Source organism: Dermacentor andersoni, chromosome 4 (genome assembly GCF_023375885.2).
Source record: "Dermacentor andersoni chromosome 4, qqDerAnde1_hic_scaffold, whole genome shotgun sequence".
NCBI classification, from domain to species: Eukaryota; Metazoa; Arthropoda; class Arachnida; order Ixodida; family Ixodidae; genus Dermacentor; species Dermacentor andersoni.
Window position 1 is genome coordinate 194,142,325 of NC_092817.1, and position 72,089 is coordinate 194,214,413.

The 72,089-nt window shown below is 46.6% G+C and overlaps 2 protein-coding genes across 5 annotated transcripts in view; one reads left to right on the forward strand and one right to left on the reverse strand.

Annotated features, from left to right (window-relative positions):
- Positions 1-1,307: 1,307 nt before the first annotated feature.
- Positions 1,308-36,924, forward strand: LOC126530566 (uncharacterized). Of its 4 annotated transcripts, XM_050177831.3 has the most exons (8): positions 1,308-1,556; positions 5,720-5,772; positions 10,991-11,086; positions 17,635-17,664; positions 18,515-18,645; positions 19,904-19,990; positions 23,641-23,695; positions 36,739-36,924. In XM_050177831.3, the coding sequence occupies exons 1-8, from the start codon at positions 1,442-1,444 to the stop codon at positions 36,823-36,825; spliced, it is 654 nt and encodes a 217-aa protein (XP_050033788.1). In that variant the 5' UTR covers positions 1,308-1,441; the 3' UTR covers positions 36,826-36,924. The 4 variants fall into 4 exon arrangements, with proteins under 4 accessions (XP_050033788.1, XP_072144105.1, XP_072144103.1 ...); XM_072288004.1 differs by lacking the exons at positions 1,308-1,556; positions 5,720-5,772 and adding an exon at positions 28,417-28,453 and having other exon boundaries at positions 9,215-11,086; XM_072288002.1 differs by lacking the exons at positions 1,308-1,556; positions 5,720-5,772 and having other exon boundaries at positions 9,215-11,086.
- A 34,346-nt stretch (positions 36,925-71,270) lies between these two features.
- Positions 71,271-72,089, reverse strand: part of LOC126531862 (uncharacterized) — an 870-nt gene continuing 51 nt past the window's right edge. Inside the window, exon 1 of the mRNA XM_050179601.1 lies at positions 71,271-72,089. This exon is cut by the window's right edge and continues 51 nt beyond it. Coding sequence (XP_050035558.1) covers positions 71,271-72,089 — 819 coding nt within the window.

Below are 72,089 nucleotides of genomic sequence, written 5' to 3' on the forward strand. Positions count from 1 at the left end.
ATGGAACACGTCATACTAAAATGTGATGGTATCAATTCCGATGTCGATGCGGCCACAGTCACGCTTCCTGAGGCCCTAGGGTTCAGAGATAACAATAGTCATGTAAATATATATGCGGTGGAAATTAGCAAAAGGCGATTGGAGGATTGGTGGCTCAAAAGCAGAGAGGTGACATAAGGTTAAAAGGGTAGGAAGACGTATTTAAAGAAAATCGCGAATTTTAATAACACACAACACAGGTAAACAAAAATAAAAGGCAAAATAAAAAGCTGAGCATGGTGGCAACTGCCATCACCCCGTTTCAAAGGGGACGCTCCTACCTTCCATCCATCCACGCGCCGTCGCGACAGCAGTTCGCATCCCGATCAGTGCAGGCAAGTTTGCACTTCTTTTTCTCAAAAACCAGGCAGTTAACTGTGCCGAGTGTTATACTGTACGAAGTCGACGCCAAAATGCGATCGTACTGTATTTTTTTACCAAGACCAGCGCAGCGGTGCGCGCAAGACCTTTTCTTTTTCGAAGAGGCGTAGCGAAATATTCGGGACCCTGTCATGCTCGATCATTTCTAGCTTCTGACAAATGAAACAGCAAGTCCCCAAGGCTACAATAGCACGTACGCTTCTAACGTGCAAATGCCAACAAGCTCTTTGCATGGGACGATCGCAACGTGGAGATAATGACGATGATTTCCATGTTATGGCTAAGCAGCAGGCGGTAAATTATCAAATGAAAAAACACAGAACAATATAAGAGTTGTCACATTGCGTACCACGGGTGCGCGAGTCTCGAGAGCACATGCGCGCGCGCCAGTTTACTCCGGTGACGCAGCAATGAAATGTGCGCTTCACGAAAACTTGGCTTTACGTAACTCAGAAATGTGCGTTGCATCTGCGTAATGTCGTTTCCATTGCAATTACCACTAATGCTTCAGAAAGTGACGCGTGGATTTTTCAATATAATACACAGGTGCAAGAGTGGATAGTTATTATATTAGCGCATTAGTTATAATTGACTTTGCCTGGGGCAACAAAATAGCCCCTGGGTTGCATTGGGCTTGGGTTATCTTGGACTTCGCGATGACCGTGACCGTTCGGAACGTTCTTTCCTCCCAGCCGTCTCGGAAGCCTCGAATTTTACGCACGCATCTGGGGCGCGCGTCCCGACCCGAGGGACCGTACCTGAGATGCAGCCGCGAGCCGCCGCGCACTACGTTGTGGACCTCTGGTGGCAGTTTGGGTTTGGAGAGCGGTGGTAGCCTAGCGGTGGCACGGGCAAGGTGGATTTGCACGGGCCGCACGCGCGCCATAGGGGCGATAGTGGCGACTGGCGGCGGCGGACAGTGGCAACGGGGCAGTAGAATTTGTGGCGGCATCGGGTGCGGTGTGTTGTTGTAAGCGTGTACTGCGTTTCGTTAGGAACCCGGGCACAAAGCTGTTCAAAAATGTCTGGTCGCGGACAGTTGTTCATCGGCCGCTTGCCGTTGGACACCAGAGAAAGGGACGTGGAGCAAGTATTTGAACGGTACGGCCGTCTTCTTCGGTGCGACGTCAAGTACGGTGAGTAGCGCGACCGCTTGTTAAGCCTTGCGCGTGTTCGAGCGCCCGGTCTCGCGCTCTACCGCCAGCGTTCGCTTACTAATTGATCTCGTGGGGATGCATTTACATAGTGTGACTATTCTTGTGTTCTGAACGCTAGGAAACGGCGTCGTTTTCTCTTATTTTTTTTTTATTTCGAGACATATTCGAGACATATTGCATTGCCAGCGCCAGAGTTAAGCTTCTCTACTGGAACAAAGCTTCGCAGTCCAAGATGGCTGCCCAAGCAGAATGTTCAACTGCCTTGCCTGGCCGTGTTTAATTGTTCTGAAGCTTGATTTGTGTCTGTCTTTTCGCATAGCGCATTGAGCGAGTCGGCATCGAGTTGTCTTGTAAGGTTTCTCGCCCGTCGCTGATAAACTTGAGGTCTGGTTCTGTAGTGTTCGAGAACTATCTGCACACAGCGCAGATGTTAGCGCTTTGCCCTTTAATTGACTAGCGGACATTTCGCCGCGCGAATTGATGTGCGACGTGTGCATGATCAAAGCCGGCGCCCATATTGTATACGAAGATCCTTCGCTATGCGTCTCGGGCGTTCGGTGTTTTGGCCGGGCGCCTACGCAGCGTTCGGTGCGGGCTCTGGTTAGCATTTTAACATATTAGCGCGATGGAGTTGAGGGCCCCGTGTAGCGAAAAATCATCCCGAACCACAACCACGAAGGCCCTCCGCGTGGCGCAGAGGCGTTACTGAATTGAATTTCTCAAAGTGAAATGCGTCAGAAAAACGGTTAAGTACGACCTGAACACAACCGAGACATGATAGCGTCGTAGTTTAATTTGAATATACCAGAAAACGTGCTTCTGTTACGCAGAAACTCGGACACAAACCCCTTTTTCTGCGTTTCTGTCTCGTAGAGCGGCGCGACACGTTCGATTCCTGGCAACGAAACTTCATCGCGCTCGCCTCCGCGCAACCGCAAGAAAGCTGCCGGGAAGCGTGACAAGCAGCCAGATATTCGAAGGTTATCGCATTCCACTCCTAAAGGCAGAGCTTAAGCGGACTCCAATTTTTTTCCGATGGTGTTTACAATCCGCGCTGCCTTGGCAATCTGTGGCCGAGCATTAAGCAGACGGAAGACTTGAGGCACTTCCTTACCATTCGTGTTTACCCACGTGCAGAATACTTGTTCATCTAGTTGGCCCTCACTTTTTTTTTTTGATAGGGCTTCTTCGAATTTAGTAACTTGAAACTAAAAGCCCACAAAGACGAGAACGAAGAGCGTGAACAGGACGAGGCGCTTACTAACAACTGAAAAATGTTATTGAAAGGAAACAGATATATGCGCACAAAAACGGAGTAGGACGGCTGTGCATGCATGTCAAGGCTCACAGGTTTGATCATTTGACGGGCAACGATAAAAGTTAGTCTACAAATCAAGAAACTTGAATTCCTTATGTAGCAAGACCGAGAGGTGGCTGACGCAGTGATCTCCTCTTTTCTTTATGTGGAAGGCCTCTGCCATTTCACGGCTTAGCTGGTTAGTGCTTTTGAAGATAATCTGAGTATCTTCGAAAACAGGATAACAGCCGCAATCCTCACATTGGGCAGCTAGATTTGTCATTCTTGATTAAATATGTGGCGCCAGATGCTTTCTTGGTGTCACATTGACACAATGCCCAGACTGGCTTACACAAACCTTACCTCACTTAAGCAGGATCATGTACACTATGCCCATCGCACAAAGTGGAAATTTTTTGGTGGGCTTAATATTGCACTGCGATGGCTTCTTGCAAATATGCAAACAAATTGTCTGAAACTTTTTTCGCTGAGAGAATCTCAACCTTATTCCTAGTGCCTATGTTTTAATTCGTGTGGTGTTCTATGTAGGTACGGAACGACGGCGTTTTTATTTTTACGGCAATCTTCCCGGGTGATCTGACTGTTTTCATTGGTTTTTATTTCTTTGAAAGTGTTAGCACACACTGGTTTAATGACAGTTTGAGGATAGATAGCCTGCTTGTTCAAGCTTGTCAGTCTGGTTGAGAAAGCTCATTTTCATCATGTGTTGACATTATTTTTTTAAATGCGGAACCCATGCTGGTCTTCATTATTCCTCTTTTTACAATTTTTGGATGGTCTGACCTGTAGTTAAAGGTAGGTTTAATAGACCTTGGTTGGTAGTACCAGCAGACATGAAACGGTTGAAAGATTAGTCTTAGATTAACAACCCTTAACCACAGGTCAGGCCATTCAAGAATTGTAAAAAGAGGAATAATGACCAGCATAGGTTCCGCATTAAAAAAAATCATGTCAACACGTGATAAAAGCGAGCTTTCTCAACCAGATCGGCAAGCTTGAACAAGCAGGCTATCCTCAGTATGTCATTAAATCAGCGTGTTTAAAAGAAATAAAAACCAATGAAAATAGTGAGATCACCCGGTAAGATTGTCGTAAAACTAATAAAATAGCTGTACCTACATAGAACATCACACAAATTAAAACATATAGGCACTAGGTGTAAGGTTCACGTTCTTCTTTCGGTAAAAAAAAAAAAAAGCTTCAGACAATTTGTTCGCGTATCTGCAGGAAGCCATCGCAGCGCAATAATAAGCCCACCAAAAAATTTGTAGTTCGTGCGATGGGCATAGTGTGTATGATCCTGCTTAAGTGAGGTAAGGCTTACGTAGGCCAGTCTGGGTGTTGCGTCAACGTGAGGCTAAGAAAGCACCTGGTGGCACATCTTTATAGTAAGGTTCATTACAGCACCGTGTCGTCGTTTTATACCTTCTTGTGTCTTTGTCCTGTATTGCACTGTAATGAACCTTACTATGAATCCCAAACAACTGGCCCAACTTGCAGTTTTGAAACGGCACATCTAGCTGCCTAATGTAGGAATTGCAGCTGTTATCCTGGTTTCGAAGATACTCAGATTGCGTCTTCAAAAGTACTTACCAGCTAACCCGTGAAATGGCAGAGGCCTTCCACATAAAGAAAAGAGATCACTGCATCAGCCACCCCTCGGTCTTGCTACATAAGGAATTCAAGCCGCGTCAATAAGGTCAATTGTATCCGGTTGTTTATTATGATTGCGCAAATTGAAACGTGCATGGGGGAGGGGTTTTACAGAGCCATTGTTTAGTTCTGTTAAACATGGTATATGTAAATTGCTTTTCTTCTATTTAAAATAGAAGTAGCAAGCTCCTAATGGATAAAGTGCAACCACATCTTTAAAGCCTTCTTGGTTTCATTTGTTGTAGTCCATCTTTTCTGACCTATGGACCCTATTTGCACAGTAGCATTTCTGGTACTGTAGAAGCACAATTTATTAATACAGCTGAAATAATTTCTCACATTTGTGTGTTTAAAGAGTAATGTTAAGATAAACTGTAGTAGTAAATTGCACTTCCACAATATGAAAGCAGCCACTCCTACCACGAGAAGGCACTGGGAAACCAGAAGGTCGCACACTAGGTTGCAGTGACCTTAAACGGCATCTAGTTTGGTCTATTTGTTGACAATGAAATGCTGCATTGCATCCCAAAGGAACCAGGTGTGCAAATTATCATTGCTTGAGACTGCTTCCTACATTGAAACCAAAGCATTTTTAAATTTGCGACGTCACATACCAGCGTTAAGGTCTTAGTACAAAATTCAGGGAAATGAAATTCAGTCGTTTCAGAGGTAATAGTTGCTCTTTTGCATTTAAATAAATATGGGAAGGAATGCCTCGCCAGCAGATCTAGTGTTGCTCTTTGGTTACCGTGATGGAAGAGCATACTGGGGCCACATTGGAATATTGTGTCCGGTATTCCTGTAAACACAAGTGGGTTGGCACAGGTGTGAACTTGAGCGGCCAGGATTAATGGTGCAGTGCACAACCAAAATGGAGATGTATTGAAGTTACTGAGTGTATTCTACTTTGCTGCTAGTGTACATTTTCGGTTGCAGCATAGTTGCAAACATGGAAATATGTCTATAAAGCATTGTGGTTAGATGAATCATAAGATGCCACTGCTAGCATCCACTAGCCCGGTATTATGCAAGCACCATTGCGTATACAGGACCCGCTAAAGCTTTTTAATTGGTTACTTTTGTTTACGAGAGCTGGTGTTACAGGCTACTGCCCCAGTACTGCAATACTTTTGCCCTGTGCTGTTCACGCCACTGCTTGATCTTGTTTCAGGCACCGGCATGGCTTATGCCTTTGTGGATTACGAGGACCACCGAGACGCCGAGGTAAGTGGTGCCCTCCGCTCTTGTGCTGTCATGAGGTTTGGGGAGTCTTTCAATAAGAGCGGGACAGCCTTGAAGGGCCGCTGTGCCGGCACAGACGATGAGCACAGGGAGGACACATCCGGCTTTCTGGGTGCTCTGTGCGACTTCACCTGGGTGCGCACACCCAAGTTGCTACTGTTTGTGTGGGATTTGAAAGTGGGGGGCACACATTCTCAGATTGAAAGAGGCTTCTCCAGAAGGAATTGGAATGGTGCTCTTTGGGCTGCTAGTGGTTCACTGGCAATGTCCCATAATGGGAGAATTGCTCCAGTGAAGCACAACTTCAGCTTTCTATCCTCGAATTTCCCTAGCGAAGGGTTGCACTGCCTCTTTTAAAGTCTGCTTTTAACCAGTGATGCATGCTGGTGACTCCTCCAACAAACAGTTTAAAAAAGGCCCCTTTACAATTGAGCATGGTGGTGAAATTGCCTGACCGTAAAATGATAGCTGAGGAATTGCCAAAAGTAGTACCAGATGAAGAGCAGCTGCTTCACTGAATGCAGGAGTCCAGCAGTGTGCTACAGCTATTTGGAAATGCTCGTCAGTTATCCAGCTGGTCATTGTCCAGTCAGTGGATGATAAATAGCTGAGAATATTTTACCTTTAAGCATTGCTGTCTGGCCAGAGCCAGCAGCATAATTTGGCCCATTTCATTGCTTTTGGAGAAGTCTGTTAACTTGTACAAGTTACATTACTGGCCATTATGTTTTATTGTAGTGTGTGCTGCCCAAGCCATGGAAAGTACAAGATGCGTACAATATATTTTTTCTGCGGCACCCTTAAATGTAGCTGCTGTGCTTAATTGCAGATCTCAATGTAAAGATTCTGATGTGTTCATATTTTAGGCGAGTGGTAAAGAACCTCGGGGTGGCAGTATGGTTTTCCGTCTGATGCCTTGTAGCTTACAAAGCAGTTACACGTATAAGTGGCATGAATTACTATTTGGGAGTTCTTACATTTGAAGTTCAAGGCCACAGGCTTGTTATACAGTATCGAGCAGCTTGGTGTTAAGGGGGAAATTTTTTTTCAATACCTTGCGACTTAAAGGGACACTAAGTAGATGTGGACTGTTTTAATACCATTCCAGAAACCTCGCAACATTTGTTCGTTTACAAGAAAATTGTGTCTGAAGGGTCCAAATGCCTTTTTTGAAATTCAAACCTCCCACCACTCAACCGGGGAGTGGGGACGTTGCATATGCCATTACCACCCTTTTCTGTCATTGGTGAGCGAAACAGCACCCGACAGACAGCAGTACAGAGCCAAGACAGAGTGGCGGATTCGCTGCTGCAGTTGCTTTTTGGTCAAGTGGCATAGACCATTTGGGCATCCCCGCAACATCACATGGAAGTTGAATTCTCTGCTACTTGCAGTTTGTGTGAGTTTTGTGAGCCAGCACAACCAGTGCGGCACTGCGCAATAAAGATGCTGAAATGCAAAAGCATGGGCAGCACGGAGTCTAGCTAAAACGAAACCTTTCAACTGCCGAGGGTAATTTCAGTTAGTTCTAATAGAACTGGACAAGTAGCATTTTGTTTCGTCTTATAATACAAAGATGCTTTTTGCGACAAGTGGTTGAGTACTAGAGACAGAATATAACTGAGGAGTGCTTTCATCATCAGGCAAATACTTGAATTTCCCGGGGGTCTCTAATCAAGTCCTGCAATTACCTCAGTTTCTTGATTATTAACACTGTTCGTGATAATATTGGCGCTTTATAAATTCTCGGGCACTAATCTATCAGTTTAGCTTGACTTAATATTGGCCCCCCCCCCCCCCCCCCCCCCTTAATGTCCTTTTAAAGGGGCCCTAACTGGCCATATAGCGAATTTGGTTATACGCTGGAAGTTGTTACGTGTGCTCTTGGAAGCATTCTACCACAAGTTTTCAAATTGGTTCATTAATAGCAGATATAGAACTATTTCAGTGCCGCAAACTCACGATTTCAGGAGTTGAGCGTCACCGCGAACAAGGACACACTCTTCACTTGCCCCGTCAGCAAAATTCCTTCCCTGCGTTGTCCCATACCGGAGCCGGAGGATCGCTTGACGTTTAACGTCATAGGCCCTACCTTTTTGTTTCTCCCCCCTCTTTTTTTTCTTCTCGCTCTTTTGCTGCACGGCACACTTCCACTGACGGTCGCGTGTGCGAGCTGTAGCGATTGTCTCGCTTTGCGTGCTGTGCGTGGGGACACCTGACTAGCGGTAAAGGTCAGTGCTACACGAACACTGAGGCAGACGCAAGCAATCACAGAGGATGATTGCACACTGGAACGCGGTAGAAAAGGAGATAGTTTCGCTCTTAGCGTGTGCGGGACTGCACAAGGGGGGGGGGGGGGGGGACAAGCGGATGAAACGGAAGTACATCAGTCTTGCTGCTGTGCAAAGTGAAACAAAAGCGCACAGACGTTTGGTTTGTGTTCTATTATTTCTCTAAACTTTAATTTTTCTATTGAAGCAACAGATTACACAAATAACAAATGTGGTCTTGAATAATTCTCACTGTCAATATGATGAATGTCACAACACATAGATGTACGTAGGCACACTTGCTGATGTAAGTCATCCCTCCCCCTTGGAGAGCAGCGCCCACAAGAAGGGAAAACTGCGTTTAGTATGACATTTCAGCTCTTTTTGTGGCGCATAGCAATGTAATTCTTAGCAGACACAATTGTGAGCGCACATTGTATGCAATGTGCTTGTCAGCTCAAAATAGCCAGACCTGGTGAAGGGCCCTTTAAGATTGGGACTCGATCCAGTCCAACAGAGAAAGAAACATAATTTCTTGCTCGCTACGTAACTACATAAAATGTCGCAATCTTTCAAACAAGTTGGCTAGTCTTAGCCCTCATTTTTGTGTTTCAAGTCTAACGCTGGGTCTACCGCCTTGGCAGCAGCACACACTGCAATAAAGCACACACCCCCGATGATAGTAATAGGGGTGAGGGGGGGGGGGGGGGGCGGAGTAAAAGCTTGGTCCACTGTTGGTCGTACGGGAGAAAGCACTCTCATGTGGGTCTGTGCTAGTGTGCCTTCTCCAGCCGCTGGCTCATTCCAGTGGACAGACCGCCCGACCGGCTCTGACACAGAGGGGGGCTCTGGCCTACCGACCGACGTGAGAGCCACGCCGACTGACCGAGCGCTACCGACACTGGGCAGCCGGCGGCGGCCATGATGATGATGAGAGAGAGTGTTGCCTTTGTGTGCGGACACGACTCGACTGCCCTTCCTCCTCGCGCGCTTGCCTACCTTGTGACGTTCACATGACGAGAGCCGCACCCATTGCTTGCAAAGAAAAAGAGAAATGAGCGATTAAGCAACCGCCGTGTGCGTGTGTATGGTGCCAAATCCGTCCCCTCGGCAACCGGCAGCGACTGGCGTCCCTTCGGCCCCTCCCCGTATGTTTTTGTTCTTTAGTGGCCCGCCTACTCTGCTCCAGCTGCCATTGAAGTTGCCATTCCTGCATTGCCTGCTCTGCTTCTTGTTGCATGAGCTCTGGGTGTTGGTCTGCTTCCTCCTTTGTCTCCCCTCAAGTTGTGCTGCTATCTCTTGCAAATGCCTATTCCTCTGCACCTGTCATTCTGCTTGGCAGCAGCTGCATAATTAAAAAAAAAACATGGCTTGCTACGACAAGGTATACATCATCCTTCTTTTGAGTGCATAGGCTGCATAGATAAAGCTTTGTTCTGATTTGACAGCACTTTGTTGGTTAGACTGCTAGGGCTCGTTTTATTGGTGTCCCTTTCTATACAGCATTTTTCATTATGTTAAACTTGCGCTGGTGTAACAACTTGGAGAATCACAAGAAGATGGTTACTTGGAAGCGATCGAAAGTATTCAAACAAGAGACGTTACTGAAGCCAGTGCTTCGATAGCGGTACTCTAAACATTGGCTCTGGAGACGTTTCTTGTTTGACCACTGTCGATAAGCTGCTGGTAGCGATGGTAGAGAAGGAGTGAGCACATGTCAAGTGATGTGCACATGTGACGATGGCACTGACGATTGCCATCGTCATTATGGGCACAAATGGAAGCAATTCAATGCCAGAACTGTGCTTGCAAATATTCCGCTGATGTGTCGTCAACGGTAACTCGTCTTATGCAGCATTCAGGCATGCATGCTGTCTACAGTGCCTGTCATGGAGTGATGCTCAAAATGAAAGCATTTCCCATTCACCATACCCAGCACCTTTCTTCTGACTGGCTCTTTCCTGATCAGCTGACTAGCTTACCATCCCACTTGAGAAGTATTTCCCCCATCTGGTGAATTTTCCTCGATATTGCTTTATCGTGGATGCATAGGGTTAATCCTGCTTGAGTTTGTCACCGATTTCACACCATACACCATTAACTCAGCTGTTTGGGAAGTCATTCCTTCCCATTCAGCATTATTATTGCTCATTTATGACAATTTTCTGTGTTATACACTTACGACGTTAGCTAAGCATATTTAAACCAGCCCTAATCACATGAGGCTGAAAACGACTGGAAATGACACCGCTAGCTCTTCTATTGACATGGCATGGCTTGAGCTACAGTCGAACCATTGGGCTTAAATGTGCACATAGGTTGTGCTTGCATCGGGTTAGTTCTGGCATTTTTATGTGCATTATGTTCATACGTTGTCCAGGACCAGGTGAAAACTTAGCACTGCTGATGACAAATGTCAAGATGAATGGCTGTGTGCTTTTCAGTGCTTTGAAGAGTTAAGCTCCTCACATAGTGTGTAAAATAAGTCGGAACAGAAAACCCTGCAATCATTGCCCCGGCCTGTTACGAGTTCTTGGCCTTTACAGACAGAAATGCAAAAGTCAAGTAGGAAACATAGAGGAATTTCATGCATTCGACATAGAGCTCGGAATGGAAAAGCAGGACGGTGGTGCAGATACTGTTGATAAAAGGTGTTGAATGTTCTCCCTGTTGTACGTTGTGCTTGCACGCCCTGCTGCAGCTGCTTGCAAAGGAGAGGCTGTGGCATGTTCACCCAAGCATTTGGCATGCAACATGCGTGTGACATTTCCACGGGGGTCTTTTCGGTGGCAGCCGGGAGCAGAGTGGGCGTGATGGGGGAGGGGGGCAAGCACTGCCCAGCAGCGATGATGACTGGGCCCCTCTTCTACGGTGTGTGTGTGATAGAGGCGAGTGGCGCTGACCGAAAGGGCGCGCTGGGCCCACCGCAGGACGCAGTCAAGTACGAGAACGGCCGGGAGATCCGGGGCCAGAGCGTGGTGGTGGAGTGGGCCCGTGGGCCCTCCTTCCGGCCATCAGCTGGCAAGGTGAGAGGGCTGCTGGAGTCCACTTTTGTCTTTTCATGTGCACTTGCCGTTTTCAGTCATGGCAAAACCACTTCTTGGCTTAGTTTATCAAGAAATGAGAAATCATGGTACTAAAAAAGAAAAGTGCACAAAGGTGGTGTTTTCGGTCTTTCACTCTCGGGGATACAATCACTTGGTGAGATTTTGGAAGCCCAGTAACGGGTGTGTAAGTGAAGTAGGTGACAGCATTGCTGGCCCAGTGCCAACAATACTGCCTTAGCACAATGCCAGGAATGTTAATGCCACAGTCCAGTCGCCAACGTATACTGCGCTGGTCATGTAAATTGTGGATTAGATTATAGGCTGCCACATTTTAATACTGCTTCTCGGTGCAAAGAATCCCAGATGGCCAAACCTAATCTGGAGACCTCCTTGCAACCTGCTGTGAGGTTTCACTCTACAATTTTCTAGTGTTTATTGTATCCTCAAAAGTGAATGACTGAGAATACTTCTCCAGGGCGAGCACTTCTTTTCCAATCCTTGTTCTCTCTTAACTCTCGCTGTTTTTATGCAATCACTTGTTTGTGCATTGAGCTTTTTGTTAATTTTCTAAACTATACTTTAGGTTTGGTAAGGGGTCCTTAAGGCTTTACTCGCATAAAAATGGCATTTCTGCAGTTCTTAAAGCTCGTTGTGGTAAAATCACATACAATGCTTAAGATACTGTATTTGCATGTAAGTCATGTGACTACGAATAAATGTGGTCTCATACAATTTCAATCTAAAAGAAGTTTCTTGCATAATAACCCAAAGTAACGCCCACAAAGCTGTATTCATTGTTACTGCAAACTGCCATCGCAAAGTAAAGTGAAAAGTCACCGTCAGCAAAAAACTCTGCATCCTCCGTGACACCACCCACGAAGGTTATTTGATAGGCAGCACTTCACAAGTGCCTGTGACGTAATTGAACAGGGCAAGACCTTTTATGGATTGCGCTGTGATTCACCACACAACTTTAAAGACGGCTCACTTGATGCGCCTGCACAACAGCACTAATCATCTTGCTCAAGGCACTAACAGCGTTCTAAATAAGAAGGCTGTGCCAAATGCATGGTTGCAGCTCCCGGCTTGCTGCTCTTGTGCAGTGCGAAGTGCGGCAGAGATGATGCATGGCAAGCAAAGCCGCGCCTAGCCACGGCGGCACAATCTGGCGGATGTGTAGGGCCATCGGCCGCATGCGCAGGAGGGCTCCGCATTCTGTAGCAATCGCACTGTTTCTTAGTGGCTTATTTAGCTCAGTGCGGTTTGAAGGGCTGGGAAAGATAACCGGGGAGCCATTACGTTCATGTCGTGAACCCGAATGTAACATGGCTTTCTGAGGCCACAAATTTCGGAAATAACTCCCAAAATATTTGTGCAACTGTGGCAACTGGCTAAGCTTAGTAAAGATTTGTTTGTACATCTGGCCACCAAGCCCAATAGGCCAGTTGAGCCAGTTTATCCTGTATGCTTTTTGTGGTGTTCGATGGTCAGAGGTTATCAAATGTAGTTTGTTCACTGAATGCTTTCAATGTGGAGTAAAACATAGTTTGTCCACTGGTTACGATGGTGTCTTGACAGCCTGTTTGGGAACAATTATGTTCTGAACATATTTGGGAACAACTCCTTATTGTGCCCAATAACTGCTACAAACTACATACCTGCTAACTTTCCTGAACTTTATGAAAAGTTCAAGAAAGTTTACCAGTTTTTGCCAGTTTACGAATTTGGGTTTGTTCTGCAATTTTATGAGTTCTGTTGCATCCTGGTTTACGAAAAGTAAGCTCCATTTGAAAAAAATTGCAAAGCAAATGTGCATACAAAAATTGAATTGTCATGGTAGCTGGTCCACCTTCTTGCACAGTGCAAGTAGCCATAAGTTATACAGTCGAACCCGGTTATGTGGAATTTGCAAGAAAAGCCTATAAATTGATATAGGGCTTAATTTGATATAAGCCTGCTCAAGAATTGCATGTCATAAAAACATGTACCATTTATAAAAGTACTTGATTGATGAAACTAGCTTAGTTTTCCATGAAATACAGTGAAACCTCGTTAAACCGTGGTCGGCCGGAGCTCGGAAAAAGTACGTACTAAACGGTAGTACTGTTCAACCGAAATAGCATGACATCGCCCACTTACCTGTAGAAAACGGAACTCAGAGAGAGTGCGATGAAAGGGAAAAAAACATGCAGTATTTATTCACTTCGCGCGACATAAGTGTTATTTTCGTTTGATGCCGCGGCGGCCTAGCACGACGACAGCAGCCTCAAACTTACTCAAGCTGCGTGCCAGCTTCTCAGCCAGCCCCCCTCCTCTCGGCAAACACTCGCACGGCAGATTCCTCGTTGGCGTTACGTATTCTCTGTGCATGCCCGCACTAGTGCTGCATAAGTTCCGGGGCGCCTTTTTCATAGCCGGGTGCCGGAGTTCGGAAAACTTTTCGTTTGGAATAGTTAGGTTATCGCGCCCCTGTTCTCGTTGCGACGATTGCATTCACGAGGCTGACGTAACGCACAGCTTCTGCCACTGTCGGGCCTGAATCGCCCGTGCTGTCGCTTTCCATGTCGTCCTCATCACTGTCGCTAGTCGACACTTCGGCAACAACAGAGGCAACGATGGCGAAAAGTCGAACCTCGTAGCCGACATCTCTTCGCGGTCGCAGCAGCGCTGCCGAGCAACTTCGCATTCCAAATGCCACACACTGTAGTCAACAGCAGATCCATGTCGCGGGCCAGCGCCGACTTCGTGTCACGTTCGATAGCACGGACGATGTCTAATTTTTCTTCTATGCTGAGCACCCGGCGTCTTTTTTATCCGAGCTTCGGCATGACGCGAGTCCTCGCTTGCACGACGCCATAACGCTCTCTCGCTCTCTGGCACGGCGTCGAAATGATGTTGATGTTGATGCGGCTTCACGTGCAAACGCACAGGGCGCTTGGAGGCCATTGTACCGATCTCTGAGGCTTGTTGTTCTGCCGGACCGCCCGGTGGAGACGATGCACCGCCGTGTTTGCGCGACGAAAAGTGGAAACACTACGTTTTAACCGATGCGTACGCAGTAAGCTGGTACGGTTTATGCGGATACTAAATACATTATGTTCAATGGCCGCCGAGTCGGGGAATTGACTTTACTACTTTTAAACCGAAACTACTGTTTAAGCGGGTACGGTTTAACGAGGTTTTACTGTAGTCCTGTATCTTCCGCTTCGGCAATTTCACTGCCTGCGGCAGCACGCACTTCTCCACATTGTCTTAAGAGTTGGAGCAGCTGAAGCCGCAACCTTCCACAATCGCGCTGAAGCACCCTACTATGAGTGCGTCAATCGCCTCGTAGGATTTGGGCAAAAAATTGTCATTGTTTTCCTCATTATGCCCGCTTTCACTTGTGTTCGGTACAATGTCAGCATTGTAGCCTTCGTTTTCGGGCTCTCCCGTGGTCGCGACACCACCATCCGCACTCCGAAACTCGACCGTTGATCCGTCAACAGCTTCTGAAAATTGTGACAGCTCGCACCATAATTCGGCGACACAGGCAATGGCTTCGTCACACTCATAAGCATTTTCAGTCATCAGAGGGCACGCAGAAACTGGCACCTCTGAAGCAGTTTTGGTTTAACCACTTGTACATGTCCACCTCGACATCACGGCCGTGCGTGTGCATCGTGCATTACGGGCACCAGGTCATTTGTCCACTTTAGATCTAATTTCCCCCTTATTTTTCAATATCGTGCTGAGATTACAGGTGGAATTTTGTACGCTGTGGCGACATCCAACTTCTTGCCACATTCGACTCGATTTACGATTTCAAGCTTCATGGCGAAAGGCAAATTCAGTGCGCTTCGCGCTAGCCATCACGCCAACACTGTGGGAGAAGGCCCATAAAGTGAAAACACAACTAGAAAAGCAGTGAGCTAACTCTGGCTTGCATCATCTTGCACGACGAAGGCACAAGAGTCTCTGATTGGCTGTCTGAGCAAGCGCTGCGGGCGGACCAGGATCATTTTTTGCAGGCAGGTGTCGCCAACTCATCCGACACGGCGCAGCTACGGAAGGGAGAGCGGGTTGGTGGAGCCGCACTGCCGGACTAAACCACCTCTGGGATGTCGGTGGGTTTCCCCACTGCCGTGAGGGAAAGCCAGCTTCTGGCAGCACTTTGGCGCCGCTTGACATTCTATATATCTGGAGTCGCTGCTATTTTTGTTCAACATAAGCATAACTGTAGCTATATATACTCATTGTAACTCTACAGTGTTCAGAAATTGTTTGAAGACAGGATAATTCGATGTAAACGGGTTCCATATAGTCGAGTTCGACTGTACATAGTAACATGCCGTAGTGCTTACGGCTTCGGGCTGCTAAGCATAAGGTCGTGGGTTTGATGCCCGGCCTCAGCAGCTGCATTTCAACGGGGGCTGAATGCAAGAGCACTCTTGTACCGTGTATTTCGTGCACATTAATGAATCTGTGATGGTTAAAATTTGAAGTCCCTCACTATGGCATGCCTCATAATGTGATAGGGATTTTGGCTTGTAAAACTCAAGAATGTTTGTTTAAACCTGCAATGTCAGTCACTAAGTCATTGTGACCTAAAAACAATCCGTTTTTGGTCAGTCTTTGCTGTCATAAGGTTTGTGCTGTTGTGTATTGTCTCTAAGGGTAAATTATTGTTAATAAAGTGGGTGTGTATTCCACAAACATTTTCATTGTGCATGCTGCTTCTAAATGTACTACTTGTCACAGGTTTCTTTGGAGATGGGGTTGAGCAGTAATACCATCATTTAGGAGTTTCTTTTAGTGTTCCTTGCTGCGTGATGTGCACCTGAATGCAAAGGTTGCTATCCTTTTACAAGTGTGTACGCTGCTTATTGCAGCACAGAAACGTAAACCATGATAAATGTAGAATTGCAGTGGGAAAATCTAAGTTGGTTCAAGTAAAGTGAAGGAAATGCTTTTTCAGAAGCAGTTAATCGGTAAATATGTTGTCAGTGACAGACAAGAACACAATGCAGCATTCAAATCTGATTGCATGACTTATTTAAACAAGTCTGTATTACCTTGGCACAATGTACGGCAATGTGCAGTGCTTCAATGTCATTACTGCACCTGACTAGGAGTGCGTGCTCCTGTGTTGTGGCATGTGAAACCTTGCCATTGTGTGTCAGTTTTATGTGCGTGTCATTTCAATTGCATTTACTTTCCCAGAGAGCTCCCCAGAAGGGATTATTGGTAAAACGTGGAATCAACAGCCTGGCAAGACCCATGATCCCCCTAGGCAGTGATCAGTTTTTCTTTTCCTCCAAATTTTGTGGCAGTCAGTGGTGTTTTTGTTGAGTGAATGCCAAGTTTATGCAGTGCATGTAATCTTATTGAAGACAGGCCAATGTCTTCGTCAAAATGTTCAAGTTTATGCAGTGCATGTAATCTTATTGAAGACAGGCCAATGTCTTTGTCAAAATGTTTACATAAGTTTAGATATTACATAGCGTGTCTTGCACCCAGACCTGTTACTGTTCAGTAGAAGCAGTTGCCAAAAGCAACACCCATTTGGGAGGCAGTGAGAAATGGGACGGCAACACACAGAAAAGGAAGCGGACGGAATAAGCGCTTGTCCTGGGCATCTCCGTGTTGCCACCCGCTTTGTGCCGACATCATAATGAACTTGAACCAACTTGCCCAATTTCGCACCCTATTGCATTTAGGAGTGTAGGTGGGATTTTGGGCAGCTGCTGAACAGAAGCACATGTATTGGAGAACGAGGTGGTGCAAAATACATTCTACAATGCTGTCAAACCTGCTGCATCTAGCTTTGAAATATGGAGGCATGTGAGAAACGGCTGAGCGTTACCTATTATTATCCTATTATTTTTAGGAAATGTTAGCCTCGGTGGAGATGTTTCTTGAGAAGTTAAGCATGTATTGGTTAAATTGGAGTTTTAGCTTGCCCAGAAAACAAATTACCCTTTGTGAAATACCGCCTTACTGGACACTTTACGCAACCGTTGGTGGCACCATGTTGTGGTTTGTTGATAAACCAGGAAGAAACAGCTATTCTTGCAGTGACCTACCATAGTCTGTTTTGACTGATGAATTCGTGTCCGTAGCAAAGTAATCGTTAATATCCAGTCATCTATTTTTATTCAACAAGGTCACTCGCATACCACAGAAAGCCCCTCAAATATGCAACTGGACAAAATGCCACAAGGTGTCGCTGCCAGAGTTTCTACCAGCGCGCACGGCTCCAGTAACGCATTATTTCATAAAGGATTCTATGTTTGTGGATTAGCTAATATGTTCTGTTAAATGAAATATGGCTATGCTTGTGTTTACACAGTGCAGTTAAGTAGGCTGTGTTCACTGGCACCCGTTTGTCGATCACTACCATTGAGCATGTTAACAGAGTACGAGCAATGCGAAATTGCGTTAATTTTAATGTACTACTAACACACCACTATTGCTGCTGAGCCCCTAATGTGGATTGCATCACATATTTTGGTTGCTGTTCCCTTTCTTTTCATGTGTGTTCGCAGCAAACTAGGCAGACACCAGACAGACCTCGGGTATGTTCCTTCTTAATTGCAAGTAAAGAGGTGATGGAGATGTCTTTGCAATGATAGTGTTGAAATTCGCTAAGTTTGTTTAGCTACACAAATGCTGTTAACAGGAAAAGAAGCTATGACAAAATTTGGTCAACAAAATGCGTGGCTCCTTTAGAGGATTCCACCATTTTATACTGAACATACTTAGCTGCTTATCGTGCAGTAAAATGTTTTGAACAGAATGAAGTCAGTGTTCAAGAAAAGTGCAGGAAGTGTCCAACATTGTCATGTTTACGACTAAAGTCTGCCTTTGCACGTCCATGCGCTGAGAGTTTCAGTCCCATCAACTTGGAACGACTAAAAAATCAACAGTGACCAGTCTTTAGCCCCATTTATTGAATGTATTAAAAAAAATTGAGTACTGCAGATGAGTTTGGTGTCTGTTACACCAACAGCTGGACAGTGGGGCTTTTAGCAAAAGAATTCACATTTAATATTAGTTGCGAGAAATATGCTCTCAAAATTTGACAAAATGCATTGGTGTTCCAGTTGATACTTAAGAGCACTGTGAAAAATGGAAGTGCTAGCTGGAATGTCGATGCATTTTGCCATGGATCTTCAAGGCTATTTCTGTAAACATTGGCTATGCACAGGATTTCTACTAAATTGATATTACTTCATTGCTGCCGGGCTTCAATTCTACACATGGGTCATTAGCTCTAAAGTGATTTGAAATATCAAGTAGTGTCCGTATTGTGATATCTACCAGAGATGATCTTTAATAAGGTTGTTTCCAGACTTTTGAACAATGGGGAAGGTGATGTGTGTTTGTTGGTGACTGGATCTTTCTACCTCGTTGGAACGTGAATAGGACCGTATGGGCTATCAGAGCTTTGATGAGTGCTACCGCTGCCGTCGGACTGGCCACTGGGCCCGTGACTGCCCAGAGCTGGACCACGAGAGAGCCCGCTACTACGGAGGAGGAGGTGGAGGAGGAGGACGGTAAGACAGTGCTTTGAGGTGTATTTGAACCAAGGGTGGTAATTGACATTTACCCCAGCTTTCCACGAATTCCATCAATCTGTAGAACATGTGGAGCCAACAAGTGGGCATTGTGGGTTAGAGAGCAAATGCAGGTAGCCTTTACCGTTCAACCCACTTAGAGCAATGTTAAATGACACGAAAATTCCATTGCTATAACCCGGTTTCAAGCAGGAAAAAAAATTACATAAGGGGGGATGGCTGAGTTGTAAGAAAACGAATGGTGGGGAGGCCAGTGCCCCTTTCCACCACTTTGCTCCATCCAGCTGCTGATAGTCTTTGCTCTAACTCTGCTTCCTGCATGCTCCGATCGCGTGTAGCAAGCCGCGGCTGTCAGTGGACGCCTCCGACCCGAAGGCGTCCCCACCGTAATAGGTGCATTTGGGCTGCCACATGGGAAATGGCCGCCTTGGGGGTGGCCCAAACATCACTTTTTTGTGTGCATGTGTTCACAAGGGTCTTGATAGGAACTGGGGTGCAGGTTCACCCCTGAGAAAAGCCAAGCGCAAGGCCGCTGTACGCTTGTGCCCATTTGAACCAGTGGGGTGGCGGTGGTGTCTTCATACATTCACGACGAGAGTTCTCCATATTAACGCATGTGCGGCCAAATTTATTTGAATTAACGAGTTTGATTGCATTGAATAATGCATACGCCTGACGGGACAGGCAGACTTATAAATTGGAAAGTGTCTCTCAGCTTGCAGAACTTCGGAGTTCATTCCTGCTCACGGAAGGGCAGATGCGGCATGCAATGGCTTCGTTACATCCACATGCCAATGCAAAATTTATTCTCTTAATTGATAAGTTGGGGAAGTGAATGGGAAGAAAGTGACAGGGGGGGGGGGGGGGGGTCAGATTCGTTACAATTGCTCGCAGAACCCCGAGATGCCGTTCATGAAACCCAGTTGGAGAGCCCTTCCCTCAAGGAGCTCGCTGCTGCTTTCTTTTTCTCTTCACTGCTCTCATCCTAGACATTTGTGGGTCTGGAGATGGATTACATTCCTCCTCTACAGTAAAATATTCGAAACCAGCGTAGTTGCACAAGCGCTTTCTGAAAGACTCACACAGAGAAAGTGTTGCCATTCTCATGATGGTCTGCCTCATGAGAAACACATGCAGATTGCTTTATGTGTGCTGCTAACAGTGTGTGGCCACAAAGTGTAATTGTTGTGGTCCATGATACCAACGTTCCTGTGCCTCTTTGTATTCTCTTTAACAGCAGGAGCCGCAGCCGTAGTCGCAGCCGCAGCAGGAGTCGGAGTGGGCACAGGTCATATCGCGCCCGCGGTCGCCGCTCTCGATCAAGGTCAGCAGCATGCATCGCACTTTTTATTTTCCTTTGATTTGTTGTTAAAGCTAGGGATGTGCACATTCCCACTTCGTTATATCAATCTGTACTTGCAGACAACTGTCTGTGGCTATGAAGGGAAAGCTGCACATGTGTTAGCGCGCCTAGTAGTTTGACAGTGCTTTTGATTGCTCAGAAAAGGCGCTGAATTGACGCAGCTTCCACATGCGACGGTTTCGCGTTTGCCCACATGCTGAAGGGAAAAGCTGCAATATAAGTAATTTGTAAACACTCAATGTTGTGTTCTGTCTTATTTCACTGTTGCTAGCAAGGTGCTTACCTTATATATTCAAATATAGGTCGACCGTTTTTAATTTTTTTTTCTAATAAATGTTACCCATAATTAGCTCTCAACCTGTATTCGTGACCAAAGTGTCTCGACCTATATTCGTGAACAAAGCTAGCAAAAGTACTGAGCTAATGGAGTTCCACTGTTGCTGGAGCTGCGAGGGCCAAGGCCGCAAACCATAATGACCTGCCATGCATGTCGACACTATACATCAAAGCCGAAGTCGCGCAAATCACCTTATTTACTCGATTCTAATGTGCACCCGTACAGTACTGTGCACACTTATAGTACAGTACCAACTAAATTAACAAGCATTGTCACATGCACACAAGCAAACATGAACACATCTCAATCGATGACCGCGGAAACTCGCAGTCAAAACGCTGGAGTGAGTAAGCGCGGCGGCAGCTGCCGCTCGCTCCAACGTGAACTATAAGCGGCTAAAACACAGCACGCAGTGGCCTCTGTACCCGTCACCGATCGTTATCAAGATAGGGCCGAGGCGATCGTAACGTCAAAATCGATTGTCACGAATGCGTCCTGCTTCGGTCCACTGTGTTGCTTTGCTGGCAAAAACCATCTCCTGTTTGCGCCAGTCCCACATGCAAGTTTCGGGCACTCCGAACGCCTGTGATGCCACCCAATTTCCTTTACTCTCCGCACAGATGATCACTTTTCTTTTAAATACAGCATCATGATGAACTCTGCACTTCATGCTGATAGAGCATACGCAGAAAACAGGAGGACAAGACGGACTAATGCCTGTAGCACATGTACAACAACACATGGAGGAAGCATGTACGAGGCGGCCATTTTGAGATGCCCATGGCGATATGGTAATACAGATTTAGGGTCATACTCGATTCTGGTCACACCGGTTCTGGTCTACCTATATTCAAATAATTTTTTGCTTCGAAAGCTGCATATGACTAACCTGTCTTTTTTCGCTGTTCGGCAGTAGAAACGGACTTGGCGATTTCTAACAAACCCATACGGGGGCAGATGTCAAAATGTAAAACAGATTAGAGCGCTCGCCATGAACAGTAGCGTGACGTCAAGGTTATGGCAGTGTATAAGCAGGAGAGGTATTGGCGCTAAAAACAGCTGCGTTACCGATGGTGCGGGCACGTATAATTTGTACACCCGAAGAACAACATGTGTACGAGGAGCGCCAGCGCGAAATGACCGACTACGAATACACCTGCGAATGAGCAACAACGCCAGACTCTCAACGCAAAAAAATCACGACCATTCCGCTCTGGGAAGAAGGAATGGTAGCGAAAGCACTTTGCTTTTCGTTTGAGAGCTTTGACTGTTGTCAGCTTTAGCTGCCATTCCATCTTCACAAAGTGGAATGGTCGTTTTTTTATTTCTCGGAGAACACGATATATAGGGGTCAACCTATATTCGTGCTCGACCTATTTTCGAGGAATGTATTTACTCAACCTTTTTTTGTCAAAAAAAATTAAACGCAAATTCAGGGGTGCGCTCATTATGCTGGGTAAATTTCCCGCAAGAAGAAAAACAAATGTTTCATCTCGCATTTGCTGTGGGATGACAACAAGTCAACAAATGGGTGGATGGCGCTGTATGCACTGTGCGGAACAAAAAAAAAAAAAATGCCGGCCAGCGGAGCAAGCCGAACACACCGAACGAGATTTTTTTTTTCTTGCGAGTACATTACGTGCATTGAAACAGTTTCTTCCGTATCAGTAATGAATAATATTGGTAAAATTGGCAAGTTTGCGACAATAACGTAGCCATGTCCACTTTGAGGGGACAGAAACAGATGGGAGCGCTTAGCTGCCAGTGACATAAGAACACATGGCGGGCATGCTGCGGAAACTCCGCCATTTGTCTTCACTACTATCCTAATATGGCATGTTTCCGCTAAGGGTGGGCGAATATCTTATCTGTGTTACAAGCATCGGCGTATGAATAGGGTACACTTCTAATGCATCAGTGTAAACGTGGCTGCTAGCGTTGCCGCTCGCGCTTTGTTGCGTGCCCACGAGTGCAGATGAGAAGAATCAAGACTCCTTTTTTGTTGTTGTTGACCACAACCGTTATAAAGCCTACACATAATAAAGGCAAGTTTGCTTGTAGCTCTTTTTTGTCATGGAAGTGCAGAAAGTGATGAAAGGAATGAAATGGGGCATCTGTTTAAGAATGTTTGGTGCGTGCACACCGCTTGGTTTGTCTTGAAGAGTCGTTCGCATAGCATTTGACAGATGATAAGCGCGATCATTATTAGCTAGACTTGGCACACGACATATCGATGAAGCAAGTTTGGGGTGCGATCATTACACGGGAAATAAAAATAAATCTAATTTTGAGGACAAAATTTAGGAGTGCGATCATGACATGAGTGCTATCATTGTGCGAGTAAATGCGGTATGTTTTCTCACTATATCATGTCACATGGGAATGTAAACACAATCATTCATTCCACCAACACAATAACCCGAGTGCGGAGCAATGGGAGAGTCGGCTTACCAGCTGCGAGCTCACGGCCCAAAGGGCCTTAGTGCAGCACGCTAGTGAGGTGGCTAGGCTCAGTGGAGCCCTGGAATAGGGGCCCACCCTTGCCGAAAGAGGCTCCAAGTCGCCGGCGCCCAAGAAGACGACGGAGACCTCGAGACGCTAAATCCTTGAAGGAACTAAATAAAGTTTTTCTCTCTCTCTCTCTCTCTCTCTCTTCCCCAGCCTAAACTAACGTGGACTAAAAGGCAAAACTGTTTTCAGAAGCGCTCTCACTTGTGTGCGCTTTGCCTCCGTAGCTTTTCCTTCATAGCCACAGAAAGTTCGAGTGTAATAGTTAATTATTGGGCTTACACATTTATAACTTAGATTGACTTCACTTATAGCAGATTTACTGGTTACATGTATTGAAACAGGCAAATGAACCTGAGAACTAATGCATTGGACACTCTTCTAGCCAACTCTTCTAGCCATCCTTAAAAGCTGTACATTTTTAACGTTGTGGTATTGCCTTTCCAGCAACAAAATAAGACGAAGATTACAGGCAGAATTACTTTGCGCATTGCTGTACAGTATTGTGCTGCCAGTCATTTGAGTCTTGCTGCGAAGTATTTGTTAGCGTACCACCCAGACAACCTCTACTCTTGATAACTATGCTGTGCTGCACATCAACCCATTGTGCTGAATTTCTACCCCCATCTCTGCAGGCTTGTCTTTGCCAGACCTGCAGAGATGGGGGTGGAAACGGTAGAGCGGTAGCATATGCTAAGCTCAACGTGCTGTGTTCTGTTGCATAGTCAACAAACGTCTGATGTGGTTGCCGTGCCATTTTGTTCAGGTCGTCGAGCCGCCGCCGCAGCTGGACTCGCACACCTTCGCCACGTGACAGCCGGGTGAGTGTCAAGGGGCAGGGGCAGTTCTGGCAGTTCACAAATTTATTTTCTTGTTTTTAGGTTCTTTGTGTTTGCAAACAATTTTGTTTTCTAGCTGTGAAGGCACAATCTGATTTTTTTTAGGTGGCCCGTTACTGCTCTAGCTAGCTTGTGTTAGTGCCCAATGTTGCACAAGAGCAGCACCAGGCATGATACGTGGATTTTTCAGCCAATCGACTGACCTCTAAAATTTAGCACAGAGGTGGAATTTTAGGATGTACACAGCTTTGAGCAGTTAAACCTCAATATAATGAAGTAGGCAATTTGCTTCGTTATATTGAAATTTCGTTGTGTTGAAATTCATCCTTTTATGCAAATAGGTACAGTCGCCGATCAGTTTTTCTTAAACGAAAAGGAGCTGCAGAAGTTTCCTAATTATCGCGCACTCAAAAAAAGTTTATTTGAATAAGACAACAATTCATTGTGATAAATTTGGGAGTCGACAACGAATGATAGTTTCGTGCCACGTCGACAATATCTTCACATAGACGGTATTAATTAAGCAAAGCCAGCCATGCTTTTGTATGCACTCCACCCCTGCAGCTGATAGTGGGCAGCGTCTCCTGCACTGGAACGACGCTATCGGGAAAAGTGCCGGCAGCGGGGAGCAAATGCTTTGTCTGCCTCTCGCTCCAACAGGTCCCCGAAACTCAAGATTACAAAACCTTCAATACTAAACACTCTGGAAGATGGCTCACATGATGCCACGCTGTCTCGTCTCCCCTCGCGCGCACGTGGCACTTGTGCATGAAGCCACCATCTTTCTCATCCTTGCACGTTTTCACTCGCACCTAAAGCTCAAAGTGCGTGTGGCACTATGGGATCTTATCGCGCTTGACATGATGCGGCTTCACTTTGGCAGTCGCTCTTGTCCCACCCCATGCGATTTGAGAGGTGCGTTTGCAAGCAGCCACTTGTAATTCAATCATTTGACCATCTGCGTCCACAGAAGTTTCCATTTATTGTCTTGGCATTCCTTTGCTGTTGAAGCAAATTCTCATTACAGTGGAATCTCGATAAATGGAAATCTCTTAAACGGAACACTATGCTCATGGTTCGTTGGCTTTGTATTTATGCAATTGTATTCAGCTTTGTCCATCGGTAAATAGAACTCCTGATTAACAAAACCGATTTCCCTGGTCCCTTGAGGGTCTGTTTAAAGTCTACTATATATTGAAATCGCATACAGACACACTTCATTATATTTAGGGGGGAGGCTACCCTGGAGACCGAACTGTCTTATTTTTTTAAGATATCCACATGAAACTTTCAGGGTACGTTCACACCACCGAACTATGAGGAACTGCAAAGTTTCATGAAGATATGCTTATTAGTTCCAGAGTTATTGAGGTCTAACTAGGTGATTCATGTGTATGCCTGAGGAAGAGCCTGGAGAAATGCCAGGACATCGTAGGAAGCAGAAATTCACTGTGATGATCCCTTGATAGATATCCCAGGGGGCTAAAGAGCCCTTTTCTTTAATTTCCCCTCCAAAAATTTTTAAGACAACTTTGAATTTGATGTAGCCAGTAATGACCACATTCATCAAAAATTAATTGCTTATTATAAATAAACTGCACCAGCTTTAAAAAAAAAGAAGCCTGTTACCCCCTGGCAATCTCATTCGGGATCAGAATAAATAAAACTGCATACAAATCTGAAGAGCGGTTCTTGAGATATCGCCTTCCCCAGTACCACTACTAGCGAAAAAATCCATTCCGAGAAAACAGGCTTTAAAGTTGAACCCATGTGTTTCTTTATTAGAAAGCTCCTGCGGAGCTTCTAATTAGCTCTTGCGGCTCCAGGCACGCTCAGTGTGTCGCATTTTCGACTGGCGACAGCCGAAAGCACAGTTCCGCTGCTGAAAAGCATCTACGCAGTTGGCACTCGCTGCAGGAGATCGGAAGTTCGATGCTCGTACAAGACGCATATCGCGCTCTCGTGCAGCGAAGAACTAGCGGAAAAAAAAGCTGAGCAAATAATCTAAAAGATAGCGCAAGGCAATGAGCAGCGCGCAAGCTCCTGTTGAGGCGGACGAAGCAAGGGGCAACAGCGACGCGAGCGCGGCATCAAAGGGAGCAGCCGCCGCCGCCCGCGCAGCAGCCAATGGCAGGCGCGCTTTAGCCCGCGAGATTTCGATGCGCTGCTCCGGCCAATCAACGCTCCGCATCACATCGCTGGGAAACGCCAATAGCGCCTCAACCGCGCCGACGATGCCATTTCGCAAGGCGGCAAAACAGAGACAAAGAAACCACGGTCAAAACGACACAAAGATGGCGAGGGCAGGCCACATGGGCCGGGAATGGCGCGCGCGTGAAGTTTGACTTCATTTCAGCATTTGAACGCGTTTTTTGGGCTGCGGTGGCCTCAAAAGTAGCGTTATTTTTGGTGCTTTATGGTTGAATTAGGTGCTGATAATTACGGAACAGGTAGTTTATGAGACGTACAACCCAAAAGTATGTCTTTTCAAAAATCGTCTTTTTCGTGGTTTTTCGGTTTTCAAGGGCCGCGTCCCCCCTTAAGGCTCTAATTCTATGGTGTTCTATGGACAAGCGGTTATGAAAAGTTAATACAGTCAACAACCGATTTTTCGGACCCTCTAGGGAACGTAAAAACCTCCAAAAATTCAGGCAGTCCAATAAATTAATGCATGCAAAAAAACGCACCTTCTTTATTTTTTTCTCGGATCTAGAGGGTAAAGGGCAAAGTACCCAGCTTCCGAAACCCTGCCAAAGCATCAGTGAAGTGGCTATAAAAAGAGGCATTCAAAAACTGTGTATGCAGCCGAGTGCCGGTTTATTATGTACATGTGCATCGTCGGGCAGCCGGTGTTACTGCTGCAGTGGCTTGAAGAACTTGTTGATTGTTGTTTGGACGGCGTTCCGGTTGCATGCGATCATATTCGCCTCGATCTGAGCAAGGGTCATGTCCGATGAAAGAGTCAACAGTGCTCGCGTCAACTGTCTACTTAGGAATGCGGAACTCCTTGCTCACGTCAGCCTGCGATCGGCCGCTCACGACTTGCTTAATAATGGCGGCTTTCTTCTCCATCGTTAACCGACGGTACTGCTTTCCGCGCTTCGATGCCATCGGCGAAGACGGAGTGGGAGCCATTGAAGGCAAGCGAAATCCTCAAGTTGCGAACAGTGGAGTTAGCTGACGAGCGTCGAAGCACCTAGGCCTAGCGCCGCAGAGCACACTTGACACAACAGCACAACCACACACCATGCCAGCCAAAACGTGGCCTGCGCAAACAAAAGAAATGGCGCCGCTCTGCAAACTTCGTCGGAGGCAGAAGTGCCGCAATGAACATAGCCAGCGTGGCCAGACCAAATCGGTGTGTGACTGCTAGATTCGGCTAGTTCAAAACGGTGATATGCTTCGGCTGCAAGTTGATTTCCTTCGCAAGGGCGCTGCGCAAGAAGCCAAAGGACCTTCCGTCGCGTCAAAAAGTCTGGAAAATTGGACAGCGGGGGGTTTGAGCATCCGAAACTTCAGATATCCTTATACATTGATTCTATGGGGCTCGTGGCTGTGCCGCGAAGACGTCTGAAATATCAGGCATGTCTGAAAATTTGGGCGTCCGAAAATTCAGTCGTTGACTGTACTTCATTATAGTGAAGTTTGTTATTTTGAGGTTTAACTGTTACCAACGTTAGCTGGATTACTTTCCTGAAGTGTGCATGTCATCTGCTGCATTGCCAAGTTGGGGGATGTTGAATTTGCAGAAACAGAACTGTAGTGCCACTTCGCTCTGTAATAGCAAAATGCACCATACACCATAATTTGCCCCGACAGTGACACGTGAATGCAGTGCTTTGGCAAAATGAAATCTCTCCTTATTTTTCTAAAGCTGCCATGTGCACGCATGCGAACTACTGAAGGGCAGAGCAGCACACACTACGGCCGTGCAATGCTCAGAGAGGTCCCGAGTAGGCTGTGTAGCGTCACCATTGTGGCACCCAGCAGCGGTGACAAACCTACTGCAGCATACTCGATAAAGTGTGAATGTCTTGCATACGTAAAGAAATCGCATTCTCCTCACTGCAAATGCTCTGTGCATGGTTGTGTTTGCAGTTTGCATGTGCTAATAACATCAAACTTAAAAACAGCAGCCATGGTTTTCCTTCTGTGGTGCACATTCTTATGGTGACTTTGCTGTTGCTCTCGTCAGTTGCCAGTAAATAATGAAATAAGCTTTCACTTCCTCTGAGCCCACCTGAAATAATTTCTCTGGCCAATTGGAAATTCGAGCTTTTATAGGCCTGGTTTCACGTGTCGGCATAGAAACGTTAGTGGAGTGTCTTGTCTATAAGGTTTGACACCTGGCACGAGATGGTGCAGTGGCTACAATTGTTTTCTAGTATGCTAAACTAAAAGCCTTCAATTTATGCACATAAAGCTATGCAAAACTTGTTTTTTAATCATGTATAGGGCCCATATGCTGTTCTAAAACTGTCAGTCAAATGACTTGCTAGGTGCAAAAGTTCGCCTTTTTGTTGTTTTGGAAGCCTGGGTGAAACAGAAGGGCTCTCAAAATGTATTCATTGACTCTCCGTATTTCACTACGATTCTTCAAGTGTCTAAACATTGTGTAATTGAAGTGTGCATTTTATTTCTTCGAAAGAATTATTTCTACGTGTTAAACTGAAGCATCCTTGTGTTGCCATACCGCGTTTCAGATGAGGGCGAAGTAAGCTACGCGACGCCATAAATGAGGTAAGCATAGTGTCTTGTTAAACATAGTGAGAAAATATAGTGAAAGGATAGGAAATGCACGTGTGGCATGGAGTTGGCAGACCTGCCAACTCTGCAGAATTTCTTTTTCTGCAATCTTAGCTTCACTTTACGATTCTATGAAAGTTGCGTCAAGCTTTATAACATTCCATTTGCGAATAAATTTCCGCTCAATGGTCTCCCAACCTTCCATTGGAAGTCTGGTGGTGAGAGGGCGCCATCAGGTTGCTTGCTTCGAGCAAGTTTATGTAGGCAAGTCTGAAGTAGACGAAATTGGGAACAGCAGAGTTGCCGTAAAGTCTGGGATCTAAAAAATATTGTGTTGCTTTCAATGCCTGCTGTTAAGTTTGCTGTTACTTTTGTCTTGCGTCTAAACACAGATACTCGGTAATAAAGGGTCTATCCTACTTACTAGAATCTAATGTGCACTTTTTTTAAAATATAAAACGGGTCTAAGAATTGCGTGCACGTTAGAATAGAGTACGACGCTCAATCTGCAGTACCGTCGCCATTTCAAAATGGCTGCCTCATATGCGCTTCGAGCCTAGCTGCTGTCACTTCTTCCATGGGCTGTAGTGCTTGTGCTTAAGTTAGTCTGCCAGCTGTCTTCTCATTTTCTACATTTGCTCTATCAGCACGAAAGTGTGCAGACTGCAAAGGCACACAGAGTTCATCATGATGCTGCAATTAAAGGGAAAGTGATCACATGTGGGGAGACTGACTTAAATCGGGCTGCATCAGGAGTGCTTGGAGTTTCCGAAACTTGCATGTGGGACTGGCGCAAACGGAAGGGGACGCGTTCTACTACTCCGGCGGCGGCTGCGTATGGCGCAGCCTTTAACTTGAAAGCAATCTGTGATGGGGACAGAGTCTACATATGCTGTGCTCTTGCTGCTTAGTTCGCATTGAAGCGTGAGGCAACGTGAAGGTCAATTCGCTCGCTGCTGTTACCGACTAAGATGTGTTCATGTTTGCTTCTGCACGCGTGACACCTTGTTAACACCTTGGTAACATGCTTGTTAATTTAGTGAGTAGGCAAATGTTTGCAAGGTTATACAGCCAATAAAACCACTATCCTTAGTTTTTACAGCTGTCCACTAATTTGCTATTGCAATCAATGCTTCGTATTTTGGGCAAAACTGCATTTTTATTCATCGTAACATCAGTGTATTGAGACTGAATCTTTGCTTTTCCAAATCAGAGAAAGTTGTATTCCTGTATGAAACAAAGGTGTGCATGGTAGTGTATTATTTTTTAGGCCACGGAAAACGGATGCATCTTACAATCTAGTAAATACGATATGTATCCCTCTAAGAGTGCGTGTGCTCAGGGCAAACTATAAATGCTTGCTGTTTTCTGTTCTACCTGCTTTGGCATCATGTCTGAGATTTTACACATCTCTAGTTTTTAGGTTGGCAGGTTTAAGCTTAGGTTGGAAAAGTCTGGTACTAAATCTGAATCAAGTCGCATGTGACATCCATTATGATGACCAGATTTTATGTAGTGTCAGTAGCTCGAAAGTAGCAGTTGAAATTACATCCACGTGTGATGCATTGTGTTAACACAGTGGACAATTTATGCCAGATTGTTGGAGTAAGGGAGATTTAAATTGCTGCCTCTAGTACTAACATGGTGCATTTCGATAGGGCATCACTCTGCAACAGCACACTCTTCCGGCACCCTTTTGGTCTCGTTCAGCTTGCATTTCTGGAATTATTTTTTACTCGCTTAGCCACCTGTGGACGCTTTGAAGGCGTAAGAAAAGCTGTTTCGCACATTGTGATTAGCCACTTTGAGCGCATGATCGCAATGCCACTGTCTGGTTGACATAAGTGCTGGATTAACTTCGTGTGCCGCCATTTTGTTTGGGTCACTGGGACCGTGCCACCATTTTCAGCAAGCTGCTGCACTATGAGGTCGAGAGATGGACATGAATTTTGCCGTGTCTGCTGGGGCAAAGAAGTTGCGTACACTAAATCAGTTTGGGCAGAAGGGAAGAAAGACAACGATGCATGTAGACAACACGGCATTGTCGTGAATTGTGACAGACGCAGGGCAGGCAGCCATTGTTTGCGGAGCGCCACCCGATAACGTCGCCGACTATACCAGAGTCCGAGAACGTTTGCATTGCTGACGTTGGTAGCGTGGGGGATAGATTCGGCGCTGGGATCAAGGGGATAGTGCAGGAGGTGCATGCCTGGGAGCAGGCCACGTCTGAATGGTTAGTATCAACGCCGGCAACTGCACGGAAGATTGACTAGGTGACGCGAAAGCAGTGGTCACGGAAGCGGCAGCCATGTTCGCCATTGTCAACCTTCACCCCATTAACAATCTTTTGAGGCTTGCATGTTGCCACTTGTCCAAAAAAAAAGGAAGCTAGTTCGTGGCAATTGTGATTACGGTCTAATTGTGAAACTGCCGGTGCTATGGTAACTGCGGCAAGGTCATGACTTGTGGAGCTCGTGTCATGTGGAGACTTTAAAAAAGTGCAACCTTTTGTAAATAAATACAGGGCTTGTACGTAAAGTAATGAGACTGCCTGCTGCACACAACGCTGCAGTTGCCGATAGCACATTCCGCAGAGGTGGGGTTTGTGCTTGGGGTTCTAAGCTAAGTAACGCACCGGGCAGCAGTCGCATTCAAGCTCTGGCACAGTGAGGTCTTGAATTGGCGCAACAGCTGTTAACGAGTTTTTGTGATGGCAGAAAACGGCAAAAATGGAGTGTTTGCTGGAGCAGCGCTACGTGATTAAATTTTGCTTTTGCCTGGGCTTTCCTTAATTAAGGAAGCTGACAAAGACAACCCCCTGTCAAGGCCGAGGTTTTCCAGTGGTTTGGTGAGTTCCAAGAATGGGCGGGAGACCCTTGAAGGTGAAGACGTGGAGCGATCTGGATGCCCTTCGAGTGGTTTCGACGAAAGTGTGGCCCAAGTAAAAAATCACCTGGACTACGACAGTCATTTAAGTGTCGGTATAATTGCCAAAGGCCTCAACGTGTGCAGAAGAACAGTTCACAGAATCATTTCTGAAAATTTGAACATGTGGAAGGTTCGTTCGAAATTGGTGCCAAAAGTGTCGAGTGACGAACAAAACCGACGAGTTGGGGTTTGCCGTGAGATATTGGTGCAGTTCGAAAGTGAACGGGACTTTTTCGACAGCTTAACAGACGACGAATCATGGGTGTTCCAGTATGTCCCCGAAACCAAGCGCCAAAAGTTCGGAGTTGGACACGGGGAACTAACCGCACCCCAAGAAAGCAAGAAAGTCGAAGTTCAAGGAAAAGACTATGTTCATTGTCTTTTCTGACAAATGGGTGGTCCACAAAGAATTTGTACCAAAGCGGGCAGATCCAAAACCGCGAGCTCGAGGATCATATGGTTCCCCGCGCACGTCACCACGGAAGGCGACGCGCTCCCGAAGCTAAACGAGACGTTGCACCGGACGGCGCGAGACATGACCCGCCGCGCCGAACAGGGCAACGCCTCTCGCACGCTAGCGAACGCTGGACAGGCTCACCAGATACGACATAACCAGTGCATATTTGAATGCGAGAAGGATATACCCACTACAGAGTCCCAAATTGAACAGGTGGCAGGCCGTCACCTGGCAACAACTCCAGACGAACACTTTCCCTAATCCGTTCCGTCTGAAACGTATCTTCCCAGATAAGCATCAGGACGACACATGCAAATTGTGCCAGGAAGGACCAGCAACACTCAAACACATGCTGTGGGAGTGCAATGTAGTTATAGGAGGGATGGCAGTTACTCTGGAGACCTTGTCGTCGAGGTGGGCTGCCGCTCTGCGCAGCTCAGACCTCAGAATCCAGACGTGGGCAGTCCAGCAAGCCCGTGAGGCGGCGTTGAGGCAGGGCCTTGACGTTCCCTTGTGGGAGACCCGAGCCCGGGTCGCGTTAAACCTTGCCGGACGTACAAGAAAGTTCTATCCATCCGGGACAAACCATCAACGCGGTGTTCTACAAAGAAGTCGTTGAGCACCTTCACAGAGCCGTCAGACGGAAACAACAGCACGTAATTTAACACTCACTTTTACTCCATGCAATTCTTTTTCAAAAAAAAAAAAAAGAGAAAGGCCGAGGCATTGTTAACATGTCAAGGAAACTCTTAACGATTGGTGTTCTGGAGCTTGCAATACTGCAATATGTATACATTGAAACTAAGAAATCAACGGGGATTTCTGAAAAATTCGTTAATATGGAAAGTTCGTTAATGTGGTGTTCATAGTAACGAGCATTCACTACTTTAATAGCTGCTAAGCAGTGGCTTAGCACTGCGATGTTGCGCTGCTAAGCTGGAGGTTGCGGAAGCGAATCCCAGCCGCAGCAGCCACATTTCTAGGGCAGCGCAGTGCAAGAACGCCCGTGTCTCATGATGCATTAGGGGTACGTTAAAGATCCCCTAGTGGTAAAAAGTATTCCAGGCTCCCCCACTACAGCGGGACTCACAATCAAATCGTGGTTTTGGCACGTGGAACCCCAGAATTCTATAGTTATTAACACGAAAATTTTTACTTTGTTGACTTTGGATGTATTGATCTCGAGTTAGGATTTCACTCTTGAAAGCTCAAAATGCCATAAAGTTTGTTGAAATGGGTCTATAACATTAGTTGTTGCTTTACTTCACACAGTTCTCATTCCAGATTATTATAATGTGTTGATTAACTTTGTAATCCTAAGTTTAGAAAGATATCTTCCACAAATGTAGAACATGAAATGCTTTGCAGTGCAGTCCACTTATAACGAGTCGACTTAAGAGTATGAGCTTATGCATTAGGGCAGTATATATTTATTTATTTACATATACTGCAGCCCAAATATAGGGCTACAGTAGGAGTGGGAACATTATACATTACTATACATTACACATTAAAAGCATACGTATACGCAAAAAGATCAATGATCAAAAAGAAGAGCCTTACATGTTAGCAAAGTGCTTACCAGTGGTAGCTATAAAAATTTTTAGTGATAGTGAACGGATGTTACCAGATAGAGAATTCCGAAGCTCTATTGTACATGGAAAAAAACTACTTGAATATGTCAGTACGAGCATAAATAGGTGTTACGTTCAAGGTGTGGAAGTTACGGATACAACTTGCGTTAGTACATGTGATACAGTTAGCCAGAAAGACCAGAAGTGGTGTTACTTTTTGCATGTAAATGCTTTAAGGCTTCCATGTCATAATGTGAAAGTTATCACATGGCAGAGAATGACTCTATTCTGTTTATCCTATATAATGGTCAAAATTATGCCTTGTGGATGGCGCTTCCCGTGCAGAATAATGATGGCATTTGCATTGCTAAGTTCCCCTTAAGGGGGGAGGCTACCCTGGAGACCGAACTTCTTTATTTTTTAAGATATCCAGAAACTTTCAGGGTACGTTCACACCACCGAACTATGAGGAACTGCGAAGTTTCATGCAGATATGTTTATTAGTTCCAGAGTTATTGAGGTCTAACTAGGTGATTCATGTATATGCCTGAGGAAGAGCCTGGAGAAATGCCAGGACATCGTAGGAAGCTAAAATTGACTGTGATGATCCCTTGATAGGTGTCCCAGGGGGCTAAAGAGCCCTTTTCTTTAATTTTCCCTCCAAAAATTTTTAAGACAACTTTGAATTTGATGTAGCCAGTAATGACCACATTCATTAAAAAATTAATTGCGTATTATAAATTAACTGCAAAAGCTTTCAAAAAAAGAAGCCTGTTACCCCCTGGCAAAGTCATTCAGGAACAGAATAAAAAAAACTGCATACAAATCTGAAGAGCGGTTCTTGAGATATCGCCTTCCCCAGTACCACTACTAGCGAAAAAATCCATTCCGAGAAAACAGGCTTTAAAGTTGAACCCATGTGTTTCTTTATTAGAAAGCTCCTGCGGAGCTTCTAATTAGCTCTTGCGGCTCCAGGCACACTCAGTGTGTCGCATTTTCGACTGGCGACAGCCGAAAGCACAGTTCCGCTGCTGAAAAGCATCTACGCAGTTGGCACTCGCTGCAGGAGATCGGAAGTTCGATGCTTGTACAAGACTCGTGTCGCGCTCCCGTACACCGAACATCTGCACTGTCTTGGGCTTTGCTGGCATCGCGTGTAGCGAAGAACTAGCGGGAAGAAAAAAAACACAGCTAAGCAAATAATCTCAAAGATAGCACAAGGCGATGAGCACCTCGCAAGCTGATGTTGAGGCGGACGGAGCAAGGGGCAACAACGACGCGAGCGCGGCGGGTGCGGCATCAAAGGGAGCACCCGCCGCCGCCCGCGCAGCAGCCAATGGCAGGCGCGCTTTAGCCCACGGGGTTTGAACGCGCTGCTCCGGCCAATAGCACCTCAACCGCGCCGACGATGCCATTTTGCAAGGCGGCAAAATCGAGACAAGGAATTCACGGTCAAAACGACACGAAGATGACGTGGGCAAGCCACATGGGCCGGGAATGGCACGCACGCGAAGTTTGACTTCATTTCGGCATTTGCGCGTGTTTTGTGGGTCGCAGTGGCCTCAAAAGTAGCGGTCTTTTTTTGGTACTTTACGGTTGAATTAGGGGCTGATAATTACAGAACAGGTAGTTTATGAGACATACAACCCAAGAATATGGTTTTTCAAAAGTCGACTATTTCGCGATTTTTCGCTTTTCAAGGGCCACATCCCCCCTTAAATGAACGATGCCGAGACGGGGCAGAAGGTTCGCCTACGTGAGTTCGTATCTGCTGCCATTACCACGCAGCACGTCCCGCCCACGCACCTATTGCAAGATCCACGGAGAGCATCACGAGTTGGCGCAGTGCACCACAAGATGACGCCAGCCACGTCGCTATGAAACTATGCTTCGCACGTAGAGAGAGGAGAAAAGATGCACAAAACGAAGCGGCGCCTGCCCTTTCTACTCTCTCAAGTGTGTAAATGTGCCGCACAAGCAGCCCCGAAGCAGCAGACAGGCCAGTTACTAGAAGATGGTGCCAACAAAGTGCAAAGCTGTGTTGCTTGAGACAAAGCTGCAAGCTTTGCAAGTGCGAGCCCGTGCAGGAGCACCGCGATAATGACTGGGTACCTTTTGCAAACACAGCCAAGATGCCACAATAGCAGATTTCGTTCAGTACAACATGCAAGGAGCCCATATTTTTTGCTTTTTTCTGTCAGAATATAGCTCGAGATGGTGACTTCAATTGCTATTGCAGCCAAAACATTGGCCCAAGATGTAGGAAACTTGGTTAGCACATGTGCTAAACTAAAGGAGTACGGGGGGGGGGGGGGCGAGGTTGCTCAGGTGGCAGGGAGTCAGACCCTGCGCTTTGGTCCTGTATGACCAATGTAAAAAGTTGAACAATGTTTAGTTTCGGATGCTGCATGGTGTGTTGCTCGATTTAATTTTTTAAGACACAATGTGCACATTGGTGCAGACATGGAGGCCATGAGCAATTTTTCTATTTACGTTGTCAACTATTTCCCCCCCCCCCCTCCTTTTTTTTTTTCTTAGGCATTTTCGTGCCGTAAGCATGGCGTACGACCACTATTAATTTGTTTAGAATATAGCTCTTAGGCAGCCGTTCCTGCATTGAGTGTCGGTGTAACTGAGCGAATGCAGGGCGCAGCGGGGGATGAAAGACGGCGATAGCGAAGAGCACGAGGGTGCAACGGAAACATAAGGTGGAAGGCTGAGGAGAGGGTCATGGCCAACTGTCAGTGGCACCAGTTTTGGTGAATGTTCAAAGCTCTGAAAAGCTAAAATCGGTTCTGAAGCCCCAAATCTCAGTTGTAAAAGTGCAACATGAATTTCCACGTCTTTTGTAGATGGAGTCAAGTCAAATCACTAAGAGAAGTCCAGCCAACATTATTAGGGGGTGGTAACTTTGGTGCCATGTTTGAAGTGCTTCTAATGCGCATTTCCGCATGAAATTTGAAGTATACAAGGGGTAGAAACATAGATCAACAAGGTTCTGGACTCATCTGGCACAGTAGTCGTGATCCACAGTTGCCAGACTAGCCACCTCCACAAGTTTTCTGTTTTTTTTACCTCTGTTGTGAAGCTGGTTTCCAAATTGCAGAAAAGACAGCAAAAGTGGTCACTTAGAACTTGAGGGAAATAACACATGTTGGTTGTCTTGAAAAGATAGTGTGGTGCATTGCTTGTGTGTTCCATGGTAGCAGTAAGCATTCGTTTGTCCACCTTAGAACTCATTTTGGTGGGTGCAATTAGCTGTGTTGAGGGACTGTCTGTTGTAATAATCACTGACCCATCTGCTCTGCATACACTTGCAGCACCGCTCTCGTCGGGATGTCTCGGAAAATGGTGGCCGCCGCAGTCCTAGCCCTGTCCGTCGAGGCAGCCGGAGCCAGTCACGCTGATGTCTCTCCTCTGCGTGCAGTCGTCATTGTCTTGTGTCTGCGGCAACAGTTCGAGTCTGGCTGTTGCAGCAATAAAGTGTGTTGTGTTTGTTTGTGAAATCGTCTCTCTCTCTGATGGCCTTGCAGCTGTACACGGTGCAAACATTCTAATGCAGGCTCCTGCTGTGCTGCCATATTGAGCACATTGAGCTGCTGTGAGCATGCCAAGATAATCTGTAATGTGTTGTCATTGCGAAAATGATTGAGGAGAGTTAGACCTGTGGACCTGTGGCAGTTGCGCTGAACTTGCCTTAGCTACATGTCCTCCTCCAAGGTATGGAGCTGAAGACACTCAATGTTTTCTCCCCTGTGGACCAGGAAATTGTGCATGCTAAACTTCTTGAGTCAGCATCGCTTTAAGCAATTGGGATGCATCGAACTGTGGAGTACTTCTTCGTGCACATGAAAATTGTGCATCCTGAGGCATTTGGTACACTTACGTGCAAAGTGATGTGCAAACTCTGCAGGAAACCTCGCGAAGACATCTGTGAAGTGTGCATATTGATACGTGTACTTATCTTTATCGGACGACCACGTTTCGCCGCTTAACAAATGCAATCGCACAGCGCGGGACGCGCCTGCACGTATCCGACGTTTCTGGAAAGTTATCGATGCTTCTACCCGGCTGTCTGTTGTCGCCGAACCTTGTGTTATCTGATTTCATCGCGTAGCGCGAATGGTGTAGAACTTTGTGGAAAGCACGCGGGTCCAAACGATTAGTCTGGAACATTCGACGATTGCCTATCACGCGCCCCCATTGACCCGCCGCCGCAAGATGACGAAGATGACGCCTTCCTTGGCATGATAAGCGCGGAAGACTTCGCTGAACAGCAACGGGCAGACCCGGAGCTAAAAGGCCTGGTGGAATATTTGGAAGGGCACACCGACGTTGTCCCCAGGGCATTTAAGCGCGGATTATCTTCCTTCACGCTTCAAAACAATCTCCTCGTGAAGAAGAACTTTTCACCAGTCCGCGCCAACTACCTTCTTGTTGTCCCGTCAGGACTTCGTCCAGAAGTATTGCACGCCCTACATGACGATCCGACCGCTGGACACCTCGGTTTTTCCCGGACACTATCGAGGATACAAGAAAAGTATTATTGGCCGCGCCTGACCGCCGACGTCGCCCGTTATGTCAGAACATGCCGAGACTGTCGGCGACGCAAGACACCGCCGACAAGGCCAGCCGGATTACTACAGCCAATCGAGCCTCCTTGCCGACCATTCCAGCAGATCGGGATGGACTTGCTGGGACCCTTTCCGACGTCAACAACCGGAAATAAGTGGATCGTCGTGGCGACAGACTACCTCACCCGCTTCGCTGAAACTAAAGCACTGCCGAAAGGTAGCGCAGCCGAAGTGGCGAAATTCTTTGTCGAAAACATCCTGCTTCGACATGGCGCCCCAGAAGTCCTCATCACCGACAGAGGAACGGCCTTTACAGCGGAGCTCACCCAAGCCATTCTGAAATACAGTCAGACAAGGCACAGGAGAACCACGGCCTACCACCCGCAGACGAATGGTCTTACGGAGCGGCTGAATAAGACCCTCGCCGACATGCTAGCGATGTACGTCGACGTCGAACACAAGACCTGGGATGCCGTCCTGCCGTACGTAACATTCGCTTACAATACGGCGGTGCAAGAAACAACACAGATCACGCCGTTTAAGCTGGTTTACGGCAGGAACCCGACGACGACGCTCGACGCCATGCTGCCCCACGTCACTGACGAAGAGAATGTTGACGTCGCTAGCTATCTCCAGCGAGCCGAAGAAGCCCGACAGCTCGCCCGCCTACGGATCAAGAACCAACAGAGGACCGACAGCCGACACTACAACCTCCGACGACGCTTTGTTGAGTACCAGCCCGGCGACCGTGTTTGGGTTTGGACCCCGATACGCCGACGAGGACTCAGTGAGAAACTACTCCGACGCTATTTCGGACCCTACAAGGTCATCCGACGTATTGGCGCTCTGGACTATGAGGTCGTGCCAGACGGCATTTCGCATTCACAGCGGCGCCGCGCACGATCTGAAGTGGTCCACGTGGTGCGCCTTAAACCCTTTTACGGACGCTGACGAACTTCGTCATTTTGTTCTTTTCTTTGCTACGAGTGCTTTTGTTTATTACCTTCGTTTGTTTGCAGCATCGGGTCGATGCTTTTTAAGAGGGGGGTATTGATACGTGTACTTATCTTTATCGGGCGACCACGTTTCGCCGCTTAACAAATGCAATCGCACAGCGCGGGACGCGCCTGCACGTATCCGACGTTTCTGGAAAGTTATCGATGCTTCTACCCGGCTGTCTGTTGTCGCCGAACCTTGTGTTATCTGATTTCATCGCGTAGCGCGAATGGTGTAGAACTTTGTGGAAAGCACGCGGGTCCAAACGATTAGTCTGGAACATTCGACGACTGCTCTATAAAAGCCGACGCGCTTGACCCGCTGAGCAGATTTCCGACGATCGCCGACTGTGTTCGCCGCTTTCGTTGTGCTATAAGTGTAGCCTGTTTTGTGGGCACAAGTTCGCCCAATAAAAGTTAGTTTTCTCGTTCACAGTATTGCTACTGTGTTCTTCTACGTCACCACCACGTGACAATATTGTGACTCGACAATGTCCAAAAATTGAAAATGAATTGCAATGTTGGAGCTATCCAGAGCAGCTGTTACGGGCAAAAAGCCACTCTTAATACCTCCACACATTACGAGAGCGTGGAGTTGTTTGCTATAGTGCTGAATGCATGCTTATTGATGGCTTTCCCGGAGGAACGAAAACTAATTTTGGAAGAAATGGTCTTGTGCACTGCAAGAGCTAGAAACGTGTCGTGGTCACCTGACTTACTAGGCATGTTGCATGGCCTTCTCTGCCAACCAGAGCCAGGTTGCCACGCGCCGCTCCACTCTGCAAACGAAGAACCCGGTGGTACTCTTGGAAGGTTAAGTATTGGAACATTTGGACCATGCTGAAATATCTGTTCGGCTCTTGTGCGTGCAATTCCAAATGCAGGCTGCCAAGTCTGCTGTACAGGTGCAGCTCGCTGTACTGCGACGGTTTAAGCAGGCATTGTATGCGCCTCTCCTGGCAGATACTGATAAGAACCATTCCTGTTCGAGTCGACCCAGAAACAGCCACGTGGCCTGGTGTGCCGCTTTTCTCCTTGCGATGCCGGTTCCAACTCCATACCGGCACGCCGGTTTCCCAGTTTTCCCCTAAATAGGCAAATACGTGCATGCCTTTCAGCGGACACCATCAGCCGGCGTTACAAGAACCATTGTGCGTTCGTAAATTCCGCTTTGGAACGTCGCAGAAAAGCGGCTGTTGCTGGGCGGTTTGCAAGTATGCCTTACGAATAAGTCAAAATTTTAAAGGTGCACGAAATTTTATATGAAGTAAATTTCCTTAAAAATTTTCATCGTGCAAAATGCGACCGCGGTGTATCGCCACGTTTTGTTTTCAATGCGTTTCTTGCGGTAGGTTCTGTCGTTCTTTTCGATGTCAGATATTTGTAAAGAAGGATTCCTAGTGGGATCGGCACCAGAAGGGATTGGTGATCGTGTGCAACGGCCAAGGCTTTTAACACGGCATTGAGAGATGACCGCTGTTCAGGTGAATCTGTACCCTTAGTAGTCTGGTGAATCCAGATAGCATCCCGTTATATCCGGCATTCGTTATAAGCGTGTTATTACAGAGGTCAAGAAACTTGCCACGCATTGCCACATGTGAGTGCACGGCAGGCAGCTGGCCCATAAGGACCTTGAAGCCTTCCATATTAGAAGGGGAGAACTCTAAGTAGGCCGTGCATCGCCCTCTATCAGGGATAAAAGAAGCATGCAGAAAGTGTGCGTAAGCATTGTGCCACTTGCTCATGTCCACGCATACGACGCGACGTAAGTTGTTTACGGTGATTGCCGAAAGATTAGACGGGTTGATAAATGTACGCTTTATTAGTCTTGTAAACTGTTTTGGCTTTTGATCCGAGCAGTATATGCCCTTATCGGTTCCTAAAAACCTTGTTGGAATTGCTCTGATCCTTATCAGACATATCTGACCGTTATCAGAATTGCTACGACCATATTTGTAGTGTAGACAGTTTTTTCATGCGCGCCACCATATTACGTGTGCAGTGGCGCCATCTATGGGCAGTCGGCATGCTGGCTTGGGCGAGCGCTCCGTCTTGCATGGCTCGCGCGGTATATTTAGCGTGACGTGGCGTCTTCTACGTGGAAGGCGGTTGCGTGAGACGTACTGAAGTGAGTCTGTGTGGCCGGTCTTTCTGCTGGCGTTGAGGGCTTGAGGCAAACGGAGCACGCAGCGCGATGCGTGCGCGCGTTTGAACCTACAATCATGCTCGGAGATCAATTCTCTATTTTTGAAAATTCCATTCACTTATGTGACCTTATATCAGTTTTCTCCTTTAGTTCTAAGCTGTGGTACAGGAGCAATGAAACATACGCGGGTACCGTTCTGCTACAGTAGAAGTTGTGCTATTATACTTTGAGAGGCGCTCAAACTGTGTTGGCTGCAGATTACATTACGTGACTACTTGTTTCGGTAGACGTGGTTTCCACCCATGAATAAAATAGTTTTGATTAGTAATAACAACATACTTTGCGGTGTGAATAACACTTGTCCAGCAAAGCGACCGTTTACGAACTGCGTGAGCGTCCGAAGCAGTGGTAGATGCTGGATTACAGATATCTTTGCTCTGTATAGCGCACGGTCCAAGCATGCAACATCAACGTTTTTAGATCTGTAAACGTTGTGCGGCATGGCCATGCGAGGTCTTATTGCGGCGTGAGACCGTCTTCTCTCTTTATTTTTTCGGTTTTGTTTGTCCCTTTCTCTACGACGCACTCACCCGTATTACGGAAATTTTGTCCTCACAAATAGCCGTCGCATTCTTTTTATGCAATCCCTCTCGGATATTACGGCTTTACACGGCAAGAAAGGCAATGCCGAAGCACATAGGTTATATATGTATCATGCTCGTTCACCAACCGCAGTGATCGCTGTGTTGAGCAGCGCCATTGGCCTCACACAGGAGGCTAGCGTAGACATATACTGATTTCAAATCTACTAGACTTGAAACGTGTGAGAACGATGCCGCTGTATCACACATAGTTGATAGCGCCTGGCATTTGGATGTTTCGCGGTTGCCTCAGGAATTCCTACGCCAAGCGATCAGATATTGAGCAGATTTTCAATTTCCTGGCAATACACGGACGCCGGTTTTCTTCGTTGTATTAAAACCGATACGGCAAAAATAGTTCACAACACGTACGCACACCACGGCTGATGATGCGCGTCGCATGTTTGCGCCCCCGAGAGATATATTTTCCGCATACTTATCTACCGGTGCACCGACTCGTTCCCCTACTGCATTGTATGAGCGGACACTGCGTAAGTTTCACAAAGCACTAGCTAAAACATCCCCAAATCGTTCCGCAGCACGCGACAGCAATGCTAGTGTTCCTGTATATGCTCCCGCAGGGAGCAGAGTTGCGCATAGGTCCGCCGCCGTGATCCAGCTCTGCAGCGAAACCACTCCTCGCGCGCTCAGGAGCCAAATGCTGCGCGGTGTTCCGCATTTTTCTCTAGTGGTCGCGAGCTACAAGCGCCAATTGTTCGCAGGCGCTTAGCAAAGGGCACTTCTTAATACAGGCTACGCTCGAACGAGTCATTCGTGCAGCCGGAGGGGGTGGGCTTCCAACCAACCGAAACTTTGTATGTACCTATGTAAACACGCATATACAAACACACACACGAACGTACAAATAGGGGGTAGGACCGCCTTCGATTCCCCAAAATAAAATACTCCCGTGGCTCGAACAGCTCCAAATTTCGCTCACAGACTCGCAGTACGTTGCCACAAAAAGCGGTGCAATGATTTTCAGCATGCATATGAAGTTGTCTTATCATGGTCAGAAAGCAAGAAATGTTTTAAAGAGTGTTTAGAACTTCACACACGTAAGGTGGACACTTAGCGCATTTTGGCTACCGAAACCAGCCGATTAATGACCGTCGCCAAGAGAGCTATCGTGCCTGCAGTTATGTCAGTGACCGTTAACAGAGCGCCATTTATCACTAACCATCGTTCACGACAGCTGCACGTTTTCGATACACGCGGTGCAGACACAGATTTAAGCGCATTTCAAATGTTGACATGCGCACATTTTAAGCTAAGCTTACTTTTATTTACTATTACTATTTAGTAGTACTGACTATTTAGTAGTGCTTACTATTTAGTAGCAGCAAATCTGCAAGTAGAAAAAGATTCAAGATGCAAGAGCTTCTAGCTGCTCCTCTGAACGCACGATCGACGGTCCACTGATTGCAATGGCGATGGTACTGACGGAAACGACGAGTTCGCATGAGTCGGCGATGCGCCCGTAAAGTTGGCTTCTCAGCGGCGCGGATCATTTGACGTCATTTTTCGCGCTCGGCCAATAGCGGTGCGAGCGGCGCCGGAAAAGTTATGCGCAACTCAGCATATACAGGAATACTAAGCAATGCTTTCAAGCAGCGCCGCGCCGGATCGCACAGGCCAGAGAGGAGGAAAGGCTCGCCGCGCTCCCTTTCCTCCTCGCCCGATGAAAAGGTCTATAGAACCAGCAGTTTCTCAATAAAAATACGGCACGTGTTTCAATTTTTCACAGTGAAGTTGTTTATGGCTAGGGTTCCGTGGATTTTTCGTGTCCGTCAGCCAATCTGCATGTGCAAGAACTCGGCTCCCGAATTTGATGCAAAATCGCTTCATTCTATGCAAAAACTTATACCGTATTTATTCGATTCTAAGCACCCCCTTTTTTCACGGTCGCGATGCCCAAAGTGAGGGAGGGTGCTTAGATTCGAAAAATCTAGAATGACCCCCACCTCCCTCTTTTCGCTGCCATATCACGACGAGATGGGTGCGAGAAATAACATTTTGCAAACATTCAAAAGAAAAATCAGTGCAGACAGGGAACCCACCGCTTGTGTAGGGTGCTCAGTCACTATCACTGCCACTCGAGTTCGTCGCACCGTTTGAACCGCTGCTCTCGGTATCCCACAGCAGGTCGTCTTCCGGTCCGTCGAAGTTGTTTGTGATCGAGCACTCCTTAAATGATTTGACCACAACGTCCACTTGGACCCTCTCCACGCTTCCGAAATCCACTTTGCGATGGTTGATGGGGACGCTTTCTGCAGCTTTCCCGTCGGCGTCTTCTTCCGGTCAGGGTTTCGCACCTACTCTTCGTACTCCTGTTGGAGATTGGCTTTGAAGGGCTTGTTGACTGAAACGTCGAGTGGTTGCGGCACTTGCGTCATGCCACCCGGAATCACAACAACGTCGCTATTGATGTTCCGAAGCTTTGTCTTTACCTCCGGGTTCAGATGGACGCGAAATGCGTCCAACAGAAGCATCGACCGCGTGCCTGCAGGTCCGCCGATCAATGATTCCAGAGTGAGCAAGCGCGTTTGGCGGCCTTGGCTACGCGCTCTTCCTAACAAATAGGGGGGTGCTTAGATTCGCATGCAAAGTTTTTTCCTAACTTTTTCGCGAAAATAGAGGGGGGGTGCTTAGAATCGGGGGGTGCTTAGAATCGTGAAAATACGGTACCTCTCATCACTTGTATATGCATTTTCAGTAGATTAGTTATCAGTAGGCATCATTTTCGAGATCAGTAGACTCTCAGGTATATGATTTCGGGTTTTTTTTGTGCTTGCTTTTTGTGCTTTCTTTTGTGCTGAGCGGTTCCCATGCCCGGACTGCCCTCTGTGTGGTGGTTATGTGGACTTCGAGCATGTCCTGTGGGGCTGCGCCTCTGCCGGTCCCCCTTTCACCCAAGAGGAAATGATGAAGCTCATTAGGGCCCAGGACCAGACCTCTCAAATCCTGGCAGTCCAGAGGGCTCGCGAGAGGGCCGTCAGGTTTCACCTGATGGTCCCCGAGTGGGCCTAGCCAGGTGACGTTGAGTTTGCTCGCGTCTATTGTGGACCAAATAAAGTTGTTTCACTTACTCACTCGCTTGCTTACGGGGGGAGAGATAGAGAGAGAGAAAGCAAGGACAGGAAACGCAGGGAGGTCAACCAGAAGAGCAGAACAAGTCTTGCGCGGCACTACGCTTTTCTTCTTATGCTTTCGCCATACTCTCCTCCTCCGCTTTCCTCCTCGCGCTCTCTTCACTACCACCGCCTTTCATCCCCAACTCCGCTTCACGTTCGCTCTTTCATCCTTCGCTGTGCTCGTTTGCTCGGTAACCCCAACGCCGACGCTCGCCGCAGGAACGGTCGCCTAAAAGCTGTGCTCTTAAAAAAAAAAACTTTGACCTTAGGTGTGGCTTCACGGCTATGCGAATTTTGCATTGAGGTATGGTATTTAGGGCAAATTCCTCCGACATCAGAGAGAGAGAGAGAAGCGGGGTGGGAAAGGCAACGAGGCAAAATATTTCGTCATAGCAAAGTAACAGAAATATTGCACTCACTATATTCATCAAAACACATACTGTTAAGAATGGCCATACGGGGTGGCAACGTGCCAGCTTTCAGCCCGCTGCACGTGTTCCAAGCCCACCAGTCGGTGCGCCCTTCCGAGAGCTGCGAACGGCCGGCAGCCACGAGGCGCGTGATCAACTCCGGAAATTGGTACTTGGCCGCACCACCCGGGACAAAGCAGTTCTACGAGGCCCTCTGACGTCGGCACTGAAAGCTGGGCAGTACCGAGAACTGCGGATGACCGGCAGCCACGTGGCGCGCGGTCAGCTCAGGCATGTGGCACCCCGCCGCGCCACACCAGACGGAGCAGTTCTACGAAGCCCTCGGTCGTCGACTCCGGAGCCTTTGTGTGTATGGTTTCGCACCTGTGTGTTTGCGTGTGTTTGGGCGATAAACGATAGTGTGGGGCGGCGGCAAGTTTACAATGCTTGGACGAACCTTCCCGACCATTCCTGCTCCGACCCACCCCTTCCTACAAGTCGGCACACCTCACCCTCCATTCCTGCTCCGTCCTCGTCCGAACGATGACGTCGAACTATGACGTCAAGCGGAGAGCTTATAAGCAGCGTTTGCCGGCTGCTAGGGTGTGCTCGTGTCGTGATCATTGTCGGGAGCTGACTGCTCTGTCATACTAGAAATGTACTTGTGAGCTGTGTGCTCGTAAACTGTTTGCTGTATGTTAGTTTTGCGGGCTCCATATGGGAGTCGCGCTAGTCTGCCAATGTATTTTGCTTAATCTGTTAATATGTAAATAAATCCTGTTCACCGAGTTCCTGTCTACGACCTTCATCTCCTTCAAATGGTGGCAGCGGCGAGATAGTCCGACGACTCCTACATCTGGTCGACAGCGGTAGGACCGTCCGACGGATCTAATAATACACACGTTGTATATATTCGGCCAGCAGCTCAGTTTCCGAACTTTTCGGCGGAGTTGATGGAGTCTGATTTCCCTTTACCCTTCCCAGAATCTGTTCCGGTTAACCTCGTTGCCTTTCCCACCCCGCTTCACTCTCTCTCTGATGTCGGAGGAATTTGCCCTAAATACGGCTTCGCGGCAGCGTGGGCTATACTGCCGTAAAACCATACCTCAATGCAAAATTCGCATAGCCGTGAAGCCACACCTAAGGTCAAAGTATTTTTTTTTAAGAGCACAGCTTTTAGGCGACCGTTCCTGCGGCGAGCGTCGGCGTTGGGGTTACCGAGCAAACGAGCACAGCGAAGGATGAAAGAGCGAACGTGAAGCGGAGTTGGGAATGAAAGGCGGTGGTAGCGAAGAGAGCGCGAGGAGGAAAGCGGAGGAGGAGGGTATGGCGAAAGCATAAGAAGAAAAGCGTAGTGCCGCGCAAGACTTGTTCTGCGACGATCGCTACGAGATGGCGCCAGAGTACATCGCGTCGTCTGTTCACTTCTTTTTGCTTCGGTTGCTGCTTTTCACCGGCTAGCAAATGTTAAACGTTATCCCACGACGCGCATGCATGTATGAGACGTTTCTCGCATGTTATCGATAGTTTTTTTTTTTTCGTTGGTGGTTATCACCAAAGATTTTTGTAATATGACTGTATGCGCGACACGAATTCTATAGTACTTTCTGAAAGCCTCGCGGGCATCAGTGACTACACTAGAACCTTCGATGAGTCATGAATAAAAACCGACGCGCTCGTCCCGCACATCAGATTTTCGGCCATCGCCGACTCTGCTCTCCGCTGTATTTGTGTGTGTGTGAAAACTTTTATTATAATGAGGTCGGGAGGCTCGACTTCTTATGCCAAGGCGCGCCGCTCCCACGTTGGCGCTGTCAGGCCAAGCCTTTCAGCGACGTCATGGGCCCTCTGAACCGCCCTTAGTTGTTACTGAAACAATGGGCTTTGAATCCTTTTCTCCCACTGTGTCCATTCTTCAACGAGGTTGGGGAGAATCGTGGGGCACCCCGCCAGCATATGTCTGATTCCAATGATGCCATTACAATCGTTGCAGTCCATCTTAATCTCCCTCTGTGGATATATTTTATTAATGGTGTACGGTGTGGGATATGTACCTGTTTGCAATAAGCGCAGTGAGACTGCCTGAGCCCTGCTCAGTTTCGAATGTGGCAATGGGAATTGCCTGCGTCCTAAATAGTAATGTTTGGTAATGTCATTGTATGTTATTAAATGATCTCTAGATTCCCTGGCTTGATGGTGAACGGCTCGGTTGTGATTGTCACGGTTACCAATGTCCTCGTGCCAAGTCATGAGCAACCTCATTGAGGTTTACCCGAGTCTCGTCCACTTTCCCCATATGCGCAGGAAACCATCGGATTTCAGTTCTTATTATCCCAATATTTTTAAAAAGTTTAGCTGCAACTCCAGCTACGTAGCCTTTATCAAAACACTTTATAGCGGATTTCGAATCACTGTAAATGCAGGCCCACTTATTACTCCTGATGGCTAGAGCAATTGCTGCTTGTTCCGCCACCATGGGGTCTTTGTTAAAAATAGTGAGAGCGTCTTGCACCTTCCCTTGATGATTTGATACAATAGCCGTATATGCTTCTTTACCTTTCACCCAGGCAGCATCAACTATAGCTGCCAGTTGGTTCTGCTGCTCTATTTCCTGCAAGAGTGCTTTAGCTCTTGCCTTTCTCCTTTCGACATTATATTCTGGATGCATGTTTCTGGGGAGAGGGTTGGTTCTGATCTTGTTCCTAACTTCAGTCCTTAATTCTACTTCGGCCTCTATTGGGCTCCTTGATGTATTCAGTTCTGCACCTATTGCCTGTAATATGTTCTTGCCAGCTCGTGACTTTATCAATCTTTCGTGTTGCGGTAGCTGTTTGGCCACCGCGATTTCTTCCATTGTGTTGTGCACCCCTAGACTAATGAGTTTGTCGATTGCAGCGTTACTGGGTATCCCTAGGGCTACTTTAACGAGCTTCCTGAGCATCACAGTAAGTTTGTTAAGTTCTGCCTGCTTCCATTTGAATAATCCAGCCACATAAGTGAAGTGACAGAGAGCAAAGGCGTGTATTAGCCTCAAAGCGCTGCCTTCTCCTAAGCCTCTGTGTCTATTGGTAATTCTCCTTAATAACCTAATGACATCATCTGTTTTATTCGAGACATTTTGTATTGTTCTATAGTTAGCATTGTTTCCGTCTATGCGATACCCAAGAACCCTGATTTTTTCAACTAGTCTGATTGCGGATCCTTCATGAGTGTATAAGCACACTCTTGGCTCATCTTCCGGAATGTAACCTCTTCGTTTACGACCTTTTCTGCGATGTTTAATCACTAAGAGTTCTGATTTGGCTGCCGCGCATTTCAACTCCATGTCTTTCAGTGTGTTCTCTACAACATATAAACTTTCCTGTAATCTGGTCTCTGTCTGTCCTACATTACCCTTGGCACTCCATATGGTTATGTCGTCGGCATATATCACATAATGTATACCCTCAATTTTCTCCAGATTTCTTGCAACCTTGGACATTGCTAAATTGAATGGCATGGGTGAGAGCACAGCTCCTTGTGCAGTGCCCCTATTTCCCAAATTCTTAGCTTCTGATTTAAGCTCACCCAGCATGAGTTGTGCAGTTCTATTTCTAAGAAAGTCCTTAATCATGTTAAATGGTCTCTTACCTAAGCCAATCTCCGAGAGAACGTCAAGTATTGCCTTATGCTTTATACGATCAAAAGCTTTTTCCACATCCAACCCCAAAAGAGCTTTCGTATGCGCTGGGCTGGCCTGTATAAGTTGGTGTTTGATTAGCAGCATAGCATCCTGAGTTGACAGCCCGGGACGAAAGTCGATCAAGTTGTATGGGAGGATGTCGTTCTGCTCAACGTATTTCGGGAGTCGATTTAGGATGGCATGTTCCATAGCTTTGCCTAGACATGACATTAAGGAAATTGGACGGAGGTTGTCCAGAGTGAGTTGTTTGCCTGGCTTTGGTATGAGGATAGTATTGGCCACCCTCCATTCCTCTGAGTACACCCCTTTTCTCCAACATTCATTGAAGTGTTCAGTTAGATAAGAAATTGATTCATCATTTAGATTTTTTAATATCTTGTTAGTTATTCCGTCAGGTCCAGTCGCCGATCTACCATTAAGACTGTGAAGAGCCGCCCTCACTTCACTCTCAGTGAAGTCCCGGTCAAGTTCTCCACATACGCCTCCCGTAAATTCGGGGCTCTCGTCTCCTTCGTTTGGTTGTTTAAGTGGGAGATATTTGGCTGCGAGGCTATCCATGATATCCCTCTGTGTTTTATCTTGGCTTTCCTGATGAACCAACTTAGCTATAGCTGTTCTCTTGCTCGTCCTTGTTTCATTCTCGTTGAGCAAGTGCTTGAGGAGATTCCAGCTACCTCCATGTTTGAGTCTACCATCAGCCGAATTACAGATCTCATCCCAGTGTTGCTTCACGAGGGTCTTCGAATGATCATCAATTTCTCTGTTTAATTGCGCTATTTTTTTTTCCTTAGCCTTCTGTTAAGTCTCTGCGTTTTCCATCTCTGTAATATAGCCTGTTTGGCCTCAATCAGATGCGCCAGCCTCCTGTCCATAGCTTCAATATTTTCCTTTGTCCTGATTTCTTTAGTGACCTCTTTGACGTGCTCTCTGAGCTGGATGACCCATGTCTGAAGGGGCTCCTGCTCGGCATCTAGAGGCCCCACTTTCGTTCTGTTCGCCCTGATTTTTCTGAACTGATTCCAATCAGTGAATTTGAAGATTCTAGTTTCCTGTCTCGGTATGCGTATAGTTATGTGTATGATCGCTGCCGAGATCCTAGTTTGAATCTTCCCAATTGGCTCTTCTTGAATTGTTTACAAAAGTAAGATCTGGTGTGGATTCCCTGCTTGTGGACGTGCCACAACGGGTGGGATACACCGGATCAGTAATCAAGCATAACCCCAGATTCATGGCAAGACTCCATAGCTCCTCTCCCTTCTTTGTGTTCCAAGTGTATCCCCATGTGCGATAGGGAGCATTAAAGTCCCCTCCAATAATGAGCGGGGAGTTTTTGGCAACCGAAAGCACCTTGTTGAAGAGTGCTCTAAACCTCTGTCTCATGTCGTTAGGACTGCTGTTAATATTCAAGCAGAAAATGCTTTGCGTCTTACCTCTGTTCCTTTTAAGTATTTCTCAACTAGAATAAATTCAAACCTCGAATGTGTAAGGTGAATATCATGCTGAATGTAAGGCAACATTTTGTCAATGAGGGTCGCCAACCCCCTCCCCGTTTTTTTGTCTCTACATATAACTTTGTACCCAGCAAGTTTCCTGCAGCATAATTACCTTTGGCCTGGCCTCAGATGACCTGATCACTTGTCGCAGTGCTGCTTTTTTGTGTTGGAACCAGCGACAATTCCATTGCCACACGTTAAATCCATGATTACTGTCCATTGCTATTATGTGAGGCTGCCTTTCTATTACCCGCTATTTTCCCCTTTGTGATGGCCCCTGACAATCCAGGAAAGGACTTTATACTATCCGCCTCCGATGGCAGATAGTCATCGTCGCCATCCCCTCGCGCCTCAATTTTCCTGTCTTTTCTCCGCCGTTAGCCTCCATTTCCACAATTTGACCACTTTAAAGTTGGTTGTTTCCACTGTCTCTCTTATCGCTTTGTCTTTTTTATTTCACTGAGAGCTGAGAAGACTGAATCATCATCAGAACTCACCGCCCTCTTTTTAGGAGCAGGGGAGCTGGATTCCCCTGGATCATTGCTTTTGCTTACAGGTCTGTCTATCTCTACTCTAGCAGGGCTCGACTGCTCTTTTTTACGAAGCTCTAATATCTGCCTGGTTAATTGTTCATTAGCTTTTCCTAAAGAAGTTACTTCTTTAATTAATTGCTCTATTCTGGCATCATTGTCATCACCCACAGCCGCCGAGGCGCCCCCAGCAACCCTCGCCATATCTTTCACTTTGTTAGCCCAGGTGGTTCCTGGCGTCGTCTTCTCGCCAGGTATTGAGTCCCTTTGCACGAAGCGCACCTGCGCTTCCCCTGACTTGGTGCGCCTTCTCTCCCTGGATAGTGAACGATGCCTGGATCTGGTGCGACTCCTGGAGCGTGAGTGCTACCTGTCCTCGGGGCGATGGTTGGGCGCCAGCTGTTGCGCCTCCGACTGCGCTCTTGTTGGCGACCGAGTCCTGTTGCGCTCTCTTCGACGGAGTCGTACGACGTAATGGATTTGAAATCTTTGCTTACAAAACTTGTCGCCGGTAGGGTGATCGCCTTCACAAAATTTACACTTAGGTACACACACATGTTCATCTCCTGGGTTGCGAGTTCCACATCCCCTGCACTGAACAAAGTCAGGTGTTGGACACACATCAGAGCGGTGTCCGACCCTTCCGCAGGTGAAGCAGACGTGGAATTGCTTCCTGTAAAGGTAGCATCTCACTAGTGTGGACCCATACCTGACAAAATTGGGCATTTTGAGTCCATCGAAAAGTACAATGACTGATCCCGACGTCTTGATGAGCTTAGCAGCCAGCGCAAGCGGGTTCAAGTCATGCACGATATTTCTTGTTATCATAGCTTGGGGGTCTCTGATGTCCACTCTTCGGATGACGCCTTTGCATGTGGCATGCGGTGCCGCTTCGTATGCATTTACCTCGTATTCCACTTCCATAATCTTGAAAGACTTCATTCTAACGTACTTCGCAGCATGTTCGGGCTTAGGTGTGCTGACTACGATAATATTTTGAGTGAAGTTTGGGCAGACAACATCTTCATGGGCCTCCTCTTCCGTTAGGGCGGACGCTTCGATGACTGCGGAACCAATCGTGGTGGTGCTCACCTTGTTCAAATTGAGCCCTCCTCGAGGCCGTATAATGATCTTTCTGTGCTCCTCAGGCAGTTGAGGCATCCTCGAAGCTTTGATAATCCGATTGTTAACCATTCCACCGACGGCGGTTTTCTTGACGCCATGCTCTCGCTGATTACGTGGCAATGTGCTCTCCTCATCCACAGCCTTTGTGATAGCTCGTGATCTTCGGCCAGCCACTACTTGCCAGCCGAAGTCGTCCTGAGCATTGTTTCCTTCATTTCCAGCAAAATCTTCATCTTCCATGTTTGTATCCGCCATGCCTGCGGGCAGGTCGGCTTACTAGGCCCAACAAAGGCCCTACTCCTCACTAATCTTAACTTCGCTAAGCTCAACCCGGCGTGTAGGAGCAGAAAAGGTTCCGTAAAATTGTGAAAATACGAGCCCCACCTCGAACCTTGGTGTCACTCGATTTGCCGTCGCTTCGCGGATCCAGTGGTATGCTTCTTTTCGTTGTACTCTCAAGATTTGCGAGCGGAGCATGAAAAAAAAAAAAACGGAGCCGATGCTTCCACGTCTGCACTGCTCGGCGCTTCCTCTTCTTCCGCTGTCTTTGTGCTTGAGTGTTACTTCTTTTTTCTCTTTTTTTTTGCTGGGCACAAATTCGCCCAATATATAGTTAAATTTGTAACCCACAGTTACGACATTGTGTAGTTCTTAACTGTCGCTACCAGGTGAGAATATAATCATAATACAAAATCAATAATTAATTATAATATAATATAAAATTATAATATACATAATATAATATAAAATAATATATAAATTATAATATAATCATAATACAAAATAATGTCATCCAGTTCTTTCTGAACAGTGAGCGACGCAACCGGTGGAAGTGCTTCGTCTGCCGCAGCTGCTAAACGAGCTGCCCGAGGGGACCCTGTCGTTCAGAATTACTTTGCCACAATATGTCGCGAATTCAGAATACTAAGCAGCTGCGCCCAAAATTTGCATTAGGGGGCATGGTAATCGTTCTTGAACGTTTTTTTTTAAATAGAAGTTTCTTTTATGTTCGTTATACAACATAACCAAAACGCTTCGAAGCAAAGAAAAATAACAGTATATTTGCACAAGCCTCCCAATTACCCCTATATTGCACCAGGTGATTCCGTCTTATCGCTGCAAATTTCCTAATTTCATCACGGCACCTAGCTATCTGCCGTCAGGTGCACTTCCCTTCTCTTGGCATCCATCCCGCAACTATAATAAACCACCGGTTACTTGCCCTATGCCATTGCCTTACCTGCCCAACTACAGTTATCAGGCTTGGGCGAACATGTAATTTTTTAATTGGTCCGAAGCGAAGAACGTCAAAGTGAACATGTGCGCAGAAAAACATTGAATATCTTGTCACGACCAGGGGTGGATTTGGTTTTTAATTTAGCCCGGTACAGATACAAGCTCCGAGTTTGCACGGGACAATGGAGAAATGGGAAGGGAACAGTCATTTGTGTTGGTAAACACTGTGGAAGTTCAGCGAACCGTGAAGGACATTTCGCGTGCCAGAAACGAAACTTTTTGATTATCTGGATCTTCACCTCAGCAGCTTTCAAGCAAGCGATGTTATAGAACTTTGGGACAGGTTCAAAGAACTTTGCACATAGTGCATTAAGATATTTGTACCAAGCAAAACAAAGAAAACGGCGAAAGTTAATCCGTGGGTGACGCGAGAAGTCGTTCACCTGAAAAGAAAAATAAAACCCTGGAGACGAAAGAACCCTCCTAGAACAAAAATCCAAAGCGCGCAAGCTACGTTGAGCTCGTCTATTAGGCATGCTAAACGGCGATACTTCAAATCATTTATTGCCCGATTTTATTCGCGCCGCGCCACAAAAATTTTGGACATTTCCGAGTAAAAAAAAGCAATACAGTGGAACAAATAGTGGATGGTGGCATTCTTATCGTCGAATAGCATTGCAGCGCATATTAATGTATACTTCCACAGTGTGTTTACCAATACAAATGACTGTTCCCTTCCTATTTCTCCATTGTCCCGTGCAAACTCGGAGCTTGTATCTGTACCGGGCTAAGTTAAAAACCAAATCCACCCCTGGTCGTGACAAGATATCCAATGTTTTTCTGCGCCCATGTTCACAAATGATGTCGCTGTTTCTTGTTATCATTCTACAGCGAATATGTAGACCTCTACCGTCCAAGGAAATTTCATATCGTTGTTGGCGTGGTAAGCAAAAAACTCCCCATATGTGGGCCGATCCCGGAGATAGTGCAATACCGGCCCGACCCGCGGTGGAGGTGAAGCAGGCGTTAACCACTTCCCATACGTGAGCCGATCCCGAAGATGGTGCAATGCCGGGCTGACTCGCGGCGGGGGTGAAGCAGGCACTTCCCATACGTGGGCCGATACCGAGGATAGTGCAATAGTGTAGTGCCAGTGCCGCAGAAGGGTGACCTAACACTGATAAGCAAGCACCACCCAATATCATTAACGTCATTGTGATATAAGATGCTAGAACACATCATAGCTAACTTCATTACTGAATTCTTAAATGATGACAGTGTTCTTTCACATGCACAGCATGGTTTTCCAAAAGGTTTTTCCGCTGTCACCCAATTAAGATCGGTTATCCAGTCCTTTGCGAATATTATAGACAAATCCAGCCAGGTAGATGTAATATTTTTAGACTTCAGGAGAGCATTTAACTTTGTTTCGCACTCAAAATTTACTTAAAAACTTCGTTTAAGTAGCCTTCCTTGTTTCATTATTAATTGGATTTCAGCGTACTTCACTAACCGAAAACGGTTTGTTACTATTGACGCTTACCATTCCCACGAACTCCCAGTTACCTCAGGTGTCACTCAGGGTAGCGTTTTAGGGCCGTTATTGTTTTTAATATATATTAATGACATTGCCCGCGTAATCACTGAACTCATTCAAATAGAATTGTTTGCTGATGATTGTGTGGTGTTCAATCAAGTAATCGGCCGCGATGATCAGATAACCCTGAACAATAAACCTTCGAAATTTTCTTTCTTGATGCAGGCGCTGGAATATTGAACCAAATGCTAACAAGACAGGCTTATGCAAATAACTAAAAAGTTAAATAGTCTATCTTTTCCTTATGCCCTAGGATCCGAACCACTAACCAACTATATTGGCGTCACGATAATAAATAGCCTAAACTGGAGCGTTCACATTACCAACGTATGTCACTCAGCCTTTCGTGAACTCTGTCTTATACTATTTGGGAACTTAAACTGCGCTAGGGGCGAGACACCGAAGTAAAAGAACACAGGGCGAGCGCTACTTCGGCGTCTCGTCTCTAGTGCGGTTTAAGTTCCCAAATACTGACTTGCCAACTAGCCTCCCAACATACTCTCCTTCTGTCTTATATGTCATAAACTAAAACAAGCTCCCGCTGAAACTAAACTTTTATCCTACACATCACTATTAAGACCAAAACTTGAATATGCATGTATTGCATGGGACCCTTACACCGAACTAACACTGATGCACTAGAAAGAATTCAACGTAATGCAATCATATTTATTGTTTCAAATTACCGCGTGTCCGATCCCCTGACTGCACTAATAAAACAACATGGTATCCATACACTGGAAACGAGAAGAAAGATCCAGCGGCTAAAATTTATTTTTCTTCATAAAGGTAACCTCCTTTCCCTCACTCCCGAGCCTTATATAACGCCACTGGCGGCACAGCGAACACGGCATGGTCAAACTGGAACTCTTTTACTCCCTATAATGCCAGGACTAACGTCTATAAATATTTTTTTTCCCACGCACTATACGGATTGGAATAATTTGCCTCAGTCACTCTAACCAATATTGATTTCATTGACCGTCTGAATTATTGACATCATTGCTCTCTTGTGAATTGACTGCCCAAGTTGATTTTTGCGTTATTGTTCATTTACTTCGCTTAAACTGCATTGTTGTTAAAGGGACACTAAAGAGAAAAATTATTTCTTCTGCATCAGTAAATTACCTATGACACCAAAAAACACCACTCTTACCACGATAAGACGCTTCGTAAGCCAGAAAAAGTGAAAGAACGAAAGACGGGTGGCGACGTCTCCTTGAAGTTCCCGCACGCGGTCGCTGTGACGTCATGGATTTTGATGGCATCTTCTAGGGCCTACTTAATTATATAGCGGTACAGATTGACTACATTGTGTTTTAAAAGAACCAGATATTAAACATGGCAAGTTTCGGGAACCTTCACTCAGCCAACGTGGCCCAAATGCGAAAACATACTCTGGAATCCCTGACGTCACACTGACGTACCGGCGTCGGGGTTTCCGCGCGAAATTCAAATACTTCGACCTTCATTTTCTCATCTACTAATCAAACTATTATTTTGAAATGACTATCTGCAGGGTTCCCAAACAATGCTTTATTTGTCTCAACTGATTTATTGTTTCGCTTTAGTGTTCCTTTAATTTCTATACAGGGTGTCCCAACTATCATGCACCAAGATTTGAAAATATGCAAATGCTACGTAGCTGGGCAGAACCAAGTTAATGTTGTTTGCCGTCACTTGGAGATACTCAGATGATTTTTTTGCATTCCGCCTAACTACAAGTTAGTCTTAATCAATTAATTAACTTATCCAACGTTATAATTAGATTAAAGGTGTCAATTAGAAAATTGTAGAGTGACATTGGATTGTTAAACTTTATTTGCCCAACAGATGTAGGGAAGACTTTAAGCCTTCCCACCTAGACGACGGCCAGGAGTCCTTGGACCCTAGCGGCGGTTTCGGCCAGTCGGACGGTCTTAAGTTGAATCTCCGGATCGGAGCTGAGTAATAAGCTCTCCCCTTGTTCTAAAGACTTTATTCTTCCCTGAGAGGGAGGCTGTGGGCATTCCCACAGAATGTGATTAAGATTAGCCCTGGCTCTACATAGCTTACACTGGCTGGAGTACTGACCCGGGTAGTAGAGGCTGGACGACACCGGGCTTGGAAACGAGTTGGTTTGCAGGCGACACCAAGTGGAGGCCTGGCTCTTGTTTAAGGATATATCAGCCGGAGGATATTTAACCCACCCTAGTCTGTAGTGTTGTGTGATCTCTCTGTAACACACTAAGCGGTACCGCCCCGTGAAGCCTTCGGCTAGCCTACCAGCTCGGAATGTAAGTCCTCGAGCTAATTCGTGGGCCGCCTCGTTCCCAGCGAGGGAGGCGTGCGCAGGTGCCCAGATTATTTCAATTTTCCTGCTATCTCTGCAGGTCTGCAGGATTCTGCTCGCCTCGGGAGAAATTCTGCCTCTGGCAAAGTTCATCACCGCAACCTTAGAGTCGCTGACTATAATTTTGGCTGAAGTACTTGCAATTGCAAGTGCTATGGCAGATTCTTCTCCAATCTGAGAGCAATCCATTGGAACTGTGGCACTGGCTATCAATCTAGTTTCAGCGCTCGCTACAGCTAGGGTCATGCGGCCGTTGCCATAGTCTGCAGCATCAACGTAGAGCACGTCCTTCGAGTTTTTGAAACGCTTCTCAAGAGCCTCGGCCCGTTTCTCTCTGCGTTCCTTGTGATGGATTGGGTGCATGTTTTGAGGTAGTGGTGGGATTATTAGTCGGTTCCGCACGCTTCGCGACAGATCGACTTTGATGCCTTCCTGCCCCTCATAGTTTATGCCTAGCCTAGCTGGGATTTTACTGCCCGTAGGGCTTCCCGCAAGTCTCTCATACTGCGAGATCATCAATGCTTCAATAATCTCCTCAAGAGTGTTGTGGAGCCCTAGAGCTAAAAGCTTTTCATTTGCAGTGCGGATGGGAAGCCCCAGCGCCTGTTTTATACTTTTGCGTATGATGCCCTCAATCTTCTTCTTCTCGAATGACCTAAAACTGAGGAAGGGAAAGTATACTTGAGGTACTACAGTGCAGCTTAAGCTGCCTTGATAATGAAAATTCGAACACTTTCTGCCTCACCACGCCTCGATACAGCATTGTTTCATTATACAAACTGAGAACTATTCGCTTCGTCAGTACGTAAAAGAAAACCTCGCATACCCGCCTTATAAGGAAGACACCACAAGCCTCGCATGAATTCACTTGATTGTTGACCTCCACGGCGGAATAATGACATCTTCAATATGTCCCATATACTACTAATAAATGAGGCTTCGGCTTCTTTCTGGCTGCAGTCATACGGTCCAAAAGGCATATTTCACTCAAACATTTGGGCCGAGCATCCTGTGTCTGTTTGCCAAACAGATTCGTCATGTCTGTTCCTCAAGTAGAGACCGCCAGTTAATTTCTCAAGTGAGTTGAACGTGTAGCACGAAAAAGGGAATAAATATTGGTACATTCCTTTCCGTATGCTGCAAACAGCTGTAAGCCTCAATTAGCTTTACTTCAAATTACCACTACTTCAAATTAACGGTGAAGAACAGCCTAATTTTCAGAAACAGTTAAAGAAGCAAGTGGTGCTGGTGCTGCTAGAACTAAAACTGCAGTGTTACTGCCGAGCGTTACTGTGAAGAAATGCAAAAATTCGATATTCTACCACGAACTACTCGTCGTGAGCAACGATGTTTTGGCGGATAAAAATCAAGGCAAATGTTGTGGAAGTCATAAATAGCCAACGTGTGTGAGATGCTTGTTGCATTACGGCAGATATGATATCCTAACTGGATTGTTATGTGTGTTTTTTGCGTCTGTGCTTTTATTATTCACGTGAGCTATCCACTACAAAGTGTATATCCGCGTATGAAAACTCGCAGTGGGCTGGTCTGAGCTTATTCGTCTGGCACTATAGCCTTACCTCTTACAAATATATTGTCGTCAAGGAAATAAGCTCTTTAAATTAATTTTCAGAACATCATCATCATCAGCCTGGTTATGCCCACTGCAGGGCAAAGGCCTCTCCCATACTTCTCCAACTACCCCGGTCATGTACTAATTGTGGCCATGTTGTCCCTGCAAACTTCTTAATCTCATCCGCCCACCTAACTTTCTGCCGCCCTCTCCTACGCTTTCCTTCCCTTGGAATCCATTCCGTAACTCTTAATGACCATCGGTTATCTTCCCTCCTCATTACATGTCCTGCCCATGCCCATTTCTTTTTCTTGATTTCAACTAAGATATCATTAACTCGCGTGTGTTCCCTCACCCAATCTGCTCTTTTCTTATCCCTTAACGTTACACCTATCATTTTTCTTTCCATAGCTCGTTGCGTCGTCCTCAATTTAAGCAGAACCCTTTTCGTAAGCCTCCAGGTTTCTGCCCCGTACGTGAGTACTGGTAAGACACAGCTGTTATAAACTTTTCTCTTGAGGAATAATGACAACCTGCTCTTCATGATCTGAGAATGCCTGCCAAACGCACCCCAGCCCATTCTTATTCTTCTGATTATTTCAGTCTCATGATCCGGATCCGCAGTCACTACCTGTCCTAAGTAGATGTATTCCCTTATCACTTCCAGTGCCTCACTACCTATTGTAAACTGCTGTTCCCTTCCAAGACTGTTAAACATTACTTTAGTTTTCTGCAGATTAATGTTTAGACCCACCCTTCGGCTTTGCCTCTCCAGGTCGGTGAGCATGCATTGCAGTTGGTCCCCTGAGTTACTAAGCAAGGCAATATCATCAGCGAATCGCAAGTTACTAAGGTATTCTCCATTAACTCTTATCCCCAATTCTTCCCAATCCAGGCCTCTGAATACCTCCTGTAAACACGCTGTGAATAGCATCGGAGAGATGGTATCTCCCTGCCTGACGCCTTTCTTTATTGGGATTTTGTTGCTTTCTTTATGGAGGACTACGGTGGCTGTGGAGCCGCTATAGATATCTTTCAGTATTTTTACATATGGCTCGTCTACAGCTTGATTCCGCAATGCCTCCATGACTGCTGAGGTTTCGACTGAATCAAACGCTTTCTCGTAATCAACGAAAGCTATATAAAAAGGTTGGTTATATTCCGCACATTTTCCTATCACCTGATTGATAGTGTGAATATGGTCTATTGTTGAGTAGCCTTTACGGAATCCTGCCTGGTCCTTTGGTTGACGGAAGTCTAAGGTGTTCCTGATTCTATTTGCAATTACCTTAGTAAATACTTTGTAGGCAACGGACAGTAAACTGATCGGTCTATAATTTTTCCAGTCTTTGGCGTCCCCTTTCTTATGGATTAGGATTATGTGAGCGTTTTTTCAAGATTGCGGTACGCTCGACGTCATGAGGCATTGCGTATACAGGGTGGCCAGTTTCTCTAGAACAGTCTGCCCACCATCCTTCAACAAATCTGCTGTTACCTGACCCTCCCCAGCTGCCTTCCCCCTTTGCTCCCAAGGCTTTCTTTACTTCTTTCGGTGTTACCTGTGGGATTTCGAATTCCTCTAGACTATTCTCTCTTCCATTATCGTCGTGGGTGCCACTGGTACCGTATAAATCTCTATAGAACTCCTCAGCCACTTGAACTATCTCATCCATATTACTAATGATATTGCCGGCTTCGTCTCTTAACGCATACATCTGATTCTTGCCAATTCCTAGTTTCTTCTTCACTGCTTTTAGGCTTCCTCCGTTCCTGAGAGCATGTTCAATTCTATCCATATTATACTTCCTTATGTCAGCTGTCTTACGCTTGTTGATTAACTTCGAAAGTTCTGCCAGTTCTATTCTAGCTGTAGGGTTAGAGGCTTTCATACATTGGCGTTGCTTGATCATATCTTTAGTCTCCTGCGATAGCTTACTGGTATCCTGTCTAACGGAGTTACCACCGACTTCTATTCCACACTCCTTAATGATGCCCACAAGATTGTCATTCATTGCTTCAACACTAAGGTCCTCTTCCTGAGTTAAAGCCGAATACCTGTTCTGCAGCTTGATCTGGAATTCCTCTATTTTCCCTCTTACCGCTAACTCATTGATCGACTTCTTATGTACCAGTTGCTTCCGTTCCCTCCTCAGGTCTAGGCTAATTCGAGTTCTTACCATCCTATGGTCACTGCAGCGCACTTGCTGAGCACGCCCACATCTTGTATGATGCCAGGGTTAGAGTATGAAGTCTATTTCATTTGTAGTCTCGCCGTTCGGGCCCTTCCACGTCCATTTTCGGCTATCTCGCTTGCGGAAGAAGGTATTCATTATCCGCATATTATTCTGTTCCGCAAACTCTACTAATAACTCTCCCCTGCTATTCCTATTGCCTATGCCATATTCCCTCTGCCTTGTCTCCAGCCTGCTTCTTGCCTACCCTGGCATTGAAGTCGCCCATCAGTATAGTGTATTTTGTTTTCACTCTACCCATCGCCGATTCCACTACTTCATAGAAGCTTTCGACTTCCTGGTCATCATGACTGGATGTAGACCTGTACAACCTTCATTTTGTACCTCTTATTAAGTTTCACAACAAGACCTGCCACCCTCTCGTTAATGCTATAGAATTCCTGTATGTTGCCAGCTATATTCTTATTAATCAGGACTCCGACTCCTAGTTCTCGTCTCACCGCTAAGCCCCGGTAGCACAGGACGTGCCCGCTTTTTAGCACTGTATATGCTTCTTTTGGCCTCCTAACTTCACTGAGCCCTATTATATCCCACTGAGTGCCCTCTAATTCCTCCAATAGCAGTGCTAGACTCGCCTCACTAGATAACGTTCTAGCGTTAAACGTTGCCAGGTTCATATTTCAATGGCGGCCTGTCCGGACGTCGTAAAGATATATTTGAGACGACCGTCATAAGTATGCAAGCATAGGGAACTTGGACGAACAAACGTAAACGCTCCAGAAGGCGCCCGGACACCGTCCGAACTGCAACAGACGACAGGCGCGAGTCCGTGCCCTGGCATCACGCGAGCGGCGCTCGCAACACCCCTGTAGGTCGTTCTCGGGGCAGCGCAATACACCCTTCAAAACGTTTAGGGGTGTTGTCGTTGCTACAAACGGATGAACGAACGGACGAATATTGTAGAGATGCTTTCGAGCGATAACTGTGAGCAGCTGCGAGATATTTTGCCCGAGGTGGCTCATCATCATCAGCCTATTTTATGTTCACTGCTGTACGAAGGCCTCTCCTTATGCGATCTCCAATTACCCCTATCCTGCGCCAACCGATTCCAACTAGCGCCTGCGAATTTCTGAATTTCATCACCCCACCCAGTCTTCTGCCGTCCTCTACTGCGCTTCCCTTCTTTTGGCACCAATTCTGGAACCCTAATGGTCCACCGGTTATCTAATCTACGCATTACATGACCTGCCCAGCTCCATTTTTTCTCTTAATGCCAGTTAGAATATCGGCTATCCCCGTTTGCTCTCTGATCCACACCGCTCTCTTCCTGACTCTTAACGTTACGCCTAACATTATTCGTTCCATTAATTTTCAAATCCACTCTTCAGTGGCGCACCAACTATTTCTCGAATGGGGAGGGGGGGGGGGGGGGGGGCAAACCGCAAACGATCTGAGCTTTCTGTCTCCCTCTGCCTACATCTATATATATATATATATATATATATATATATATATATATATATATATATATATATATATATATATATATATATATATATATATATATATATGCTACCTGAAGGCATCAGTGTTGCCGGATTCAAGACCCTCGTTAGTAATGAAGAAGAAGAAAGGGGATTAACTGAACGGCCCGATCTTTATTAATATCATTAGAAGCCGACAAACAATGACACCAAGAACAACATATGGGAAATTATTTGTGAGGGTTAGTCCTAGTAGTAAAACATAAATGCCCCAAGAAAGGGGATGGATAAACGGCGCCGCGGTAGCTCAGTTGGTGGAGCACGGCACGCGTAATGCGAAGACGTGGGATCGGTCCCCACCTGGGGCAAGTTGTTTGTTCATCCACTTTCATATCCATTAATTTATCATTTCTTTAATTCAATCAGATCAGTAAGTACAAGTAATTTCTCCTATGCTGCCCTTGGTGTCATTGTTTGTCGGCTTCTTATGATATAACTAAAAAAAAATTGGCCGACGATTACGCTTCTTAGTAATGCGATCTTTGACCGCAGCTGCTGCCTTATTTCAACAACAAGCAACCACATACAGAACACGCAGTGCCGAACGGAGGCGGTTCTCCGTTCCAGATTGGGCAGCACACACCGCTATCGAGCCGCGGCGCTCCGGCGACGCGCCATTGCGTCATTTTATATAGTAGGGTCACCGCCGCGAAGAGGGTGGGACGAGATTAGCACTTATTATTTACTGTTTTTTCTGAGGTTGGTCACACACTCATTCACTCACAGACAGGCTTCAATGTGGCCGCACGAGGTTGGGGGTGGGAAGTAGAAGTAAGGGGACGAAACGCTATAACTGTCTTTCGAGTCACCGCAACGGCACTGCGCCAGGTAAGGGGAGGTAGCCAGGCACAAGCACTGCCAGAGGCGGTAAATGTCACTGAGGAACGCGCCCCACAAGCGGGGAAGCGAGGGACACGGCTGAGAGCCGTACAGCCACGTGACGCGGAGACGGAGGAACGGAGAGCCGTGGATCACGCGCGAGGCGGCAAGGAGCGCCCGCCGCCGGCACCGCGGCAGTGCCGCGACAGCGGGAGAAGGGACGGCGGTGGCGGAGTGATCGGTAGCGGCAAGAGTACCGCAACGGCGCTGCGCAGAGGAAGGGGGCAAGATGATAGGCGAGAACACGTGATCCGACTTTGGAGGACAAGGGGCATAGAGTTCCCTACGATATATTAGAGAGAATTCTGGCGCTGCAGTCGTTGTCCTACCATGGGAATGATGGGAAGTACATAGATTGCCGGTTGCCGCAGACGCACTGATAGACCTAATGTTGAACTTTAACCTTCATCAAATTGTATCATCTCCAACGCGCACACATAATACAACTAAAAATATACTTGACTTGATACTTATTAGTCAGCACTTTTTAATAGACCAGGTTCGATCTGATGTAGTTGAGTGAGGGCATATCTGGCCATAGCATACCTATCTGCTTGCTGCCGCTCGGCTTTAGCTTTGCAGGTCAACAGCGTGGATCAACTGTAATCGATTTTAAAAGGGCAGACGATAACAGTGTGCTAACCTATCTCGCACGTGAGTGAATTTTCTTCACAGCTAGCTTCCGACGCAGCCAGTGATACTAATCTACTTTGGCTGAGGTTCAAATCTGCGGTTATCCACTGTATTACTAACTTCATACCAACGAAACTGAGGAAATCAACAGTGAACAATCCTTGGATAACACGTGTAGTGATTCAGGCAAAGCGAATAATAAAAAGGCTGCGCAGGGTCGTGAAAAACACAAACTGTGAGCCTTCCATTCGGCACAAACTACACTGCGCCAAAGCAGAGTTCAGACAGAAAGCAACCAATGCCAAACAACACTACTTCAGCGTCACCCTTCCTAGTTTTATTAAAAGCAATCCTAACAGGTTTTGGAGGCACCTTTGCACTAACAATTCCACGGCGTCGCACACGGGTCCCGAGGAAAGAGAGGTAAAAGCTAATGCATACAACAATTTTTTCAGCTCATTTTCACCACAAATAACGGTATCATCCCTCCCATTTTATCCTTTGGTCCATCAAGCATCGATTGCCTTGAAGTCACAGATGTAGGAATACTCAACCTACTGCATAACTTCGATCCTAAAAAATCCAGCGGCTCAGATGATATTCCAAACGAGTTCCTCAGAAAATATGCGGAATGGTGTAGTAAGTACCTTGGGCTAATTTTCTGCAAATCAACTTTGTCTCAACTTTCAGACGACTGGAAAATTGCAAAAATAATACCCATTCACAAATCTGGAGATAAGTATTCAGTACCAAATTACCGTCCGATATCTTTTACTAGCACTTCGTGTAAGTTATTCGAACACTTATCCTACAACACATAACCGTATTTGTTGAGAAACTAAATTTTTTGTTCCCTAATCAGCATGGATTTCGTAGTGTTCACTATTACCCAGCTAACCGAGGTAGTTCATGACCTCGGACTTAACATCAATAATCGCGGCCAAATGGACATAATTTTACTTGATTTATGAAAGGCCTTTGATTCCGTATGCCACAGTAAATTAATCGCAAAACTAAGATGTGTAATCGGAGAGGAATCCGTTCTTTCATGGATAAAATATTTTTTAACAAACCGCTAATCAGAAACAGTTCCTGTAACTTTAGGAGTTCCTCAAGGTTCCGTCCTGGGACCTCTATTATTTTTAACCTTTATAAATGATATTACAGAAAGCATTGACTGTATTATCAAGCTCTTCGCTGACGACTGCATTATTTAAAAGAAATTCACAGCATCACAGACCACCTTAAACTCAATGCATCCCTTGATAAGTTAGTAGACTGGTGCGCTAAATGGCAAATGTCCATTAATGTAAACAAATCCGTAACCATTGAAGTAACCCGTAAACAGAACCCGTTCCAATTCACTTACACTATTAATGGTAAACCACTAGCGAATGTGGAACAACATAAGTATTTAGGCGTTACGTTGACGTCTGACCTCAGATGGGACACGCACGTTGCCAACATTATGGCAGCCGCACTACGCAAGCTGTTCTATATAAAAAGATGTTTAAGAATGGCACCCGCGTCCGCAGAGCTACTAACATGCACTGCATTCGTAAGACCAGTGTTAGAATATGGTAACACAGTTTGGTTCCCTCATTCCCTAACTACTATAACAAAACTGGAGTCAGTACAGCACAAAACCATAAGATTTGTGTATAACAAGTACAAACGCACGGCCTCTCCAACTAACCTTCTAGCTTCTTCTGGCATTAGGACCCTATCCACAAGGGCAAAGCAGGCACCTCTCAAGTTTTTGTACCAACTACTGCATGACATCTATAAGATAGGTGTGTCTAAGTATATCGCATTTTCGCAGTCGCGCCCGACTCGTCATAAGCATAAATACACATTAACTGAATATTCTTTCAACAATGACTCGTTTGGGGAATCGTTTTTTTTCCACTTACGATACGCGGATAGAATCGGTTAAATCCTGATATCACGGACGCCGAAACAGTTTCCGCTTTCACTGCAAAGTTAGAACATGCATCTAACCTCTAGTACCATCGCCATTGCAGCGATTGTACTACATGCTTAAGTTTACAGTTTAAATGCATCGCTAGTTTAGGTAATAGTACTGTCGTGGTTATAGGCAACGAGGTACAACCAACATATATTGATTGCAATATTCACAAAAAGAAAAGTCAGCAAATGCGTGCGACCTTGGAGATTTACAACCTAATTTTCAGCGAAGCTGTTTCTTTGGAACAGTTACAATAAATATTTCAGTTTCTTGGAATTATATAGCATAGTTTAATATGCTGCCCGTATATATATGACGGTTTCGTTTCAAAACTTGCCTGCATATAATGCTTTGGAGCACTTTGTGTTGGGAATTTTTAAAATGGCAGTTATTCGTTAACGTGCGTGTTACTTCGCCAATGCATTTACCATGGTGTCCTCCCTCCCTCCCTACCCTCCCCCTCACTCAATTTCCGCTAGATTTGATATCGGTTGAGTTCAATGTTCTCTCAGGGCAACGGGATAAATTTCTTGTTCGCAAAACACATTCCTAAACCTCCGGATCGCTTGCCTGCGTAATTTACTGCAAATGTCATACTTAGTCCCCTGTTTATGAAGTTTATCCACGTATTTCCCATAACCCGTCCTTTATATTCACCAAATATAAACAAAATATTTTGTTTAGTTCACCGAGGACATCGCTGAACCCAAGTCGGAACTTGTTATGACGCCTGATAATAGCGAAAAAAAATAGATGGCTCGGTAATTATTTGCAACGCTTCTAAGTGGACCAGGAATGTAAAAATTTTGTTGAACATTACACAGTTACCATAAGCCCCCTCCCGTTTCCACCTTCGTTCTCGCGCTCGGCGTCGACGGGGCGAAAGAAAAATCGAGAACCTCCCAGAACAGACGATTGCTCCTAGCCAATAGGAAGACGAGACCGGAACGGGAGAAGGATTGAGTTTGTATGGAGAAGGAGGGATCTTGTACAAGGAACTCTATGCGTATGTGAACGCCTGCTTTGGCGCTAGTAACAGACAGACGCGGCGCGCGTCCATAAAAGGAAGTTGATCGTGATAAAAGGAAGTCGATTCAGCGCCGAGCCACCGGTTAAGCTTGCATAAGCCCGCCCGCTGAGGAGGTCCCGGGGGGACGCACCACTCTCGGCTAGTGTTCCTGTATATACAGGAACACTACTCTCGGCCAGCCACGGACCATCCAGGCAGCGTGCGCCAGTCATCGGGACGGCCACCGTTGGACGCCTGCGGTCGCGTCGGACTGACCAAGTACAATTAGCATCCACTCAGGCGAAAATGCTCGGTCGGAAGCATCAAAGTGGTGCGTCTAAACGAAAGGCGAAGTTAAAAAGAGAAGAGCGTGAAAAGAAGCTACCAAAGATGACAAAAGTACCTACTGAATGCAGCTTCCGCGGAGCAGTATGATCGCTCTACCCAGAGTTCGTGTCAAACTCCCAATAGTACCGACTGTGCTTCTGTGGAGGACTTCTCAACTCCATCACCACGGTTTCCTGGCAAGAAGCAAGGTTTGACTCATCTTGGTTGTCTGGATCCTGTGAAAACGGTGCCAACCTCGGTCGTCCATATTTCTGAGCAACCGACGCTAACCGAGCCCTGTTCAGTTCCTGAGTCAGCAACGTCTATGCTACCCGGCCGGGCCCCTGCCACAGAGCTCCAGCTGTCCGGTCCGCCACGCCCGATTTCTACTACTGCTGATCAACAGGTGCCAAACCTCCCCGATGAGCCTCCTTCTACTGACGAGCGCCAGGAAACAACACTCCAAGAACCGACTCACTTGTTTCCTGTTAGTTTGGCTTCAAATAATCATGTTCCCACCCACAAAGTGGGCCTCGAGAGAACGAATGAGTCGGCTTCTCGTTGCGGCAACAGAGAAGTACGGACACCCCCGCAGCAAGAGGTACGTTGCGAGATTCTCTGAAGTGACCCTGCTAAGTGACCTGACGTTATTACTGACAGCTTTCGGAGTGTATGCCTTGAGAAAGGGCCATTGTATTTTCAAAATCGGGTAGAAAATTTTCCGTCTTGCGAAAGGCAATACAAAACTCAGAAACGCTATATGTCACCTCATCTTTTCGTGCGAAAGACTGTAAATGGGGAGGCGTACGAACGACACTGGTTAATGTACTCGGAGTCCAAAGGTTCCGTTTACTGTTTCATGTGCAAACTATTTTCGATTTCAAGCATCCCAGTGCTTTCACCACGCACGGCTTTTTTGATTGGAAAAGAGCAGAAGAAAAGGTTTGCGCACATGAAAATAGCGTCGAACACCGGAACTACGTGGCAGCATGGCTCGCCCGCTCTTAACTCGAGCAGCACAATTGACAGGGAGGTGGTTAAGCATTTTGTCACCGCTTGAGACCGCTTACTGTTGAAGCGCGTAGTCGTTGTAGTTAAGCTTCTAGCTGAACGCAACCTAGCGTTTAGGGACAGTGAGGAGATTTTTGGTTCACCGAGAAATGGCAATTATATGGGAGTGCTTGAGGCCATTGCCAAGTTTGATCCCTTTCTAGAGGAGCACATCAAACGCTACGGGAACAAAGGAAAAGGTCACCCATCGTATCTGTCAAAAACCATTTGTGATGAATTTATCGAGCATATGGCAAAGGCTGTCAAGGAACGTCTCGTTGACGAAGTGAAACGCGCAAAATACTTCTCTTTAATTGTTGATTCGGCTCCAGACCTTACTCACGTTGATCAGCTGTCAGTTGTTCGACGATACTATTTAAATGGGAAAATGTACGAACGCTTTCTTGGATTTCTTCCAATTGAATCGCATACCGGCTTGTATCTTTTCGATACCGTGATGTCCCTCTTGACGACCAATGGCGTCTCAATTGATGATTGTAGGGGCCAAGCTAGTCATGAACATGACTAGGGGCCAATGCGAGTAATATGTCAGGGAAATACAAAGGACTGCAAGCTCAAATCAATCACCTGAACGAATTGGCAGTCTCGTCCCGTATGCTGGTCATTCACTGAACTTAGTTGGCGCGTGTAGCGTTGACAGTTGCCTTGAGGCAGTGAAATTTTTCACTGTAATTCAGAGACTGTATGTGTTCTTTGCTGCCTCACCTAAGCGATGGAGGTATCTTTTGGACAGCATGGGCGGAACTGGCCAGCAGCTTGTTTTGAAGTCTCATTGAGACCAAGTGGTCAAGACACGCTGAATCATGTAAGGCCATTCTGAAACATTTCAATGCAGTCTTGTGTTGCCTTGAAGCTATATCAAAGAACGAGGAAGAGAACGGTGACACTAGGAACGAAGCGCATTCTCTCTTCAAGGAAATGACAAAACTAGAGACTGCATTCATGGCGATTTTCTGGAGAGAAATCTTGGAGCGCTCTGACAAAACGAACGTAGCACTTCAGAAACCAGGCCTAGACATTTCAACTGCTGTAGACCTACTGAGCTCTCTATAAGGCTTTGTTAATTCTTTGCGACGTCTCTTTGCTATTTGATTTTTCTTTTGGCGCTAATCGGGCTGCCAGCCAAGCTACAAGAAATCGAGGGACTCAACCATACCTTATGTGCTGACGATATCACCTTATGGGTGAGAAACGGAAGTGACGGGCAAATAGAACAAACGCTTCAATCAGCGGTCGAAACAATCGAACGATATCTAGACGGGACAGGGCTAACCTGCTCGGCAGAGAAATCGGAGCTGTTACTGTACAGACCGACTCGCAGAGGTCGCAAGCCAGGTAACTACAGGGAAGATCTCACCCATAGAGACGAGATACAGTTAAAGACGGCCGATGGGAAACCCATACCCAAGGTAGACAGGATTAGGGTATTGGGGCTCCTCAGCGAAGCCAAGGGCAACAACGGAGAAACCCTCAGAAGACTGGAGGGAACTGTAGCGCAAATCATGAGTCAAATCAGGAGGATAGCAAACAAACATAGCGGGATGAGAGAGGAAAACACGATCAGGTTAATACAGGCCTTCGTAATAAGTAGAATAGTTTATGTAGCGCCGTACTTAAAATGGCAGGTCGCGGAAAAGATCAAACTAGAATGCCTCATTCGGAAAATATACAAACTAGCCATAGGGCTACCGATCAGTACCAGCACGGACAAGTTGCTACAATTAGGCCTCCACAACACGATAGACGAGCTCATTGAAGCGCAATGTACGACACAATATAAACGCCTCTCTAGCTAAGACTAGAGCCGGCAGACACATCCTAGAGAGACTAGACATAGGTTACCACACACAGCACGGTGTCAAGGTGGACATACCGAGAGAGACGAAAGAAACAATGGTAATACCCCCAATACCAAAGAACGTGCACCCAGAACACAATAAGGACAGACGAGAGAACAGAGCGAAGCAGATACCAAAGAAATTCGGCAGCGACAAGGACGCAGTCTTCGTAGACGCGGCTCGATACAGTCGCAGACGAGGGTTTACGGCAGCCGTAATCAATAGCGAGAAACAGTGTAAGACGTGCGCGACGATACGCACCACAAGTAACGAGACAGCGGAAGAAGTAGCCATAGCGCTCGCAGTAGCTCAGACTAACGCAACCGTGATAGTCAGCGACTCTTAGACGGCAATAAGAAACTTTGCCAACGCCCGAATCTCACCGGAGGCACTACACATTCTTCTTGCAGGAGGTCAAAATTTCAAAAGAAAGGTGTACATCACATGGACACCCGCTTACACCCTCGCGGAGGACGGCAACAACGAGGCGGCACACGACGCGGCTCGAAGGCACGGACCGAGCCGCAGTCGCAAGTGACGCCCCTACACTCTCCGGACGTGACGGTGCAGTAAATGAGTGGGAGTGGGAGGACAGAATGACAACATATAATGACATTACGAAACACTATAGGTTACAGAGGGGCATATTCCCAGCACCTCACCCAAAATTGACAAAAAAAAAACAGTGTAGTGGATCTGATTCCGCCGCCGCCGCCGTGAGCATCTGCACAACGAGCGGATGTTTATGTTCGCGGCGCCGGCCTCCTCGGCGTGGAAGGCACGTACAATAAAGGCTCAGTTTCACAGCCGCTCGGCTGCTCGCCGGTTGCTCTCAAAGTTCGTTCTCTTCTCTCTGCGCGCGTAGCGGACGCAATTCGCGCCCCTATAGCTTTTCCCGTAGCGGTTGAGTCACGCGCCGCCATTAGTGACTCGCTTCCATGTTTCCCTGCCAGCGACAAGGCTGTCGACACTTTGCAGCGCTGGTGCCGAACCTGGTGTGGTACCAGCAGAAGCCGTCAGAAGTGTGTCTTGGGCGGGAACGGGAACGCGAGCCACCCCTAGCCAGTGGAGAGCGACGAGGCGTGTCCATTTGCATTGCTGCTATCGTGTCCATCAGCCTGTCAATTTTCTCCTCGAGGTGAGATTGCCGGGCCTCGAGGTCTGATGTGACAGTGGTTGAGGACACCGCGGAGCTTGCGCCGGAGTAGTCGTTCACGCGGTCCGCGAGCTCTGTCAGTTTGTCAAGAGGCATATCATCCGCAGCTGCCAAAACCACGACAAGTGTCTGAGGCAAGCGTTGCAGAAACAGCTCGCGCAATAGTGGACTCTCGGAGTCTTGGGTACGGTCGCCGAGTAGCTGTCGCATCCGATGCAATAGCTGCGACGGTCGGCGATTGCCGAGTTCTTCCGCGTTGAGGAGTTGCTGCAAGCGGCTTCTCTCGGACACGGTTTTGCGTGTGAGCACTGTGGCCTTGAAATGGTCGTAGGGTGCGGCCGGTTGTGGGGCTCTCATGACGTCGTCGAACTCATCAGCTACCTCGGAGGAAAGTGCTGAGACGACATGCAGGTACATCACACGTTGCGATGTGATGCGCCGTAGATCGAAGAAGGCTTCTACTTGCGTGAACCACACTGCGGGATTCTTCGGCCAAAACGGCGGCAGCCGCAGCTGGGCATTGGAAATGGCGTCCATGGCAGCACTGGGGGCAGGGATGTCGCCTGTCACTGTTGACTGGGGCTG

Bases quoted from the DNA above. Each gene is read 5' to 3' on its own strand.
- LOC126530566 (XM_072288002.1), top strand. From the start codon at position 10,787: ATGTTCACCCAAGCATTTGGCATGCAACATGCGTGTGACATTTCCACG. The intron at 18,646-19,903 runs GTAAGACAGTGC...TCTCTTTAACAG, and splicing joins GGAGGTGGAGGAGGAGGACG to CAGGAGCCGCAGCCGTAGTC. The intron at 23,696-36,738 runs GTGAGTGTCAAG...ATACACTTGCAG, and splicing joins CTTCGCCACGTGACAGCCGG to CACCGCTCTCGTCGGGATGT.